This window comes from Rhinolophus sinicus, chromosome 1, assembly GCF_057876585.1.
Source record: "Rhinolophus sinicus isolate RSI-liver-muscle chromosome 1, RSI-T2T, whole genome shotgun sequence".
NCBI lineage: Eukaryota > Metazoa > Chordata > Mammalia > Chiroptera > Rhinolophidae > Rhinolophus > Rhinolophus sinicus.
In genome coordinates this window covers 68,787,627-68,859,715 of record NC_142501.1, presented here as the reverse complement: position 1 = coordinate 68,859,715, position 72,089 = coordinate 68,787,627, and the positions used below count along the sequence as shown (strand labels likewise).

The 72,089-nt window shown below is 36.7% G+C and overlaps 1 protein-coding gene across 1 annotated transcript; it reads left to right on the top strand.

Moving 5' to 3' along the window:
* The first annotated feature begins 20,908 nt into the window (after nt 1–20,908).
* Nucleotides 20,909–49,463, top strand: TSPAN8 (tetraspanin 8). Its single transcript, XM_019748927.3, has 8 exons — nt 20,909–21,227; nt 30,637–30,699; nt 36,303–36,440; nt 37,859–37,933; nt 38,036–38,143; nt 42,186–42,320; nt 45,130–45,213; nt 49,171–49,463. The coding sequence occupies exons 1-8, from the start codon at nt 21,168–21,170 to the stop codon at nt 49,222–49,224; spliced, it is 717 nt and encodes a 238-aa protein (XP_019604486.3). The 5' UTR covers nt 20,909–21,167; the 3' UTR covers nt 49,225–49,463.
* The last annotated feature ends 22,626 nt before the right edge of the window (nt 49,464–72,089 follow it).

The following is a 72,089-nucleotide window of genomic DNA, read 5'->3' as shown; positions in this document are numbered from 1 at the left end:
TCTGGGTTCCCAGAGAATTGCCTTCTGTCTGGCTTGCCAGAATATTTTAATACACATTTGTGCATCAATGAATATCGGAATAACAGTGGAAAGCATATGTGCCATTTGCACTGTAGGGAAAAATTTGTGTTTCAGTGGAAAACTCTGCTTTGGTTAAAGCATTCCCTTCTGGGTTACCCAATTCTGATTTTATGGAGACTCTGGGCATTTTATTGCCTTTGAGCTATTTTATATATTTTTTAAATTGTAGGTAATTGATAGCAATGAATAACAATTCTTACTTTGGGAATGCAAATAAATTCAGCACAATGGAGGTTCAATTGTCCCCTTTCCCTCATTATGAAAGTAGCTAACTTTGCTTCCATTTGCATATTCATTTAAATATTCTTGACCTAAAAATTGTCTTTGGAGCCTTCTTTAGAGTTCTTGAAACTTCTTATCAATTCCATCATTAATGATTAATTAAATGAAATCATTAACGCATGTTCATTTGATACCAGTATAAGCATCATGACTTTATTTTAAAAAAATAATCCTTTAACAGTGCCCAAAACTTGTCTAATGATGATCTTTGGATATTTTAAAACATTTCATGAGATGATCTGAATGAGATACACTCTAGAGATAATCTGAAACCATCCTTCCTACGGGACATTGAGATTCTCATTCAAGATTACTAAAATGTATTAGTCATTCAGGGCCAAGTTTGAAACCTTTTGTCTAACGGCAGGCCTGATTTCAACATCTCTGTGCTAAAACTTGCACAAGTCTTCTAACAACTCATCTCCTCCTCCCATGAGTTAGAGAACAAAGACAATTTTTTTTTTAAGTATGTAGAGAATCATATGGGGCCCTTATGGGGCTCTGGGCATATGGAATCAGAGATGTGGGAATAGTCTTGAGGATTATAGAAGGGAAGAGTTGGCAGAAAAATAAAGGAATGAAAATTGTACCTTGAACACCCTTTCAATTTTATCAAATTATAAGTATTACAAAGATCATTTAACCATAAAAGAGTCCACCTTAATTGGATCCACTAACTTCTGGAAAATGACAAAATATAAATTAGGAAAAGCTACTAAAAGAAAGCAGGTCGATTTAGGACTGGCCACACAGGAAACTCTAATTTGGACTCACTGAAGAAAAGAATCAATCTGAGTTACTGGCATACTTTATTTATGGCAAACTTTGACAAGAAATGTAAGTTTAGGAAGGTCAACTGTTACAAAGTAAGATCTTAACTAGCCGTGCTTTAATGAGACAATCCAAATCCAAGTCATTTGTAATCAAAACATTAATTATATGCAAATGCATGTGGTTAAGGATATTCAGAAACAACATTTTTCCTTAATTAAATTAAGCATTCTGCCTCCTTACATTTTGATTACATTATTCATTTGCTTCACAGAGCAAATGTAAAATCTTTAATTATCAGCATATGAATTAGTGAGGTTTTGTCATAATACAGAAATCCAGATGAAGGACTAATCAAGGAAAGAAGGGGAAAAGGATGCTGAATTTCTCATGAGATTTTTCTCTATGTTTTGTAAAGTTTCTATATATTTCCCTCTTGTTTAAAGAGGTAACTACTGATGCCTGTTATTTGAATGTCTGCTAGATTTAAAAGATAGCACAGCGATCAGTAGGTTATTATAGGCTGGCTACCAAGTGTATAATATAAGGCCAACAGCCACAGCAATAATAAGAATGATCACTTATTGAGAATTTACAAAAGGCCCGTCCTGTGCCAAGCACTTTATATGTAAACTCTCACAAGAACGTCCTCCTTGTGAATGAAGTAAAACATCTTTTCTCTCCCCGATTAATTCTTTCTCTCACACTCTATTTATGGCTGGCTTGTTGTTTTTCATATCAACTAAAACATCTCCCACGAGGTGCCTTCCAAGTAGCTTCTTCCTATTGCTGATGTTCTGGACACCTTGTCCTTTTCCTTCGCAGCACTCATCATAATGTACAAGCACAAACTCATTGGTTGTTCTATTTGCTTTGTGTCTATGCCCTGCTAGACTGTCAGCTCTACTAGGCCCTGACCTTACTTGATCTATGGACTATCATACACCCAGAATCTAGCACTTGGTAGGCATTGAAAGATATTTGCTGAGTAGACAAAAGAACGACGTTCTCTGAGCTGGTAAGATGCGGACTCTTACTTTCAGACTCGGGACTCTGTGAAGACAAAGCTCACGCTTTTGCCAAGAGCATTTGGCTTGCGCCTCCTTCTCTGTGGAGAGCTCATTGTCTCTCTGCCCGCTTACCTCACAGTCTCTCTGATGGAGCCTTCTCGTCTTCCCTGCGAGCCAAACTGCTTTGTACATTACTGTTTCTGGAAAAAAAAAAAGTTGTGAACCTTTCATTCTTGAAAACATTGTGCTATTCTGATGTCAGTGGACACTGTTTTCAGCCTGCTGTCTGTTAGCTTAATTGGAACCTGCCCTCCTCTTGGGAGGGCTGGGTTGTGCAAGGTGACTTCCTGAGGAGCAATGCTAATGCGAAAACCCTCGAAGGATGTCAAATAGGGAAGTTGGAGAATGATTTTGGTTAAGAGATAAAAAGAATAAACAGAGGGATGCTGGCAAGTCAGAACGCAGTTTTTGTTGTTGCTACTTTCCCATTAAGTTAAAGTATTGCAGCGGGTTTAATAAAGGGAAGCCCTGGATTTTGTGCCAAGGCAATCAAAAAGTCTGAAAAATATGTCTATGGTGATGATGAGACAAAGGTGGTGAGTTGGGGTACAGTTGTTTCATCGATAAAAGGTGATTGTTTTTCAAAATCATCCCCTTTCCTCTCTCTAGAAATTCCTTAGAGGGGGAAAATCACATTTATTTATTCTTTCATTCACTTGATATTTGCTAGATACAGTTTATGGTAAGAGACACATAGAGTTGAAGAAATATAGACCCTGGTTACTTGCATACTGTTAGAAAGAAAATTCAAGTAGACAACTAACTCCAATAGAAAATGCTTAAATTGAATTATGGGGTGGGAAAAATGTTATAAGAAATGAGGAGAAAAAAGAAATCAATTTTTAAAAACTTCTCAAATGAGAGGTATCATTTGAGTTAAGAATTCAACAGATCTGATTGTATTAATGAAGCTGTGGATATCGGGAGAGCATTTGCAACAGGAAGGATAGAAGGAATAAAGGGATAGAGCTGATAAAATCAGGAAAAAGGTAGAAAAGTCCATATGTGTTGTCATGAATGGTGCATGTTGGCAAGTCTTAGGAATTAAGATTAGAAGGGGAGATTGGGAGACTGGTGTTGAAGGGCCTTGAATACTTTGCTAAGGAATTTCTATTTTGTTTAGGAAACACGAATAATTAATTAAATCATTGGCCATTGATGATTAACTCAATCTCTAGCCCTTCTTTCCTCCCAGAGGTCAAGGGGTGGGGCTGAAAGTTGCAAACACCCCTTGGTCTTTCTGGCAACCAGCCACCATCCTGAAGTTATTTAGGGGCCTCTTACCCCACCACCAGTCATCACATTAGCACACAAAAGACACTATTACCTCTCTGCAAATTCTAAGGGTTTTTGGAGCTGTCTGCCTGAAACTGTGGACAAAGACCAAATACATATTTCGTATTATGCCACAGGTACATACTGTATGATTCCAGCTCTATAGTGTTTTGAAAATTGCAAAACTATATGGAGACAGTAAAAAGATCAGTGGTTGTCAAGAGTTGGAGGGGGAGAAGGAGAGATGAATGAGTTGGTGGAGCACAGGAGATTTTAAGGCCATAAAACTATTCTGTATAATATTGTGCTGGTGGGTGACATTTCGTTATATATGTATCAATACCTGTAGAAAGTACAGCAAAAAGAGTGAACCCTAATGTGAACTATGGCTTTTAGCTATTAATGTATTAACACATCGACTGTGACAAATGCACCACACTAAAGCAAAATGCTCAGAATAGAGGAATCTGTGGCAGGGATAGGGAGGGAGAATATGGGAACTCTGTCCTTTCTGCTCAGTTTTTCTATAAACCTACAACTGTTCTAAAAATTAAGTCTAGTCATTAAAAAATAATAGTAAAGATAGCAGTAAATATAGAAGATGATTGTTGTTTGAGGGAGCAGATCAGTTTAATTTGAGAGTCTTGAGTTTGAGATCCTGAGATATATGAAGACATCAGTATGATACAGAAAGGAATTACATAGTCAGGGGGAGAAATGCGACCCAATTAAGATCAACAAAATGCTGAGTAAAACAGCAGCAAATTGAGAATAATAACTTATCCTGGTGGTAGGAATAGAGGGATCCCCCCTACATTCAGAATACTGCCTGTGTCTCACTGATATACCTCATGAGAGCCATAATAGATCTGGGGCTCGAACCCTAAGTATCCTTGACAGGAACTAGCCCTTTTCTTGGCTGTCATCATTAGCTTCCAACTCCAGCACAATCCACCTTTTTTTTTTTTTTTTTTCTTCTGGAGAGTAAGCTAACATGCACCAAATTGGCCTTATACTCTGAGAAAATATTTAAAATCAAAGCGTGGAGTAGAGTACCCTGTTCTAGAACGGATGCTCATAGAACTTTGTTCTTTTATATATACCTGCCTTGCATAATTTCCTGATATAATCATTTTCCCTACCCTGAAAAATTTCCTAAATGTTCAATTGGGCTCCTGATTGCTGACTTCCTTTCTATACATCAAGCCTCTGTCTCTACTCAGCCAACACAGAGCTCATACCTTGCTGCTCCTCTGATATGACCCAAAGCAGATCTAAAAACATCATCACCAGACTGTGCTCAGACCTGTTCAGTTTTCCGTCTCCTCAGCTTTGAATTGAAACTAGATTTTTAACAATTTAACTTTCTGCATAGCTGATACATTTGCACAGTTCAAACATCAAAAGGAAATAAAAAGATGTACCATCAGAAGTCTTGTCCTCATCCATTCCTTAACCTTAAATTTCCTTGTTTATTTATTTTACAATTATGTGTATATTTTCCTAGGTTGCCTAAGATTTTTTTCTGGAACATGGCATGATAAAGCTATTAAAATGTTCACCATAGGTTTTCCTTAATTTCCTATCCAATATTTTAAATATGTGATTGGATTTATTAGTTCCGTTGATGTGTAATATTCCTTATTAATATCTATTGTGTAAGGTACGATTCCTAGTGACTGAAGCATTTGAGAGAAATTTACCTAAAAGGCTATAGGAAGTTATTATCCAAGAAACCCTTCTGGATTCTAATATCATAATTTTGGAATCGAATATCTAGACCCTTCTGCCATTTGGCCTCTGAACCTGCTCTAGTAACGAGGCCATTTTGCAGTTTAAACTCTGACTCGATCTACCTGAGAACCTGCAATCCCTGCCTTGTTGGTTTTACTACAAAATTTGTTTTATTAGTTTATTTTGCAGACTCCAAGGGAAACTGAGGCATTGGCTCCTGGCTTGTGAATCCCCTTCCCCTGCTGACCACGTTTTATGACTCCAACTGTCGGCCATATTCCCTGACTGTACCTGCTGACCATGAGTCAACCGAAACTACCCATTGTTCTCATGTCACAACCCCACTTGCTGACCACTGAGTCAGCAGACCCTGGAAAGTCCAGTTGCCCCCACCAATCAGAAAATGAATGATGTTAAGTTTATGGTCTTGTTTTCCTATCAACGCATCCGTTTGACTCTCGTTTTAAATCCCTTGCCTTGTTCTTCCCACCTTAGAGTGTGTGTGTCTTCAGTACATGTCCAAGGCTACATGTTCTCTGATTTGCAAAATATATCAGAATAAAACCCTCTTTTAATTCCTCAGAAGAGGCTTGTGGAGCTTTTGCTTACACCCTATGTTTCTATTTTTTCTGTTTTATGTTACAATTTACTAAGCTGTAATCTGTATTTATGATTTCCTATAGGTTTTCATAGAATCAATGAAGAGTTTAATTCTAGGTGATACAACATCATAATCTTAACTGTATGTTTGGTAAGAAGCCCTCCCATTTATTTTATATGGCAACACATTTTCAGATGCCTCTGGAATTTCCAGTGGATAGTGGAACTATATGTTACCCCAGCTTCAATTTACTGAGCACTTCCCTTTCCAGTGAAACCAAACATAATTGTCTAGAGTAAATGATTTCACTTTCATACTTCTCCTTCCTTCTTTAACTCTTTCCATTTGGACTCTGTCCTCACTATGTGACAAAGACTGGTCTTCTCTCAAAGACAGCAGCAATGTCCATGCTGCCAAAACCCATGGTGACTGAGAGTTCCCATCTTACTAGACTTCTCAACAGCACGTGACAGCTGTCCTACTCTCTCAAGACTCTTTTTCCTTGACTCCTGTACACCACTCTGCTAGTTTTTCTTTTAACTCACTTTTAACTACTTTTCAATCCTATATATTTACTCTTTTGTTAAACCTTAAATATTGATATGCTGCAGGAATTGGGTCAGAGTTCTGACCCAATGCCTTCTCTTTAAATAATTTTATCCAGTACTTTGGCTTTAAATACCTTCTATGTAGCAAGAATGCCAAGATTTCTATCTCCACCTCTGACTTTTCCCCTGAATTCCAGATTTATACACTCAACTATCCACCTGACATGTCCACTTGGGCGTCTAATAGGCATCACAAATCTAAGATGTTCAAAACAGAGCTTCTCCTCCCCCAGTTTTCTCCATCTTGTTAACATCATTCTCCACCAAGTTTTTATGTCACAGTCTGGGTGGCCTCCACATTCTTCTATTTCTCTTGCTCTCCATACTGATTTCACTTGAAAGCTATCTTGAATCCAGTTACTTCTCTTCCTCTATATTACAATGACCTTAGACCAGCGACCATTGTCTTCTGTCTGGACCACAGCATCATGCTACTTTAATTGCTTAAAGCCTGCTGTATTAATTTGCTAGGGCCACCATACCAAAGTACCACAGACTGGGAGAGTTAATTTCTTAATTGTAAGAAGTTAATCTTACAATTCTGGAGGTTAGCTAGAAGTGTGAGGTCAAGCTGTCAGCAGGCCCCTCACTTTCGCTATCTTCTTTTCATGTCTTCACATCGTTTTTCTTCCCTGTATGTCTGTGTCCTAATTTCCTCTTCTTATAAGGATATAATCATATTGGATTAAGATCCATTTTAAAGACCTCATTTTACCTTATTTACCTCTTTTAAGACCCTATGTCTAAATATAGACACTTTTTACCTATCTATCTATCTATCTATCTATCTATCTATCTATCTATCTATCTATCTACATCATCGTCATCATCATCATCTACCTATTTATCTCTTATTTTATGTGAAGAACACTTAACATGAGATCTATTCTCTTAACAAATTTTAAGTGTACAATACTTTGAACGCTTATTATGGAACACTTATTATTGAATATAGGTATAATATTGTAAAGCAGACCTCTAGAGCTTATTTATCTCACTTAACTGAACATTTATGCCTGTTGATAAATAGCTCCCATTTCCCCCTCTCCTCAGCCTCTGGTAACCACCATTCTGGTCTTTGACTTTATGAATTTGACTATTTTCGAAACTTCATATACGTGGAATAATGCAGTACTTGTCTTTCTGTGTCTAGCTTTTTTCACTCAGCGTAATGTCCTCAAAGTCTATTCATATTGTCACATATTGCACAACTTCATTTTTTAGGTCCGAATAGTATCTCATGTTTACAACACATTTTCTTTCTTTATTCATCTGCTGATCAAAATTTAGATTGGTTTTATATCCTAGATATTGTGAATAGTGCTTCAGTGAACATGGGAGCGCAGTTATGTCAGTGAAATCCTGATTTCAATTGTTTTACATATATACACAGAAGTGGAATTGCTGGATCATAAGTAGTTCTATTTTTAATTTTTAAGGAATTCTCATGCTGTTTTCCATAATGGCGGCACCATTTTGCATTCCTACTGACAGTGTGCAAGGGTTCTAATTTCTCCACATCCTCACCAACACTTGTCTTTTTAATTTTTTTATTATTAGTTTCAGGTGTACAAAGCAATGTAATAGTTAGACATTTATACCCCTCACAAGGTGATAACCCTTCTCCCCCAATCTACTACACCTCTGACATCATATATAGCTGTTATGATTCCACTGACTCTATTCCTTATGCTGTACTCCACATTCTATGACCATATACAATTTTTTATAATAACCGTTGTTCTGATTTGCATTTCCCTAATGATTGGTGACAATAAGCATTTTTTTTCATATACTTATTGGCCATTTTTATGTCTTCAGAAAAATGTCTACTGAAGTCCTTAGCCCATTTTTAAATTTGGTTATCACTTTTTTTGTTGAGTTTTATGAGTTGCTTATATGTTTTAGGTATTAATCCCTTATTAGCTATATGGTTTTTGCAAATGTTCTTCTCGCATTCTGTAGCTTGTATTTTCACTCTGTTTTTTTTTCTTTTTTTTTTTTTTATGTTTGTTTGGGTATTTTTGCTGTGCAGAAACTTTTCAGTTTAATGTAATCTCTCTTGTTTCTTTTGTTTTTGTTGTCTGCTTTTGGGGTCATATCCATGAAATCATTGCCACGACCAATGTCATAATTTTCCCCCCATGTTTTCTTCTAGGAGATTTATAATTTCAAATCTTACATTTAAGTTTTTATTCCATTTTGAATTGGTTTTTGTGTATGGTGTAAGATAAGGGTTTAATTTTATTCTTTTATATGTAGATCCCCAGTTTTCCAAACACCATTTGTTGAAGAGACAATCTTTTCCTCATTGTGTATTTTTGGTATCCATGTTGAAGATCCATTGACCATGTATGTGTAAATTTATTTCTGGGCTTTCTTTTCTGTTTCATTGGTTTATATGTCTGTCTTTCCAGCACCATACTATTTTGATTATTGTTGCTTCATAATGTATTTTGAAATCAAGAAGTGTGATGCTTCCAGTTTTGTTCTTTTTCAGGATTGATTTGGCTATTCATTGTCTTATGTGGTTCCATATAAATTGGAGAATTGTTTTTTTCTATTTCTGTAAAAAATGTCTTTGAAATTTTTACAAGGATTTGCATTGAATATGTAAGTCACTTTGCTTAGTATGAACATGTTAACAAGATTCAGTCTTCCAATCCATTTGTTTTCATCAATGTTTTGTAGTTTTCAGTATATAAATCTTTCACTTCCTTAGTTAACTTTGTTCCTAAGTATTTTATTATTTTTGGTGCTATTGCAAAGTAGATTATTTTCCTTTTTCTTTTCTCAGATAGTTCAAGTATATAGAAATGCAACTAATTGTTGTATATTGATTTTGTATCCTGCAGTTAGTGAATTTTGTGTATCATTTATAAAAATGGTTTTTTATGGAGTCTGGGGTTGGTTTTCTACATATAAGATCATGTTGTCAGCAAATAAGCATAATTTTACTTCTTCCTTTCAAATATGTATACCTTTTATTCATTTTTTTCTTACCTAATTGCACTGGCTAGAACTTCCAGTGCTATATTAAACAGAAATCGTGAGAGTAAGTATCCTTGCCTTCTTTCTAATATTAGAGGAGAAACTCTCAGATTATCACGATTGAGAAAAACATTAGCTATGGGCTTTTCTTATATGGCCTTATAGTTCATCGAGGTATTTTTTTTTTAAGTCTATTCCTAGCTTGTTGAGAGTTTTTAACATCAAAGGGTGTTAAATTTTGTCAAATGCTTTTACTGCATCTATTTGGATGATCATATAGTTTTTATCCTTCATTCTGTTAACATACTCTTATGATATTTATTGATTTGTATATGTTGAACAATCTTTGCATCCCAAGGATTGGTTGTGGTATATTATACTTCTAATATGCTGTTGGATTCAGTTTGCTAGTATTTTGTTGAGGAGTCTTGAATCTGTGTTCATCAGGCATATTGGCTTATAGTTTTCTTGTGGCATCTTTGTCTAACTTTAGTATCAAGGTAATGCTGGCTTCATAAAATTAGTTTGGAAGGGTTTTCTACTTTTCATTTTTTTAAATTTTTTTATTTTTTTGAGAAGAGATTGAGAAAGATTGGTGTTAATTCTTCTTTAAATGTTTGCTAGAATTCACTGGTGAAGACTTCTGGTCCTGGGCTTTTCTTTATTAGGGAGATTTTTGACTACTAATTTAATCTCTATGCTAGTTATAACTCTGTTTAGGTTTTCTATTTCTTCATGAGTTAGTTTGTTAGATTGTATTGTATATTTCTAGAAATTTATCCATTTCTTCTAGTTTATCCAGTTTGTTGGCATATAATTGTTCATAGTAGTCTCTTATAATTCTTTTTATTTCAGTGTCATCAGTTATAAGGTTTCTTATTTCATTTCTGATTTTATTTATTTGGGTCTGTTCTGTTTTTTTTTTCTTTTCTTTTTTTTTTAGTCTTGCTAAGGGATTGTCAATTTTGTTTATCTTTTTAAAAAACCAATATTAGTTTTGTTGATTTTTTTCCTATTGTTTTTCTATTTTATAATTCATTTACTTTGCTCTTTGTTATTTCTTTCCACCTTCTAACTTTCGGCTTGTTTTGTTTTTCTTTTTCTAGTACCTTGAAGTGTAAAGTTAGGTTGTTTAAGATCTTTCTTCTTTTTTAGTGTGCACATTTATTGCTACAAACTTAACCTCTTAGTAGTGTTTTTGCTGCATTCCATAAATTTTGACATGTTGTATTTTCAATTTTATTTGTCTTGAAGTATTTTATGATTTTCTTTTTTATTTGTTCTTTGACTCAGTGGTTGTTCAGGAATGCGTTGTTTAATTTCTACATTTCTTGTGAAATATCCTTTTCCCCCTCTATTGCTGCTCTCTAGTTTAATTTCATTGTGGTCAAAGATGCTTGATATAATTTCAATCTTATTAAATCTGTTGTGACTCATTTTTGACACAACATGTAATCTATCCTGGAGAAAGGTCCATGTGCCCTTGAGAAGAATGTGTATTTGCTCTTGTAGGATGGAATGTTCTGTATATGTCTTTTAAGTCTATTTGGTGTATAGCATTGTTAAAAGTCCTCTGTTTCCTTATTGATACTCTATCTGGATGTTTTAGCAAATATTGAAAGTGAAGTAGTGAATTCCACTGCTATTATATGGCTGTCTGTTTCTCCCTTTAGTTTTGTCAATGTTTACTTTACATAATTAAGTGCTCTAATGCTCTGTGTATATATGTTTATCATTGTCATATCTCCCTGGTGGATGGATTCATTTATCGTTATGTTAATGTTCTTCTTTGTCTCTTGTGACAATTTTTGACTTAAAGTCTATTTTGCTTGATTAAGCATAGCCATTCTTGCTCTCCTTAGGTTACCATTTCAAATTCTTTGTCAAGTAAATCATATAACTGTTTCATTCGGGTTTGTTTCTTGAGATTTATCTCATTTCTTTGTTTAAAACACCTTTGCTCGATGTTTCATTTTCCTTGACTCTCTGTGTTAGTGTCTGTGCATTAGACAAAGCAGGGACTCTTCTAGTCTTCATAGAGTAGCCTCATAAAGCAGATTACCTCCATCAGTCATCCTGGTGAGAGATTTTTGGGGCCTCTACCAACTCTTTCCCTCTCCAGGAAGAAGCAGGCAACAGAAGTTTTGTCAGCTTATTCTATGGCAAGCCAGGAGGGTGACTCATGGCTTCTACCAGCCCAAGCTGCCTGCCATTCCCATTCTTCCCCAAACTTCTAGATTGTGGTTGGTGTACCTGTATGAGCTCTCAGACTTTCACAGAAGAAGTCAATCTTCTGGGGAAACTCCTCAGAGAAATTGACTGTACTCTTTCCTCCCTGGGAAAGCCAAGGGCTGGGCTTTTTCATTTGCTCACTCTGTGCTGAGCAGGAGGTGGGGCTGCTAGGCTGTGGTGGACCCATTTGAGTGCCAAGACTAGCAGGACTGAAGTCAATCTTCTGGAGAGGTCCCTCAGAACATTTGGAGTACTGGAAAAGCAAATGAACCCCTTTCTACCCCTGAGAGAACTGTGACCCAGGAGAGCTCTTTCTGACAATATGGCATTGCATCAGTGGAAGGGACTCCAGGAAGAAGTTCCTTACTGGCTTTAATATATCTGTTTTCGTGGTCACCCCCTGTTGAGAAAACTTTTACTTAGTTTCTAGATTTCTCATAAAGGAAATTTTTTTGCGAATTTTTGAATTGGTGTGTTAGTGGGCAGAAGAATGGTCCAGGGCCTCCTACATCTTGCTGATGTCACATTCTGAGATATTGGAGGTTAGGATTTCAACATATGAATTTTGGGGGTAGAGGGCACAATTCAGCCTATAACACCTGCCTATGCTTCCAAAAGCACTTAAATATACTCCATTCCCTTTTTCCTGGCTTATATCTCTCTATAGGATCTGACCTGAAGAACTTCCTCTGGTCTCCCCTCAAACCATGCTCCCCATGACTCTTTACAGTACATACGTACCAGGCTTTTTTCTCCTGCAGGCCAAGTTTATGCTCACCTTAGAGCCTTTGTACTATCTGTTACTTTTGTCTGGAATTCTCTTATCCTAGGTCTTACCACAGCTTTTGCCTTCTTATTATGCAGGACTCATGATATTTATTTATTTTAGCGTATTAATTTTTAATAATAATAATAATAATAATAATAATAATGGATATCACTTGAAAGCTTACTTGGCATGAGGCATTATGCTATTTGGTAGAAACAGTGTGCATGGTGGTCGAAGATACATATTTTGGAGATAGACGGCTTGAGTTCACATCCAGGCTTGATCACATACTTTGGGACATTGGGAAAGTTATTTAACTTTTCTGTGCCTCATTTCCCACCTTCCCCCACAGTGATGATTTATTTTTATTCCACACAATCTCAAAACTACAGAAAAGTCACAGGAATGATGTAAATAATCTCCATGTATCTTTGTTCAGATACCCCATTCATGTTCATCAATCTTTTTTATAGCAAAGGATATGATTAGCATGATGTATTTCACCCAGTTGCCATGTCTCTCTTTAGCTCTTTGAATATGGAATAATTCCTCAGTCTTTCCTTAACTTTCACAATGTTAATGTTTTAAATGAAGAAGGCCAGTTATTTTGTAGAATGCCCTTGGTTTAGGCTTCTCCAGTGTTTCCTCATGATTTGAGACAGGTGCAGAACTCAGTTTAAATGTTACCCCCTCAGAGTTCCATTTAAGGTGAAGTAGTGCCCTCAGTTACTTTGCAGCAGAAGATCCTGCAATTTTTTTCTCTTCTTTGTGTTTTCTTGGGTATTTACTTGTGTATTTGTTTGTTTGTTGTCTCAACTTAGAATATAAGGTCCATAAGTAAGCCTGGACTTTAAATTTCTTTTGTAATCCTGTATCCCAGCACACATGGGGATTATAATCTGCCAGTCACTGTACTGGGCAGTAGCAGTGTAATGGTGAACACAAACAGATGCTCTTTGTTACTATTAAAAAACACATTAGATAGCGTATTCAGATAACTTGTTATTTAGTCATTCATTCAATAAATATTGATCGAACACCTACTATATTCTGAGCTCCGGGGATGTGGCAATGAACAACACAGAAAATGCTCCTAATCTCCTGAAGTTTACATTCCAGAAAAGCAGACAATAAAACAAATAAGTAAATATGTAATACAATGAGTTGAGACGATAGACCATGTAGCTCTGCAGATGAAGAGGTTTCCAGAGGGGGGAGAGGAAATGGGAAGGCCCTGAGTTGGGAATACACTTGGCAAGTCCACGGATCAGCAAGGAGTCCACTGTGGCTGGAGCAGCATGAGTGGAAGAGAAAGTAGGAGGAAATGAGTTCAGTGAGGCAGCCAAGGACCCATCTTGTGTGGCTTTGGATTTCATTCTAATTATGATGGGAATCCATTAGAGGGTTCAAAGCCTAGGAGTGACATAATCTTTTACTGCACAGAGAATTGCTTTATGAACTATTTCCTTCTCAGAAAACTCCTTAGGGGGTTGGCTGAGAATCAGTGATTCTCGAGAAACTTGGCATTTCAGGCTGATACTTCTTATACATCAGGCCCTGTGCTGGTAGCTAGAAATCCTGGAATGTGTTACTGGATTTGCACATTCCTTTCTGAGGGGCCTTGGCTAGGTCAATCTTTCTGGCTTAACAATACCTCTTCATACTGATGTATTCAAGAAGATATGAAGAGTGAAGAGGAAAGAGCAGAGCACTTATGGGAATTCTGTGGCTCTCTGAAACCTCAAATATGAATATGGTATAAATAAATTAGTGTGCAGCAAGAGTTTCTGTCCTTTCCATAATAATAAAAAAAATCAGTAGGTTCTCCTTTGGAATATTTTCTGAAGGTTTAATGATTAGTGTAGGCAAAATTAGAGGTAGCATGACTCTGTGTAAAGCAAAACAACCCCTTAGCTTATTTTACCCATAGGCACTGTAATGACCCCAAAAGTAGCTTATTTTTAAAAAAATTGACTTCCTCACTTGAATGGCCTTTGGATGAAGCCCTTTTCTGCATCAATCACGGTGTTAATAAGTAAGAGAATTACTGGGAAGGTCAAGGAAGGACGTTTTCATACCTGAGTATAAATGAGGAAAGGAACTAAAAGAGAATTCTAAGAGAAATGGTGTATTCCATGCCTGGCTTCTGGAAAGATTGCATGTGAATATTTTATTCTTAAAGACATGTACTTTATTTGGTAAGCATTGAAATTGGGGTGATCCATTCAAATGGGATGACAGCGAGGAAAATTAGCCAGGTCCTCTTGTTTCAGGAACTATGGTTTAGGTGTTAAGCCACAGGTTTCCTGGAATATCTGTTTCTTTTGCCTTCTTACATTAAAAGAGAATTAAGTCTTCCAAGTGCTCAAGGAAAATCTAAATAGGACACTCTGGTTTAAAAAATAATTCAAACCAGACTTTTGAGTTTTTTTCCTCTTTTCCCTGAGCTTCTTTGGGATACATTTTGTTCCTTCTTATAAAGATGTGAATTGCAAGTTTGGGATTTCCTGATCAATGACCTTTTACAGTGACTTCCTGTTATTTTAGTTTCCCCTGAGAACCAGAGTAACCATGCAAAACATTCCCACTGTGTGAGGTTGAATAAACCTTTCTAATTTTGAATTAGTCACTTGAGAGATCCTAATTAGCATTATGAGTAAAATGTCTATGTTTATTTCTGACCAGTCATGGAATAAGCCTGTGTTAAATTCATTGTAACATTTTGTTGACTCCTTCACTTTGAGAAGCTGGTGTCTGATATAAGCATTAAACCTCCCCACTCTATTCTAGTTTTCTTCTTTTTTTAAAAATTCTGTGTTGGTGGCCTCCAGTCACTTCCCTACCTCTTAATCACTGTTACCTCAGAGCCTAATCATGCCTGGCAGCTAATGTGTACCTTGTGAACTGACCAAACAAAGGACTGATTCAGAGAGAACTGGTGGAAAAGCAGGTTGGCATTTAAACTTTAAACTTAAAAAGCAAACAACAAGGCAAATATTCAGCACACACACACACACACACACACACACACACACATACACACACACACACACACAAATGGAGTATCCAATGATCCTGGGCTGGTGATTACAAAGCTCTGTTTTGTATTCTTCATTCTTGTGTTGAGCACCGTAGTCTGTACGTGGGCACACATCCTGATTTAGAGAGAAGGAAAATAAGATTGACCTTTGAGAAATCAAATAGTAAAATCTGAAAGAACGGAGCAGGAGCACAGTTGCGTTTAAGTGAAGAATTTCAGAGATACCTAAAATGCAATTAAAATGTGGTCTTGGAAGCAGGACTGAATTGTAACTACCATCTCAGAAATGGATACCTAGTCAACTTTCATGTCTCCGTGTCTAGAGATAGGCAGACCACGGACTGTGTGGAGTTCAGAGAAGGCAATCTGGAGGACAAAGAATTTGGTGGTGTGTCACAGCGATATTCAGAGAGAGGATGCTGCCATCACTCAGAGCTTTGTTTGGGGATATGGCTGTTGGATCTCTGGGATGGTTCTAGACTCATCAGCCTATCAAATCCTGACAAAGCATTCGTTGACTCCTTTACTGAATTTACCCAACCCCCACCCCCTAAGATACCTACTATACATCGTCTGTCTTCTGTGCTGCTTTCTTACAGGGAGAGGATTTTCTGGTCACTCACTATCTCATGCTGTATGGCTTAATGGGTGCATTTCTCATGATAAACTAAGGAATCAACATTCTGGTTTCTGTGAGATCATTTAAGGTGCATCTGTCCTCCTAAGAAACAGATCACTTCAGGAAGGGCTGGCATTGCTGAGCTTCAAGGGCTACCAAGCCAAGGACCTGACCCTGGACTCCTCCCATAAGATGGCCTCTTTCTCATCTTGCTGTAACAGCTACAAGTATAAAAAGAGCATGAACACTGCAGTGAGGTCTAATAAGAATTCATGGGCATCTCTAATCCATCATGGTTAGAAACTAAATTTTTAATCATTGCACCATTTTGCCCCAGTCTTTACTTATAAACACTTAGCAATAGATTTTGGTGATCTAAAGGGTATTTTCTCATACACATTTTCATGTTTTTCCTTATGTGAACTGTATGGTTAGTAATTTTGTGTCCAGGTGCAAATGATGAACATTTTGGAGGAAACTTATTGGATATCCATTCTTTGTGGATACCGTATCACTGTTTCACAATGACAATTCCAAGCCACACTTTATTTTTGAGCTGAAATTAATACTACATGTAGATGTTATTTTAAAATATCCTGCAAAGGAAGAGAAGGATCATTCTCCTAGCAGATGCTTCCTACCCCAGTGGGAATATGCAAAAGGTTTTTATGAGCCAGGCTCCATCCATTAGCACACGGTGTGAAGCACAGACCATTGTGTTCAAATGAAAGCATAAGAAGAATGATGGTCTCGGAATGCTGGAATTGGACTGGAGGATAAGGGCCAAGACTATGCCCCTCTACAAGGGGTCATAAAACCCACAAATGAGCAGGCTCGATTTTCCAAAAATAAGAAAAATGGGTTTTCAAAATGAAAAATGCTAAACTACCAAAATTTTCTCTTCACTCAAATTGTTTCAAATGGGTGACCTCATGCACTTTCACACTCACACCCAAGAGCACTCATGAGGAAGAGAAACTTCAACACCATTTTTCTTGCTACTGCTACCAGCCTTTGAGAAAATGAATGGAATTTTCACAATGCCATAACAAAACCCGTATCATAGAGAATGCAATAATGGGAGAATACATAAAATAAAAGGTAATATAATCCCTTCTCTAGAACACATGGTTTGGTTTTTCAGTACCTATTCCACTGACAAATATATTGGGAAACACAAATCTTCCTTGTTATATTTTTGTTTCCAAAATCTAGGTACCCAATATATAAGTATATATACTGTAAAATTTCCCATGAAGGCAAAGATTTTTATCTTGTTTTGTAACCTGCTGTATCTCTAGCACCTAGTAAAATGCCTTGAGTATAGTAGGCATTCAATACATTTGTTGAATGAATTATTGGGTGTATCTTGTAGATGGAAACATGATATCATGATGAAAGTAGGAACCTCCTATCTGTGCCTGCTTTATGGTTCAAGTCCCAAATGTAGGCCTGATTGCTTGATGACCTAGAGAAAATGCTGTATTTTACATAGGGTGTCTGATGGTTCTACGCATGCCCTTTCTTCTACTTTGAGCACAAGGAATGTGCTCATGCTGCTATCAAAACCGAGCTCAATAGGACTGCCTCGTGGAGAGTTTTCCTGATTAATCTGATTTGAATCCTCATTCTGCGTTACCCTGTACATTCACTATGAGTGATAATAATTGACATGATGACAGCATTAGGAAAATTTTATCTAAATTTATCGAAACTTTTCTTCTGCCCTTTCCTTTAGTTCTCATTTCTCGTGCTATCCCACTTTCCATTGCCTTTCCTGCCTGGCCTGGTCTTTCCCTGAGTCTAAGATTTATTGATGACATCCTCTAACCCTTCCTCACCCCAACCTTCCACTGTTAAAAACCTGTTCAATGACAATTTCTCAAGATTAAGTTGGTAACTGACCCATAATTATGATATACATAACTCAAGAGATAGTTGATGCAAGTAGACAGAATAGTGATCTGATCATCATGAGACCTCATTTCTAGAAAGATCTCTGACACTAACCAGTTTTGTAAACTTAGGCTACTTAATCTCTCTGAGCTTCTTTCCTCATGTATAAAATGTGAGGGTTTGTCTAGGTTAGTCTTTCTGTAATAAGAGCTATAACAGTAGTCCAAGGATATGTATTTCAAAAATATGGTCTGGGGTCACATTCGTTTCAGAATTGCTATGTACGTTGTCACCTTCTTAAGTATTATTAGCAAGTTAAGATTCTGACAAGTCTTGAATTAAGAAACTATTTTTCTTTACTGGATAATTTACTTTCTTATGGGGGAGGGGTAACATTTGGTAGTTCCCTAGCACTCCATGAAGGAATCCCTAGTTGAACTTTCTGGGAATCTTGGCTGCATATACACATCCCTTTATCTCCAATGCCAGCTGCAATGGATATAGACATAAGTAGGTCAGGATCTTGGTCTTTCATGCATAAGAGATCAAATAGGGCAGAGACAAAAATCAGTATTATACAGGATGGTAATTTTAGACTAAAGATTTTTTCAAATTATAATGAGGATTGAGAAGCAAGCAGATCCACCCAGAGTGGGGACAGTGGATGTGGAAGGGGAAGGACCCATAGGTGAAGTGCCATTTGAGCTGAGTACCAAGGGGTGTTACATTAATTCACCAGGTAGAGAAAGTGGGAAGGGATATTCCAGGCAGAAGGAAAGACATGGTATAGAGGCATGAAATACCAAGGTATATTAGAGTCTTGTGAAATAATTTTGTGGTTATGCAGTCAAGCAGTGGAGGTTGCCTGGGGAGAAAGGAGCAGGAGTATGTTCTGGGAGGTAGGCAGATGTCTGCTTGCCATGTGCTTTAAGTGTTATTCTAAGGAGTCTGAAATGTATCCAGTAGGTAACAGGGAAGCATCTTTACCTTGCTTTTTAATCAGGGGACTTACATAATCAATGAGTATTTTACAAAGAGAGTTATAGAAAGAAAAAGACAATTTTAGAGTACTGAGAGAAATTTCTAGAGTACCAAGTCAAACTGGAGGAGCAAGAAACTGGCAGGGAAACTAATTATGATACTATTGAAATGGCTCACATAAGAGATGACAAAAGGCTGAATAATGACAGTGGGAAAAGAATGAGATAGAGGAAACAGATTTGAAGGAAATTTAGAAGCTCAGTAAATGGTGGAAGTGATTCGATATGAGAAAAGAAAGAAGGAGGAATATAAATGATTCTGCAGTATTTAGCTTGGGCAACTAAATGTGTGCTTATCACACTTACTGGGATAGGAATTTAGAGGAGTGAACTGTTTCATGTAGATTTTTAATTGGACCGTGGAGTCTATTACATAGAGTAATTTTCCTGTAAAATGATACCATTGATTTTTGTGTTTCGGAGCTCAATAATGGTTTAACTAAAGACTATATTCTTTTTAAGGAGATTCAACATCTACAAAAAAAAAAAAAATCTATTACAAATTAAAATTTGGTAGATGTTCAATATATGCTGTCAACAAAGCAGCATTTTAATTTATATGTTTCTTTTGATTTTACCTCTTAAATAATGATCAATCATTTCTAAGACTATAAATCCATTTAGTATTCATTCAGTCAAAAAAATCTCTCTTCTTTTAGCTATGAATAATCTGTATCCACTGATATTTCAATAGACATTTATAAAATGATTTCCTTTTTCTAGGAGGAAACAGCACAGATACCAATTTTAGTGATTATTTAAATATTAATCATTATATTTTATCTAATCCTAAATTTGGCCTTAATACTAAATGTTATTACTGCTAATACATTAAAAGTATATTATGTTTATAGTCAAGGAGTGGGATTGTTTCAAAATTAGAAAAATAATCTTTTAACTATTCAAATTTTTTAAAAGTCCATGCTTGATTATCGAACAGAATTATAAAGGATTTTAAAGTATTAATCTTTCCAAAAACCTTTTGAAGGATAGGGTTCTTTTATTTTAGGGAAAAAGAACTTTCTTTTAGAGGCAGGATGTGGAGACTAGCATGACCCAAATTGTTTACACAAAAGCAGTCCACACCTCCTTAATTAGGTCAAAGAATTTTGCCTTTACCTGCAACAGCTGCCTTCTATTAGCACTAGAAACAAATTGTACAATCTATGGTCACTGAACTATGACCACCTCCTCATTTGATTTTTTTTGTCCAAGAGACCAGGAATCCAGAAATTGAGTTGGTGGTGAGGAGCTTTGCTAGACATAACTTACAAGAGAAAGGGAAGAAGAGAGTCCGCCTTAAAAACAAACTGAACTATCAAAATGACTTCACATTATAAAATGAACACAATCACAGCAGTCAGAGAGTGACTCCTAAGAATTTTTTCCCTTTACATAATAAAGAAATAAAGATAAAAACTGAATGGGCTTATGATAAGCAGGGCAGCCTCTCCCTCCCCACTTCCGCCAACCACGCTGCACTTAAGGCAGCTCCATGAAATTGTTTGGAAATAGATTTGGAAGTTTTGGAAGGCAGGTACCTGTAATGGTTGTTCCCACTGTTCTGGAGTTCAGGATAAAAGGGTGCTTGTCTAAGCCTTCAGATTTGGCAGATTTCTAACTGCATTTTATTGCACCTGAGAGAAATTTTGCATTCTTGAGAAAATGCAATGCAAAAATGAGTTGAGACACAATGTGCCTTTTTCTCAGAGCAAAAGGATCTTATTTGGGTAGAGTCAAAATAGAGGGCAGGCAAGTCAGACTGTGGTTTCTGAAATCTAACAACCTAGTATCGTTGTGCCATTCTCTCCCTGGTTCAGGGCCACTCCCTTAACTTGATATCTGTTTACTTTAGAGGAAGCAGTTTTTGCAAAAGGATCATAAATATCCTGGCGGCATGCCCCAGCAGCCATGACTAGCAAAAGAACACACTCCCTTAGAGATAGCCCTTATGATATTTAAATGTGTGGGTTAATTTTTTATCCACTTTAATAACTAGATTATTCCCCCACAAACGCACTTCTCTGCTTTCTATTTCTGCTCTGAAGCCGTGGGCACAGAAATCTCTACAGGCAAATTACTTCAGAGCACATTGCAGGACAATCCTATAAGCAACAGTTAAATTCACCGGCATCTGGATTCCTGATCCTTTTGCGACATGGCAGGTGTGAATGGCTGTATAAAATATTCTATGTTTATCTTCAACTTCTTGTTCTGGGTAAGTGTTTTTCTTTTAATTATCAATTTTATGCAAGAAAGGGGATCTTGATATAAATATCATAAACGAGAACAGACTCTGCACTAAAGAAATAGGAGGAGGAGGAAAATGCCTTTGTCCATTTACTTGTTTGGATTTGTTTGTTCTTTCTTTGGTTATTTCAGTAATTGAAAAGAGCCAATGACTCAAAAAAGTGCACTTCAGGATCTGTGAGGATAAACATTTTATAAATGTTTTGATACTGTTGCAAAAACAATCACAGAGGAAAAATATCCCTTTACTAAAGGACAATTATTCTAAGTTGTATGTCATGCAGGCCTTCCTAGTTTAAGGACCCTGTGGGAAAAAGCTGATCTGATTCCATCCGGATGGAGTCCAAGCCCCCGAATCCCAGAATTTACATCTGGGTTTAAAACAGGTGCATGGTGGGGTGTCAGAGGATAAAGACATGAGAAGAGAATTATTTTCAGAGACCTAAAGAAGAAACAATGGGTCATATAAAAAACTTGAGAGGGAAACAATAAAATTATTTAATCATGAAAGATTAAATTAAACCACCAGGTCTGTATCAGCAATTTAAAATTAGGATTTTGATGTGTCATCATCCCACCTTCTAATCGACAGAGTTTGTGTTTTAGCAAGTTCTTATGGTTCCCTTAAAGTCTTTTGATACAAGGTATAGCAAATAAATTGATAAATAGAATCTATCATTGGAAAGTGGGAAAATTACATATGGAAACGCAATAAGGTAAAGGGCAGGCCAGGATGGTAGAAAACTGATGTTATCATTTTTAGTATATATGGTACAATTATAGATTGTTCAAAAGTAAATCAGTAGAAATAGCTGAAAATACTTAAATGAAAAATGCATTTTGTATATTGATTTAAGAACTGGCTTATGCAATATAAGCAGGAGAGAGTTCTGGTTTTGTTTTTTACCTGGTTACCTTTAGTAAATAGGCAGCTGATATCTAAATGTTCGTAAATTTCTGTTGTATTGAATTAATGATGTACCTAATTAAATGTAACTACAATAATACAGTCTTATTGTATAGAATGACTTCCCATTCAATGTCAGCGGCCCTAATGAATACAGATGATATGTTGGTGAAGTGAGTATATAAATAATTAAAATAAAGAAGGTCCGGCCTTCGTACTTTCTCTTTTTGTCCAGAAAAATGGGCTGTCTTTGCAAATATATTAAATGAAGCTCATGAATATGTGCCAGTTGTTTAAGTTAGTCCTGATAAATTTCTTCCCTGAAATATTTAAAATTGGTTAAACCTTGAGAGTAGAATATAAACAATGAAATGCCTGTGTACTTTGGTTGGTTTTGTTTTCAGCTTTTTACTATGAATGTTTTTATTTGAACATTCACAAAATAGGACAGGGTCATCTACCCCAACATCCAGCCCCAACAGCCATGAAACCATGGCCAAACTTTCCCTGTCCAGACTCTTATCCCTTTCCCACCCCATATTATTTTGAAGCAAAGCCCAGATATATTGTTTCATCTGTAAATATTTTAGTGTTTGTAAATATTTATCTAAAAGATAAATAATACTTTTTAAAATGTCACCACATTGTCAATATCACACTCAAAATTTAACAAGAATTTCACAATCAATTATCAAATATCCATCCAGAGTTCAAATTTCCAATCACCTTATAAATATTCCTATTTGAATTAGAATCCAAATAAAGTCTGCACATTGTGCTTGGTTGATGTATCTTTTATGTCAATTTTCATCTTTAGGTTATCCCTCCATCTTTATCTCTTTTTTTTCTCCCTTGAAATTTTATGTACTGGGTACGTTGTCTTATCACAATTTCCACCATCTGAATTTTGCTATTTACATACCCACAGTGTAGTTCCTCTGTCTTCTGTGTTTTATCTAATTTTCTAGTCTAATCAGGCAGCTTGACAAGATTCAGGTTATTACTTTTGGCAGATACAACTACTTTATAAGTGATGCTGTGTTCTTTCATCAGGAGGTATATAACATCTGACCAAGTCACGTTTTATGATGTTGGGAGCCACTGATGCTCAAGAACCTAAATCCTTCGTTCATTGAGAGTTTCAAATTGGTGATACTCCATTTCTATTAGTTTTCCTTTATTTATTAACTAGAATTCTTTCCGTAAGGAGAAATTGATCACTTACTGATTGGTTACCATTGGTATCTAGTTTTTATTTTAAACGGCAACAGACGTTCCTTAACTCTTTACCTAAGAGATTTCAAAATGATGAGTTAATTTTCTGGTATCATGCAACAGTGATAGCAAGTATTCCTGTAAGTATCCTATGAAATAATAAATTTAAATGCTGTCACAGTTCTCATCCTCATTGATGTGTAATTTATTCCATCTTTGGCCTGTGGGAGCATCTTCAAGTTGGCTCCTGTGTTCTTTTGACATGATCCTAAGAACTTTGATAACTTCTTCGCTATTTGGTATGACGAGATGTTCCAGACTCTCTTCCCTATTTCCTGCCCCAGACCTGAAGTCACGTATTTCTCCAAGATGTCCTGATGTCTGTTTTTAAAGAACCGTAACCATTGTCTTTTTATGACACAGAATATATATGGCCAATTTAAACAACCCAAAATTTGAATATGCGAATGAATGCATGACTCCTATTTTAACAACTTGTCCCAACGTACCCAAACCTGTAGCAATCTTCATTATTAAATTATGAAACAGTTAAAATATATCTCTGTTGTAAAAATAGAGCATACAAAGTGAATACATGAAAGGTCAGTGTTTCATTAAATAGCTAACCAGAAATTTGGAATACATCAGAATTTTAAACAAAATGATAAAGACAGCCTAACAAAGGGGTATGTTATGGGTCCAGGATTATATATGTAAGAGTAGAGTTCAAGGTGAGTTGTAGAGATCTGTACCATCCTGTACCTAGACGCTGTTATTGCTTTCCTAGGGAACTCTGATTGTTTAATGGTTACCATTATTTCTTTGTTTTTCTGACAATGAAGATAAAGCCTTTCTGATACTGTAGATTTCAGTTAAATATTTCTAACTTCCCTGGAGTAGAGGCCTTATTCTTAACATAAATTTTCTAGTGGGATCTATAACCTCTATATGAGCATCTTGAAATAGAGTCTTTGGGTGAAAGCAGCAGTTAAAAAGACCAATGATAACTTCTCAGCCAACTGGTAACATCTTTTTATTGAAAATCTAGACTGCAGAAGGAGTCTCTGAGGTTAGGGAACCATTCTTACTTCTACTCTCCCTTTACCCCTGACCCAGAGTTCTCCGTTGGAATTTTACAGTCCTTCATAGGAAATTAGCAATTTGTCACATCCTTAATGTTTACTTAAGCAAAATTTTAACAGTCCCACTGATGTGGTTTTCTTGTAGATATCCATGGCCTTATGTTTTCAAATGCATTCTTTCTGGTGTAACTTGCAAAACTAAGCCTTTGCAAAGTAGGGCCAGATGTGGAAATATCTCTAAGATAGGCATATGGTCATTTAAACTAAACATACCAGTTTCTTTTGTGAGAGAACTTGAGATATGCCACATAAATATGCAGTGATTTCCATTTGTTAGAATTAGTAATTGAAGAAAAACATGTGAAAGCGAAAATCACTTCTAATCACTGATGCTAGAGTTTGATGCAAGTTAGAGTGAACGGGAGGTACTGTAAATAATAAATTATAGTTACAAAACCTATTTTTTTGAGTTTTGTGTCAAAACAGATGAACTGCCCACATTTTCTTATGCTCCTCTCAGATAAGTCAGGCTTCGGAGTACTGTAGATGCTTGGGTTGTCTTAGGAGTCTGGGTAAGCGTGGAATAGGGGGCCTTTAGCCAATGGATGCGTGGAACCATTGCCAGAGGAGGAGAGCTATGGAGAGGCCAACTTTTTATGAAGGAAAGCAGAGTGAAGGAACATTACCAATCGCAAATGAGGTGAGGTGAGAAAGAGGTCCAAGATGTAAAGCCAAATGCATCAGCAAGTGAAAGAAGCCAATGCAAAAAGTGGTTTGAAGAGAGCAGAAGGAAGACAGAATTTGGAGAGTGTCCAGGAACGAGCATTTTGATGTTCATCAGGGTATTTTATGTGGTGCCTAGGTCTTTACATTAGCTGTCCTGAGAGCAATTAAGAGTTTAGACAGAGCAGACATAACTAAGAGATAGGGGTACATTAAAAAATAGGGCACAGTCTCATTTCATTCTGTCAGTTGATGAAATCTCTCAAGATGATGTCCTGACATGGCTGAAATGTATGAACTTTGTAAATACAGCAATTGCCCTCCACTAGGCAATCAGGGTGGAACTATAACAATGACAAAAGGTGTTGGAGCCCAGGGGTTGAGACCTCAGGCTGACCCTGCAGTTCCTCCCTCATTAGCTGTGTGACCTTGGGGAAATTAGTTAACCTGTCTACTTTAGTGTTCCTTAGCTGTAAAATGGGAATGAATAGTAGTGGTATCTCCCCGATGGAGTTGTGAATTATTTAAGAAATTATTAAAAAATGTGGGCAGTTCATCCTTAATATTATTTAATTTAATAAAGAACTCAGAGTAATGCTAAATAACTGTTTAAGAAACAGGCATTTCAGCCAACATTATACAAGCATTTCTATGAGACAATATGAAATTACTATGCATAGCGATGAATAAATTCCAAGGATGGATTTTGAAACAGAGGAGGAAATAAGATGGTAAGGATTAAAAGGTGGAACTTCTTCTATCACTACTGAAGGGAATGGAAAGAAATTATATTTTGTAAACAGACATTCAAATCCTGAACTCACTCCATATGGCTTTGTGGCCTGGAACAGTTTCCTTGACTTTTCTGTGCTCCCTTCTCTGCATTTGTTGAAATGAGCATGATCCTTTTACCTAGCAGGATTAATTGTGAAGATTCACTAAGGTACTTTATGAAAGCCTATAACCAAGGCTTGACATACGAGGTCAGACAATTAGGTTCCTGAACTCATCCTAGAAAAAGTGCTTCATACTTCATTACTGAATATCTCTACAGTCACCTTCGAAGTACTCCCCTTGGGAAGCTATGCACCAACGCCAGTGCCTAGTTCACCCTTCAAAGCAATTTTGGAACTTTTTTTCTGGAATGGCCATCAGAGCTGTCATTGTATTACCCTTGATGTCCTGGATGTCATCAAAATGTCTTCCTTTCAATATTTCCTTTATCTTCAGGTAAAGAAAGAAGTCATTGGGGGCCAGGTTAGGTGAGTAGGGAGGGTGTTCCAATACAGTTATTTGTTAACTGGCTAAAAACTCCCTCACAGACAGTGCGGTGTGAGCTGGTGCATTGTTGTGATGCAAAAGCCATGGATTGTTGGTGAAAAGTTCAGGTCGTCTAACTTTTTCATGCAGCCTTTTCAGCACTTCCAAATAGTAAACTTTGTTAACTGTTTGTCCAGTTGGTACAAATTCATAATGAATAATCCCTCTGATATCAAAAAAGGTTAGCAACATCGTTACAACAAAGTTTGTGAACCTAATTGTCAGAGCTCTTGCAATAATTGTTCACTTAATGCTATTTTTCCCAGATGCCAACAGTCCTATTGCTTTTTAATTTTAAAGTATTGGAATCTGGTGTGATAGTATTTTATACATAATGGGCTTTTAAACCTTAAATATAACTTTAGCCATACTCTGACCCTTCTCTGTCCTCATGGGTCAAGAAATCTGTGGGGCTGGAGGATGTGCTCACCCTGGGCCTGGCCTCCACTTTAGGTATCTGGGTCCAGAAATTTCCCTGCCCAAATGGCCCCACACCTGTTTCCAGGGTCTGCATGAGACTCTCCAGGAGCAATCTAGGGAAGCTATTTGCCAGGAATAGGAGCAGGGTAAACAACTGGCTTGCAGGCTGAGGTTGTTCATACCCGTTCTGTTATGTCCCTCAGAGTTCAAGACAGAACCGGAAGTGAGGGATGGAGGCCAGGGCGGGCTCTCCCTTGGCCGGATTCTGAAAATTCTAAATCGAACTATGTCCTCCAGGTCATGAAGTGGGCACATTTGTCAAGCTAGGAAGCTGGAACGTATTTTATATAACTTCTCAATATAGAGATCTGTGGTCTGTGGTCTATTATTTGTATTCTTGCCCCAGGCCCTGCAAATGTATGTACAGGTCTGCAGGTGTTACTTTATGGCGGTTGAACTTTGGAAACAAAGTGATAAAAATGTGACTCAGAAACATTAGGATTCTAATCAAATGCTGAGCATTCGTCTCTCTCTTTACGTATTTTGAAGTTATGTGAATTTTAGTGATTTTATACTTTAGCACAAAAAATGTAACCCGAAGCACATTTGTCTAAGCCTTATTCATGTCAAAAGGAAAAGTGGTAGATTTCTTTCCCTTAAATTTAGAGCTATTTAAAATTAGAATTTGCAGCAGTTGTACTGGGTGCTTGGCTTACTTAGCAGGTTTAGAAGGTACACACGGATGCAACCATAGGGACAATTGACTGTGTACTTAACATGCATTAATACAATCAATATCATTCATGTTGGGAAGATAGAAAAGCCAAAAACCTTCATTTTGCTGAAGATAGGAAAACCATAATAGCAGAGCCTACTAAGAATTGGAGTGTTTCATTTGCTCCACTGGTTTAGAGCATCAGAAAATCAGATACTGTGTGAAGGCTAGGAGGCCCTCTCAGTAAATCACAGCTGTATTAGGCCCATGCCTGTAGAGAGAATGCACAGCAACCTTCCCTCCAGTAGGAGATGTGAGAATTAACATTATCCACGTTGTTAGAGAGTGAGACAAAGCCTCCACCCTACTCTCAATTAATAAGAAATCAGAATAGGTCTCATCTTATTAAAGATGAATAAGGGGAAAACCCCTGCATAAGTCTTAATAAAAAAACACTGTTGAAGAACAAGTGAGAGGGAATGTCACCCTGAAGCCTTAGATAACAAGCACACACCCCTGAAAGAAACACTCCAGCATCCTGAGAAAAGTATCAGGAAATTGGTATCCACAATGCAATGCCAGAAAATAACCCCCCATGAAATGGTGGCTGGAGGCCATAAAAGAAGATAAAATTAACTGGAAAACCGTAGGATGAGATGAAAAGGGAAATGGATAAAATAAGGAAGTACTTCAAGCAAACTCGAAAGACAATGATAGAATTAAAATCCACTCCAGAAACCATGTTACATGGAGACAGTGATAAAAATCCCAAATTGAGAAACTCTCCCAAAGGAAAATAAAAAAGAGATAAATGATGTGAAAGAAGATGATGGAACAGAGACTGGAAATCAAAACAATTTGTATTCCTGAAGAAGAGGACAAAATAAATGGAACAAAAACAATGATCAAATTAATATGAAAAAATTCTCACAAGCAATGATTTCACAGTCTGCATTATCTTACCACAGTGCAATTAAACGGGACTTTTAATACGTATTTAATAAAAGAGGAAACTTGAAAACTAACAACAGCAGTACTGTCGGAAAATGTAAGGGCTGTCAAGATCCTTGCCCCTGTGCTCATGGCCTCTAGTGATCTGGGGTTATTGTAGAAACAAATCTTCTAGTTATCCATTTGCATGTTTTCTTATTCTTTTGTAACCTCTCTGGAGCAGCATAGGAAGGTTTCCCTTAAATTTACCTAAAGAGTGTCTATTTTGGACCAATAATGATATAGCTCATAGTACATTCTTCCTCCCAGCATAACACTCTGCACTTTCTTCCGTTTTCAACACTCTTCAAAAATACTTTGGTAAACACCCAAATCAAAGGATAGAATTGAGAGGGAGTAAGGTTTATTGAAGGACACTAGTTGTATATCAGAGAAGAGGACAAATCAGCTTGTTCTACACCATTTATTTGTGTCCTGGATGGTGCTTCCCATTTTCTTCCTGCCCTTTCTTAGTCTGCTTGGGCTGCATAACAAAATACCGTAAACTTGGTGGGTTAAACAACAGAAATTTATTTTCTCACAGTTCTGGAGGCTGGAAGTCCCAGATTAAGGCACCAGCTAATTTGGTTTCTGGTGAGTCCTCTCTTTCTGGCTTGCTAACGGCTGCCTGTTTGCTGTGCCCTCACCTGGCCTTTCCTCCTTGCGTGTGTCCATAGTAAAAGACAGCTCTCTAGCTCTTCCTCTTGTTATAAGGTCACCAGTCATATCGGAGTACGATCCCTTCCTCATGATCTCATTTAACTTTGATTACCTCCTAAAAGCCCTACCGCAAAATAAAATAAAGGAACACTTCCAGTAAACCAGAAGCACAATGATAGAATTAAAATCCACTCTAGAAATCACATTACATGGAGACAGGATGATTTCTGAGATCTTTGAGTGAACACAGATCCTCTGGTTCCTTAGCTCCTCCTGGGACTCCTCATTCCTTAACAAAGCCCTTGACTCTGCTTCCACGGCACACTTAATGAGAAACCATTAAAAATGAACCTGATGTTTTGGGATTCTAGACAGATGGCTCAACCATGTATGAAAGCAGTGATGCTCCAAGGTCACTGGGCGTTGGAAGACTCGGGCATTTCTCTGTCAGAGCACCATAAGGCCAGAATAGTCTAGAAAGTCCTCCCAGGCCTGCTGGGTTTGGTATGTTATCAAACTTGTTCTCAACATCTCTATCTAATACTAGATCGTTGATTTTTTTTTTTTTTTTTTTGAGGCCACAACATATATATCGTTAAAGAAAAAAATTGTAAAAGACAAGGGTTTTACTTACATGAAAGTAAAATGTGTTTCACATTTTATGTGTTGGCGTTGGTCCAAATGAAATAATCTGGTAAAGTCATTAAAGGAATTTAAGACTTTAAGTACTGTTCCTCATTGTTCCTCTTCTCTGGGTAAGCTTTACTACCTAAAAGAGCTTATTTTAAAAGAGCTTATTTGGGTATAAAAAGTGTTATAAACCCTCGTTGCTTAACTGCAAATTTTGTCAAATATTCTACTTTTCCCCTAACTTTCCCAACTTGTTGCTTCTTGAATCTTGAAGGAATGTTTGGTAATTAGTAGTTATTCCCTTTCTTTTGGTCTGATCAGCTTCTCAGAGACAAACCCAGGGGCCTGATAAGGATATTTTGTCTTTAAACTGTTGTGACTTATCTTTTGTATGTTAAAATCTAGCAAAAACACAGATTTAGAATTGAAACATGGAAAATCCTCTTTCCCCTCCCCCGTGCTGGAGATAACTTCTTGTCCTACACCTATGAATACACTGGATGGGAAACAGATTATTCTTATCGAATTTGCCAATTACAGTGGAACATTTTAGCAGTTATCTGCAGATGAATATACCTCATGTATATCTCTTAGGTTGTAATGGTGTGATTAATGATAAACCATTGTAACCAGATGGCTAAAGGTATGTGGAATTAGAGTTGCAGTTTATCTAAATTGTACTTCATATATATATTTGTATTTTTTTCCCCTGCAGCTTTGTGGTATCTTGATCCTGGCAGTAGCAATTTGGATACGCGTAAGCAAAGATGATCAACAGGTAAGTAAATAAATACAAATTTCTCCGCGCCTAGAGTAGTTTTGTTTCTCTTCTAATGATCAAAGCAATGACAGTGATGATGATGATGATGATGATGATGATGATGATTTTTATAGCATTTTCCTTAACTGCCTCATGTAATCATTTGCATATGTGATTTTATAATTTAATTCAGTTTAATCAAAATTATCTACTATGTGCCTGACACTGTGCTAGGCAGGAATCAATCCTTCTGGAGAATGGAGAAGGTGTTATTCCAAAACTAGGATGATTGCAATGGAAGTGGAGGCAGGTGGGGGCCAAAGTGGAGATTAGAACCTCCTTTGTTATTTGCTAAAGGCAAGTCGTAAGTGTAGCTGGAGGATGTAGACCAGCTTTCCTTCCCACCAAGAAAAATTTTTGTAGTGTAAGGTGTTGACAGTAATTTGGCTCCTCCCAAGGTGGGATGGTGCTCCAAAAGGAAAGAAGATGAGAAGTTCTCTTGGAGAAGAAGAATTTGAATCTGTGTTTTAAAGGCAACAAAGTACAAAGATAGTTGGTAATTGCCTATGTCAACTGGAAATGAGGGTAACACCTTATAACAGTAAGAGGCCGGTCACACTTGGATTAGCATCACCCCCTTACCCTCACCACACACCCTGCCATGCCCTGTGGCAAAGCTCTTCCCCAGATTTCCACAGGTCTGGGGGAAGTTTACTTCATATAGTGAATTCTGGCTCCAGTCTTTGGATCCCACATGTGCTGTTTCTGTTCCATGCCAGTGGTGCAACTGTGGACAAAGTATGTGTGTGGGAAAATGGGTGAAGGTCTGGGGGAGTTGTTCTATTAGTTTTACCCAACATGCCTGTCACCATTTCCTGGTTTCCCTGCTTCCATTCTTCTCTCTCCCTTCTTCTCAGGGGCACTCCATCTTTCAAATTATTATTCTTAGCACATGCAAGGCAGTTTTCTTGGTCTGTTGTTGCGGCTCTTGCCACTACTCAGGATCACATCTTCTACTGCTGGGGCCTCTTCAAAGTAGTTTCCCCAAAAGTTTCCCTCTCTAAGAGGAATGCCTCAATAATTATTAAGTTGGCAATTAAGGTCATGCCAACTTATTATATAAAATTATTGGTGTAAGTTATGTAAAATGAAGGTATAAAATTATTATACCATGGTGCAGCTAAATGCCTTTGGACGTAGCCTAGTTGAAAGAAAGATTAAAAGCAAATTACCATTTGTTGTGATTCCTTTCCTAAAATGGGTCACCTCCTTCCCTGCTTCTCTCCTTCCCTCTCTTTTCCTTTAAAATTTGCTTTCTGTCATTAGAGAACCCAGAGAATCACAGTGGGAATTAGTTGCTTGCTCATTCTGTGTCTCATCATGTTGAAGAAATTGTGTGGGGGGACAGGTGTGGCCACTGGTTGATAACATCCTAGTCCATCAGGATTTCATTTATTGTTTTATATCTGATAAATGTGACTGTGACTTCCTGATGGCCTTGGACTCTGGAATTACAGCCTGTTAAGGGTGTTTGACGATGTACAGGATCTCTGTTATCTGGAAACTGATGTCTGACTTTGGGAGTCAAGTTAAGCACCGAGATTAACAGCCACCTAGTTAGAGGGTGCTTTGACCTTTTTAAGATGTGTGTGCAGCCTGTGTTGTATTTCATTATTTTATTTTATTTATTTTATTATTTTATTTTATTTTATTTCTCTTTGATATGAGAACATTTTATTTTCCCCCAGTGCTTCTGGTAAACAAATTTTGTGTTTAGTCTGTTAAAAAATTACACAGACTGAATGTATTAAAGGAACACTGTTGTCCTTGAGCGTGTGTTTCTCCACATCTGGGCATAGGAATGAATGACTAGAGCTAGACAGCATCTTCAGTTCTGTTTTGACCATTGAGCTCTGTCAGCCTCTAACCCTGAACAAAAGTCGGTATCTGCCAGGCCAACATTAATCAGCTGGACTTCTGTGAATTGGCTTGATTTCTATTTTACCTGAAGTCAGTGACAAAGATTCCAGACTGTGCAAAGAACTGAATTTTACTGGTGGGAAACAGAGGTAGCAATTTTAGAAGGAGAAACATGCCATTAACACAGACAAGAACGGTGTCAGGGAGGTTTTTGTGCCTCACTCTTTGTACTGACGTGTCTCCTGGTGAGGCAAAGCCCATGGACAGCTATCTCGTGGATCTTGTCCCATGAGATCCCTTAGAATCCAAAGAGGATCTTGAGCCCTTTTCTTCCAGGTTCCACCATTCCTTTTCCTTTAGAAATTCTCCCCTTGTCCTAAGAGATACTCAGACACTGTTCATCCAGACAGCTTTTAACACTGCTCTCCCTCTCCTGGAGCAAACCCCTGAACTCAGATTTCTACGTCTTCCTGAATAAGAATAGCCACTTGTTGGGCTGAACTTGGAACACTGTTTCTCAGGCAGCCAGCATACTGCTTTCTGGCCAGTCTTTGGCCATAGGTCACCTGCCCAGATCAGGCTATAGAAGTGTTCCATTACCTGCTGAATAACTGCTGGCTGCATCCTCCAGGTCTCCCTTGCAGATGTTTGACCTATTATTTCTCTGTCTGGGCTATCTAAGCAAAGTTCTGATAACTCAGTGACGCTTCAACCCTCTCCGATGCCTTAGGGTTTGCCTGCACTGGCCACACATTCTAGTAAAGTAGTATTTGATGGTGAGTGGGTAGAGTGGGTTTCCTAAAGCTGTTTTTTGTGTTTTTGTTTTTTTGTCATTTTCTGTTTTGACTCAGAGGCCATACCTGTATATTAACAAAACTGATTTCTTAGCGCCAATCTTAAGCAAACAAACCACAATCAAACACGAAACCTGAAAAAGAAACAAAAATGTCTTTAGGACATATGTAAATAGAAAGGTTTCCAAATATGTAAATTGAAACATTATCTGTAAGCATAGACTCTTAGAGACAAAGGAGGCCTTAGATATCACAGAGGCTGACCCAATTCTCTTTGTAAATGGGAAACTGGGGCCCAGCAGGGTTAGTTGACTGTTCCAGGGTTAGAAACCTAGTTATATACTAGGACCGGACTGGAATATAGATTTTTGTGTTAATGTTTTGACAACTTTCCCACATTCCTTCCTACTGATTGTTGAATAAAAGTTTCCTCTAGGCTATGAGATGGTTTAAAAAGAAATCTTTTAAAATGTAAAGACATTCATAGTAGTGTTTTGTTTTGTTTTATTTCCTGTTAAGGGAGCTGACCTACCTGCTGTTAGAAGATTCTAGGAGGCAGAGTCTCTGAATTAGTCTAAGAATCAGTTGCTCTACCTAGAAATAGCCCAGTAGATAGAAGTAATAAAAGAAAGATGGATATATATATATATATATATATATACACACACATACATATATATGTGTATATATATATACACATATTATGTGTGTGTATATGTATGTGTGTGTATATGCATGTGTGTGTGTAAATATATGTGTGTATATATATATATATATATATATATATATATATATATATGGTCACTCCTGTATAACACAGGCACAAAAATTCACTTTTTCATCATGATTTACTTCTGGAGATTTTAGAGGACAAATGGTAGACTGAGGCTACCTGTTATGAAGGTGATGAAGAAGCGCATGTGTGTCGGGAAGAAGAATTGAATTATGGAAGTTGGTAGCCCAACTCACCACATAGGGCCCTAGGGTTTTGCCTGAATATCCCACTACTTAACAGTCAGGCAAAATAAAGAGTTTCTGAAAGACTCTACAGACTATACCTTTGGGGAACAAGGAGATAGAATCGATAATATCAGACACAAGAAAATTTTTTTTTCTTAGTTTAAATTTTTTGTTTTGGCAAATGTATAGACCTGTGAAGTTACTATTATAATCAATATAAAAAGCATTTTATTAACCCATAAAAGTTCCCTCATATCCCTTTGTAGTCAGTTCCTCTTTTCCTTTTCACTCAGCTCAAAATCAAGAGCTGTTCTGATTTTATCGTCATAGCTTAGATTTACCTATTCTTGAGTGTCATATAAATGGAATCGTACAGTAATCCCTATTTTGAATACGGTTTATTTAGCTCAACATAATGTTTTTGATATTCATTCATATTATTGGGTCTATCAGTAGTTTGAGGAACTTGGGCTTTATAATTTAATTAATTTAATTGCTATAAAAACGCATGCTTTACTATGCTACTCTTATGTATAAAACACAAAATATGCAAACCAAAGAGGATGTCATGGGTGAAAGCAGCTGTTCCTTCTTTTTTTTAACATCTTTTTTTTTTTTTTTTAACATTTTTAAAATTAGTTTCAGGTGCACAGAACAATGTAATAATTAGACATTAATCATTTATATCCCTCACACAGTGATAAGCCCTCTCCCCCCATCCACTACCCCTCTGACATCGCACAGAGCCATTACATTTCCACTGTCTCTATTCCTAATACTGTACTCCGCTTCTTGTAACCGCTTCTTGTATATAGATAAAATTGCAGTTGACACTCATTATTGTTCAGCTTCAGCTTCAGGTGTACAGTGCAGTGATCAGGCATCTACATCATCCCTGAGGTGGTCTCCCTAATGAGATAAGTGTCCATCGGATACCCTACAAAATCTTTACAACATTATTGATTACATTCCCAAAATTGACTTTCGTATCCCCGTGGCAATCTTGTGGTTACCGATTGTACTTTCTAATCCCCTCACCTTCCCCCTTATCCCCACCCCCCCATCTAGCAACCCTCAGTTTTTCCTCTATGTCTCTGAGACTGTTTCTGATTAGTTCATTCATTTATTCTTTTCTTTAGATTTCACATATAAGTGAGATCAGATGGCATTTGTCTTTCTCTGTCTGACTTACTTCACTTAACATAATGTTCTCTAGGTCCATCCTTATTGTTTCAAATGGCAGGGTTTCATTCTTCTTTATGGCTGCGTAATACTCCATTGTATAAATGTACCACAGTTTCTTGATCCAGTCATCTACCAATGGGCATTTTGGTTGTTTCCATATCTTGGCTATTGTGTATACTGCTGCAATAAACATAGGGGTGCATAATTTTTTTTTAATTAGTTTTGGATTTCTCCAGATAGATACCTAGGAGTGGAATTGCTGGATCATAAGGTAATTCCATTTTCAGATTTTTGAGATACCGCCATACTGTTTTCCATAGTGGCTGCACCAATTTGCAATCCCAACAGTACACAGGGGTTCCCTTTTCTAAACATCCTTGCCAGCACTTGTTTGTTGATTTATTGATGATAGCCATTTTGACTGGGGTGAGGTGGTATCTCATTTGTGGTTTTTATACACTCATTTGTGCTGTTCCTTCTAAATTTAAACTAACTGGTGTTTTAAAAGCCTATTGCATTGCTTCCATCCAATATCCAATATATCAGCTTAGAAAAATATAAAGTTGGAAACATTATTCAGACAAGTAACACCTCAATAGAATGTAAGCTCTTTGAGGGCAGGGATTTTTCCCCTCAGTATAGATCACTGAAATATCTCAAGGCCCAAGAACAGGGCCTGACACATAGTAGGTACCCAGTGGATTTTTGGAATAAAAAAACATCAAGGAGAGGAAATTTCTGATTTCTCTTTTTTATTTTCAGATTTTCACCAATGGGGATTCCGGCGTTAACCCCTATATTGCTGTGAATATCTTGATTGCTGTGGGTGCTACCATCATGATTCTGGGTTTCCTGGGGTGCTGTGGTGCTGTGAAAGAGAGCCGCTGCATGCTTCTTTTGGTGAGTGCTCCAGACAAATCCCAACCTTCACACTTCTGAGGATTATCTCCCATCCCTGATGTCTGTCAAAAGGACTTGCCAAGATTGATGGAACTCCAACACTAACTTCTGTTTAGAGGGTTTGATTGTGGTGGCTAATATGTTTAGGTTAAAGGACATCCCGAGAGAAGACAAATTTAGTCTTCATTTGTTCATTATTATTGAGTACCTGCTACGTGCCAGATACTGTGTTAAATGATGCACGGACATTAAGGTAATTAGAACCCATTAGGGAAGATGGACAAGTAAAAAATTAGCTACAATGGGAGTGGCCCAAGAAGAAAAGGGCAAGGTTATAGGAGGGAACTTTCAAAGCAGAAGCCAGAAGTGAATATGGTATTTGTACAGGTGAGGTTGTAATGAGCTTTCTGGGGGGGGGCGGGGGGGGGGGGAACAAACTGGCCTTTTGTGCGGACTGCAAAGCCTTGGGTATTGCTAGAGAGTGGCAGAGGCTATTTTCGGTAAATGATGGGAGATGAGTCTGAATGTGGACTGTGGCAAAATCATATTCCATGCTAAAATAATTGTAAGATAGTGAGATAATCATGTCTGTCACTTAGAAAGCTTCAAGAAGGATGGATTGGTTTAGGATAACCCACAGACTTCACTTTTAAAATACACAGTAGAAAATAATAAATGGATATAGAAAAAATATTAGAAAAATCATCAAATATCGATTAGATATAAATCTGACTTAAGAGTTTACCAGAGCTCCTCTAAACTTGTGTCTCTCATAAAATAAGTATTGTGTCAGTCCTGAAAAAACATTTTTTAATTGTTTATTATGAGGGAAGGTAGAGAAAGAGATTTAATGAGACTCCATAACATCCATAGTGGTTGATTTTTTTATTTAATAAGGCCTCATTTGCAATTTGAGGAATTTAATTACACGAGGAGCTTGTTTTTAAAAATAATTAATTTGTGGGCTGTATTCTCCAAATTTATGATTCAACAGATCTGAGGCAGGTTTCAGGACATTTATAACAAGGCCCAGGTGATTTTGATAGTGGTAGAAACATTTTGTAGTCAGTTCTGAAGTTTGTTTGGAACTTTGTGTTTGATGAAGAATGAGGAGAAAGATAATATTCAAATAATTTTATCTAAGTTTTAAAACTTTCCCCCATTTGACATCATACTGATGCCTACAATTTCATGAATAAATTTTCATTTTAACCACTTTCTATGGTCAATATTTGGAGCAAATGTTTCTGAGTAGTAATGGTCCCAAAATTTGCTTCTTCAGGCAAAAGGTGGACTGAATAAAGGGTGGGTCAAACTGTAATATGACCCAGACTGCAGAAGGAAGGACCATGTCAAAACGTCCCGATATGTTATTGAATGAACTGGGAATAATATACATGCCTTTTCCTTTTTTTCAGTTTTTCATAGGCTTGCTTTTGATCCTGATCGTGCAGGTGGCAGCAGGTATCCTAGGAGCTTCTTTCAAACCTGAGGTGTGTACAAATATGATATTTGATACTTTTGGAAAAGTCTGAAAAATCAAAATACTACCTTGTGGCTTGAATAATTTAACAATATTTTTTTTAAATTTTCAGTTTGAACAAATTATGAATACGACTCTTCATGAAAACGTAGATCTCTTGAGCGGAACCGATGAAAATGCAAAATCATTCCAGACAGCCCTGTCTAAATTTCAAGGAGAGGTAATTAGAATTCGTAGGGTATTTGGGGAGTTGGACATAATTCTTCTGGGTTTACTTAATTTTTAGCAGGCAGATTCCTTACAGATTAAAAAAAAATTCTCCATTTTGCAGATTTTGACTGATGATTTTGTCACCGTGCATTCAGAAAAATCCACGAATATTTCTACTTTTCCCTCAGCATCTTGTGAAGTTCTAAAGCAGTTTAGAATGACAGAGATTAAGAAGATATGTTTTATGACAGATTAAGCCTCGTTTGGGCCAAATCAATAATTGTTTGAATGTTTACCATTTAGAAAGATAGTACGTTTGGGGTGTTTGGAGAGTATCCCTCTCTCTCACTCCATGCCACCCTCCTCATAAAAATAATTATAGCTATCATTTATTACTACTTACTATGCACCAGGCTTTACCTTGAATAGCTCATTTAATTCTCACAACAACACTGTGAAGTGGATACTATAATTATCCTCGTTATTCCTATTTGACAGATGTGGAGATTAGGTCTGGGAGAGGTCTGTCAGCTGACAAGTGATGGGGTTGGAATTTGAACCCAGGTCTGACTAGTTAATTCTCTTTAATCAATACACTAACCCCCTCTCCCCCCAATTTGTAGTTAGTTTGCTTATTTATTTATTTATTTATTTATTTAGGCTGCTTTGCTATCTTTAGAGTAAAGTCACAACTTGGGCAAGCATGGAAGGTATTCTACTATCTGGCTCCTACCTAATATTTTAATTTTATGAAACACTGCTTCATAATGAAAACACTAGTCCAGCTAGGTCTGTCTACCCAGGATCCCTGCCTTTCTGCCTTTGCGTCATTCCCCATCTTTGGATGCTTACTACTTTTCTCTTTCTTTCCAAATACTACATGTACTTTAAAGCTTGACTGAAATAATATTACTTACTCTGTTAAAATCCTTCCAACCATACCTTTACTCGTGATTCTCATCATATTAACTACATGTAGCATTCATTTCACATATGTCGTAGAAACTCCCAGAATCTTAGAGGAGAACTGGATTTTACAGAACATGACCCTAACTTCTCATTGACTGAAATATTTTATGCTTATGTTCATCCACCCGCCAATTAAATATTGAAGAGCTGACAGCTTACCAATTTTTGCCCATCCTACCCCATCCCACTTATATCCAAGTCTGATGATTAGTGTGTTCTTTCTTAATTTGAAACAAAAACTGCCTCCCTAGAATTTACATCTTTTAGTCCTAGTTCTTCCTTCTGGAGTTTCAGAGGAAAAAGAAAATCTACAGAGGGGTCTATGCACTGCAACCTTTTCTTTGAAAATGGCTATCGTGTGACTTCTAAAAGCTTTGCTGTTCAATTTCAAACATCCTTCCTTGAGCTATTTATCAGATGATATTTTTCCAAAGCATTCCCCAGTTCCCATTTGGATAGACGTCAACTTGTAAAAATTCTGCCTGAAGTATCATCTCCAAGAGCCAAAACCTGATATGAGTCAGTCCCTGCTTAAGTTTCTCTGTGTTGTGCTTTTCCTAGTTCCCCTGTAGCTGCATCCCTTGACCCTCGCCCCTCTGGATCATTCCCACTCTAAATCCTGGATTCATCCAGGTTTAAAGCAGGAAGAATTTAGGCAACTCAGTTCCTTCTCTGGGTGGGACTGAGCATCCTTGGTTCTCCCTGGTAATTGTCCTGGAACAAAAGGTACTATAGGTAACCACTGGGTCTCTGGGTTGTGTCCTGAGTCACACTTGCTGCACATTGCCCCTGGTATCCAAGCTCTCAGTGCCAACAGTGGGGATCTAAATGTTCTGTTTGTTGTAGCACAATTCTGAATTGTTTTCATTCTTATACACTAATCCTGTGCCTGAAGCTCCTTGTGTTCACAGGACCCCTTAGTTCATTCCATTGTACAGTCTAAGCTTTTTTCTCTTATCCACCAAGACTCACTCCCTTTCTTCCTCCCTCCCTCCCTCCCTCCCTCCTCCCTCCCTCCCTCCTCCCTCCTCCCTCCCTCCCTCCCTCCCTCCCTCCCTCCCTCCCTCCTTTCCTCCTTTCCTTCCTTCCTTCCTTCCTTCCATCCATCCATCTGTAATGCTTCTTTGGAAAAACATCCTAACTCAAACTCTGGCTGGTTGATCTGGGGCCCACCACACATGGACAGAAGGTATAGATATTAAGTGGCTTTTGCTTTGGATTTCAGGGAATTCCCATACAAATTCTCTGCTAACATAATAATGGAATGTGCCCCTCTTGGATTCTTGATGATGACTGTTTGTCAGAGGTTATTGTCTCATTCCCTGCGTAGTGCCTTGTTCGTCCATCTGTTATAACTCTTTCAACAAGTCCTGACTGACTTCTTCCCCAACTGCTCCCACATCTGATTTGGTGACCAGATATCACGCCAAGTTTAGCCTTTCCATAATAACTCCTACTCTGTCTTCTGTGTGTAAGCCTATATGCCTCCCTAAGGAATCCTGAGGTATCTTGTATTACAAATATAGACGATTATGTGACTGCACATAGTGGGACTTGTATTCCTTTTGGTCGGGAATATCTGTATCAATTAATACTATTCAAGATTATTTACTCAGAAAGAGTGAGCGATTAGTCATGTCTACCATGAGAACAGGAGAGGAGCGCATTTCAAGATTGCCTTCTTTGCTAATATTGATTGACCTTGGGACCAACTGAAATCTCCGGCTTTTTGTCGTATGAATGCCCATGGAGTCATATATTTGTGCAATTAAGTCTTTGAGCCAAAGTGCATCAGGTAAACTTGTTAGTTTAAGTCCATGGTTTGAACCATCTTTGGAGCTCAATTCTGTTCTCCAATGTATTAATCATCACTCCCAGCACTAATCAGCTACAGAGTTGAAAAGATACTTTCAGTATCTTTATCTAAATCATTGCTGTCAATGTTGAACAGATCATGTGCAGTGAGAACATAATGGAAATAACCACAAAGCAAAAACAACAATAATAGTTAACACATATTGAGTGCTTTCTGTAAGCCAGCCATTGGGCTAAGCACTTCATATCTTCACATAGATTTTCTCATTATTATCTTTACAACAAATCTACAAATTAATACTATTACTAGCAACTATTATTATCTGTATTTTACAGATGAAGAGGCTGTGGCACAGAGAGGTTTAAGTAACATGGGCTATGTGGTCACCCAGCCAGTAAGTGAAAGTTCTTCCAATATCCTGGCATTACAATACATCTGAGCCTGGAAAACCACCCAGTCTGGGTTTCATTTGCTTCAGCAATTTTTGTCTACCTCTCTCCATGAAGAGTTTTTTCCCTAATGGAGCAAACAGGACAAGATGAAGAATAATTACTTCTCTCTTTTATCTAATAATATGTACACTGACTGAGTCACTGGGCTTATCACTTCCTTCTTTTTGTTCCCCAAACATGACCACAAATTCCCATAGTGTTTCCCCATGTTTCGGTTTGTTCTGGGCCTTAATCTTTCTGACATATTCGAAGAGTTTCGTCTCTCATTTGTACCCCTTTCCCTCTTGTACAGATGTCCATGTAAAATTTAATCTGATGAGAGGCACGCTGAGCATTTTCTTTGGCCTTGAAGAGGCCTCTTACCCCTCCCCTCCTAGCTTCCAAAAGTGATCAAAGATCATGAGATGGAAATTTCATTTTTAAAACCTCTCATTTCCTTTGAGCAAAAGTTCTTTAAAGAGATCTTGACTCTCTCAGGGCCTCTTGGGAAGCTTCTTTCCAAAAATCTAGGGTATGTAAATCTGATGTTGCCTCTTTTTGTCTTGAAAAACTGGAAGGTGAGTTTTTTATCTTCTTTCCAAGTTCTTCAAACTTTTACATCTGCAACTCATTTTTCCTTGCTTAATATTAAGACCCAAAAGGAAAATTCTGTCATTTTTCCTTCTACATTCAGAGATGTAGGTGAGGTAACTTACACAATATTTTAGTATAAGAAACATCTTAATAATGGTTTCAGAAGAATATGATTCAATGTATTTGACAGTGTTTTTATCTTCTTTAGTGACTGCTTTTTGTATGTCTTTTTCATCAAACAGTTTAAATGCTGTGGTTTGGTCAATGGAGCTGCTGACTGGGGTAATAATTTTCAAAACAATTACAAGACGTGTGAATGTACAGATATGCCAGATTCTTCTTGTGTAGTTTATGAAGGCAAGAGTGTTTACAAACAGGTAAGAACAAATCAAATTTGGCACAGTACGTCATTCTGTCAATTTTTTTCACAATGCCAGTCTTTACAAAAAATTAAATTGCAATTAATGGGAATCATGATATAAAAGTCCTAGGAATTTCCCAAATAAAAAAGAAATCTTTATTTAAAGATAAAAATGGATATAAAGAAGATGAAAGTATTTCATTTCTTCTGTGAGTCTGGCATCATTTAAATTCAACTCTAATAGATCAGAGGAACATTCTACTGCAAGGAGAGGCAAAGTACAAACTAACAGATAAAGGTTTATTTTGTCCTCTCTTTGGTGATTTTAATCATTATTCTCTATTTCTTCTATTTTAACATAAGTTCTAGAACTCTACACTTTCACTTTAATTTTAAAATTAAATCTTTCTTTTCCTAATGTTCCTTTTCTCAAGTAATTGTACTGGTATAAGGAAAGGACTTGGCCTGTTTGGGGTTTCAGCTCTGGATGTTAAGTGTACTTACTAATTCGTCCAATTATTACTCCAATTTAAAAGTTGCCCCAGATATTTAAAGTCAATTGAAAAATCTGGGTTTATCTTTTATGTGTTGGTAGATGTCATATTTATGTCACTTGTGGATGGCAATTTGTGAATGTCATATTTCTTATTGCTGAATTCATCAGATACTTACTGACCACCTCCTATGTGCCAGGCCTTCTACCAGCCGCAGGAGATCCATTCCTGAACAGGGCACAGTGTCTGCTCTCAGGGAAGAGAGAAAGATAATTAGGCAACTTCAACGCAATGAACTATTGATATTTCTTGGATAGGGGCAGGCACAACGTGTTATGGGACCCCCATCTAACTTAGTCTTCGGGGTTCAAAGTATGGCTTCCTAGAGGGCATGATATCTGTCTCTAACCATAGAGCTTTATATAATTTGTTTCTTTGGCCTGGAAGGAATGTGTATAAAAATGACAATTGATATTAATATTTCATTTATTTTGTTATTTGTTAGTGCCCCTACTATGTGTCCTACAGACCCTTGCTAGAATCAGACATGCTTCTGGATCCTCTAGGGGATTATAGTCTAGTTGGGAGAAAGATATATAACAGCTATTATAATTATGAATTAATTTCTGTAACACCTGAAGATTATTTTCAATCTAGCATTGGTTTAGTAATGACTACTAAGGTTAATTTTATATTAGGAAATAGAAAGTATCTCAGGAGAAATTTCTCTCCTGCAGACTATCATATCCCTAATGATTTTACTAATCATCAAAATTAAGGAGACTATGCTGAAGGGGAATTGCCGTTACTAGTATTTAAAGTAACACATGCAGGAGACATTATCTATCAGACTACATGTCTTTTTATTTTCCAAGTAATATCAGTAAAAATATTTTATTCTTACTTTTTGTATTCCTTCCTGCTTCCTTCCTCCTACCTAATTCTAGTGACACAATATCCACAGGGAAGGAAGAGGGAAATAAATATGGTGTAAACAAATGTGGCTTCCACTTAGGATAATGAGGAAATTAGTAAATTCAATTGCAGATTGCTATCTGTCTCCTTGATTCATTTTAAAGATTCAACTCAAAGATGTTTTTCCTCAGGATAGATTTTGAAAAGCCCTAGCATTATCCTTAAAAAATAATAGGCATTCTCTCTAAATTCACACATAATTCAGTTGAGTATAGGCTGAAAGCTGCAGCAGTTTCCCAAAAGGAAAGACATAAATTCATAAAATACTTCCATTTGCCTTGTGTCATTTACAAGAAATCTGGAAAAGTGAAAAATCTGATATGGGCCATAATTTGTTTCTTTTTTTCCCCCTCCCTTTTGCCAAGATAACCTGGTTATGTAGAGAGGAAAGGGGGAGAAAACTCCTTGAGTATAACAAATGTGACTCAGTAGATACAATCATTAATCTCCTGGTTAATCCTAAATGACACAATAATTTCTTCTAATGTTTATCACTTTGGATCAGATGAGAATGGAGAAACCCATTGCATTCAGGAATGAAGGGGGAAAGACTGTTTTACTCAGCCTTATGGAGAACTTTTATTTTATTTAACAAATAGCGATATTTTTGTTAGCCCTTTGCACATATAAGACTATCATAGATAGCAATGATATCTTTTCTGGCAATATAGATAATAGCACTATGACACTGTGTAGTACTTTGCATTTTTAAAATTATTCATATAATTTACAATTTTTGGTATTTTTAGGTCTGGTCTGAAATGTTTTAAGCTTGGAATTGCATGCTGGTTTGAATAAATTTCAAAAAATATAGTAGAGAGGCAATTTTCCAAATTCTCATTTTTAGCTAAAGTAAGGACATAATAATGGACATAATGATTTTTTTTCTTTTTAAGATAAAAATAAACCTGATAAATATCAGTAAGGGACTTTTGAAAAACTTTATTTAAAAATGAAAATTTGCACTATAATTAGCTGAAACCCCAACCAGGGAATTCTGCTGCAGATTACCAAACTGAAAAATACACAATCCAGGTGATAACAGCTCTGAAATGAATAATTATAATATAGGATAAAATTATTATTTATAACTAAAGATCCTTAGATTCAGCAATGACATAGTGGAAGCAAAATTTTATGTTTCAAATGCCTTCTAAGATACGAAAAATCACAAGTTCCACCTTTTGGAGTGGGGAGGCGCGTGAAGTGGAGGCAATAATCCAACTCCTTTCTGCTGAGTTTGTTTCTTGGTAACAATGTAAAAAGTCAACCCAATGGGGAGAAAAATATCTTTTTCAAATAAGGTCATCAAAATTTGATTAAAAGTAACTTTTTATATTTTGTTTTTTTTAACAGCCATGCATTTCTTTGATAAAAGACCTCGCTAAAAAACACGTTATCATAATTATTGGAATAGCGTTTGGACTGGCAGCTATTGAGGTACAGTATAATCTTGCATTACTGACTCTTTATTCATTCTCTTGTTTGTTTGTTCATTAATTCTTCTAACAAATATTTATGGTGAGAAAAATAAAAACCAGGTGCTTCAGAAAAGCACTGGGTACCAAGTACCCAAGGGCCATCATCTCCCTCTACTGGCCTTGGGTCTGGGGAGGGGATTGCAATCTTATGAACTGAGCAGGGCTAAGCCTGTTATTTCTGAGTGATCTCTCTACTGGGAAATAAACACTGAATTTATTTCCACTTAGTTCTTAGTTCCAGATATACTTTTTCCATTGAAAACTACTTACAAGAATTAAAGTTCCTGAAGGTAGAAAGAAAAAGCACCAAACAAATCCAAAATACAACCTTTACATTTTCTCATCTCTCTTCCTGATTTTGAAACTGAAAATAAAATCTGAACTCCAGAGTGTGGGGAGCTGTTTTCCTGCTATTCCATTCTGGAGAAATCCAACAAGTTCTAAAAACTCCCGAGAGTTGCCTTTGATTTTTCTCACTGTAAGGACTCTGGACTCACTGGGAGACATTTCTAAGGAGGCTCTACTTGAGGTTTATGTATTTACTCTTATAATTTTGATTATTGCTGTTGAAAAAAAATTCTGCATAGGATTTTTATCTTGATGGACTTTTTTGGCATGTTTGTTCTTTTATTTTCTTAAGAACCTAAAGGATACTTTTTACATTGCCTAACACTTTGCCGGAAAGATGAACTAAAACAATTTCAGAGAAGCCTTCTTGGAATCATCTTAGCTCTTGGTTCATTTAGATATCAAGTGCGTCAGATTTGCTCCCAAGCCTGTTCATTGCACTGGCAGAAATCCTAATGATGTGTGGGATGTCTCTTAGGTTAATGCCTCTGAGGCTCGTTCGCTCAGCTGAGTGACTGCTGCTTCACTCTCATGGAATGCTATGCACTGTCCTCCTTGGGATTTCTGGTAGCTTTCTATCTCTTTCTTGTGCCACGTCATTGCCAGATTGGAATTTTTGCTGGGATTGAAGCAATGTAGTGTTCTAAGTGGTCATTTAGGTTACCGGTGGAATGCCCCAGCCAGCCATTACAGAAAAGGTAGGGGCAATTAAGCAGTAAATTGCGATATTGAGTATTACTTCCTGGTAGCCTAGATGAATAGGTCTAACTATGAAGCATTCTCTGCTGGAAACATGGCTGTCTTTCTTTATGTCTGATACAGGACCAAAGTTAAATGGTGCTGTGTATGAAGTCTATTTCTCTCTGTTTTGCCTTTTGTGAAATGTCCTTTATTTCTCTGCTTTGTGTTCTGAGTTAATGCTAAGTTAGAAATATGAGCTTGGGGCCATAGAGGTGAGTGAAGAATCACACACATTTATACTCATACATTTATAAACATAGATCACATACACATACATGTTGTTAGAGTGGACTTTAAATGAATGATTGAAAGAGCTGGCTTTAAATGAGGTATTCAATGTAAGTGTCAATATAAGTATCAAATTCCATGTTAGATGTAAATTGACCATGACTGGCTCCAACCCACAGATGCTTTTAAGAAACTTCTCAAAAGTAAAGCCAGAGAAAATAAGGATATAATCAACTGGGGAGAGTGATGTCTCTGATATCATAGCCAAAGGCATTGCCAAAATCTAAATACATTTAATGGAAAATAAGATTACAAGAGAAATAGCATTTCAGCATTCTATGAAATTGGTAAACTCCATGAGTTCATTACATATTTAGCTATTTTATTGGTTGTTCTAAAGATGATTAGAGAATACCTTAATAAAACCCTTTTAATAGGTGTGGAATTTATATATGTCAATATAAAATATAACATTTTTTTAGTTACAATTAAGTGTGATTTCTGCACTATATGTAGATAGTTGGTTTAAAGAACTGTTTGAATTTTTTATGTTTTAGTCTCTCAATCTAAAACCTCCAGATTTGAAAGGAAAAACATCATTTTATAGTCCCTCTTTTTATTCAAAGAGGTTTGAAAATAGTCTTCTGATATTCAATCTATAAAAATGTATCTAGAAAATGTATATTAGTCACTCTTACAGTCATTAATACTAGTTGCCTAACACTTAGACCTGTTTCCATTCTGTTTCCCAAGTTCAAATTCAAGAAATCACAAAGACTCAGAGAAAAATCCCTCTAATAAATATTTTTGAAGAAAACATATTCAGACTATCTCCATAAAAAATACCATGTGAAAAAAATTAGTCTCCGGCGTTTAGACCTTTGGTATTAGTCTGCTTATGCACAGGTTCTGATGGAATGGCCCAATAGTTATTTTCAAGGCTCTGTTAAGACCAAATACCTGAGGGATTCTTCTGAGGTAGGGTGTTAGGAATCAATGCAAAAAGGGTTCATTTTGTAAGAAAATTTTACCTACGGACAGTTTTGGAAATCTCTTTATTCCAAATTAAATAACCAGACCATCATATCTCTCCTCATTTGTGCAACTTACAAGCACAAAAACTGATCAGCAGGTTCTCTTCTCATTTTAACTAAGAAAAAAAAAGCCACTGGCACTGATAGTCATCACACTTTGTAGGATAAAAGTTATCCTGACAGGAGGTCTTAGGAATAGAATAGCCCAGTTAAAAGAGAGAAAAAGGATCATTTTATAACATTTTTTAGACTGTTCCAGAATATGGGAACTCATGCACACTACTTGGCAAGTTTATCCTGACTCTTCACATACGTTACCATAGGATGAATCTCTTTTAATTACCTGCTATTTTTAGGAACAAGGATAAATTTTCTTCTCAGAGGCAGTGAGATGCAAGAAAGTGGGGTATTAACTGTCTAGTCTGCTGATGAATAGTGGCTTCTGTTTCAAGGATGTGACAGTGAAAGGTGATAGTTGCCTTCTCCCAGTATTTTGCCCGTTTCCTTTCTTCTTTCCTGATGCTTGTCTCCCAGACTTGAGGCTTGGGACCAAGACAAAAAGACTACATTTCAGAGCTTTTTGAAGTCATTCTAAAAGAGTGACATTGAGAACATTCTGAATGAAAATCATTATTTTTGCAGAGAATTGGTGCCTACCTTTTTTTTTTTTTTTTTTTTTTTAATAAGACAGCAATGCTGGGCAGTAATACTCAGTTGAAATGCATTTCCAGGAAAGAATTATTAAACAGGACGCCTCAATACAGTAGCAGCACTTGAGATGACTCAGCATAAATGGCAGCTAGCCCTCCTACTGCCTCCCCTCAAAGCAGGCTGATGGGGAGGAAACTTTCCATCCGTAATACCCACCGGTCTTTCTGTGTCATTTCTATAACAAAGCCACAGCACGGAAGTCACCAACTGCAGAGCCAGTTAGGGCAAGTTTTGGAATCCCTAATTCTTGGGAGAGTCACTTAATGAGACAGAAATTATGTCCTGGATTTTTAACGGTGCTTTTTCACTTCCAAGGAAATTCCTGAATTAAGCTCTCCTCCATAGATTTAGAAGTTTTTTAAGAAAACACTTTTTTTTTTTTTTCATTCTTCTTGCAATGCCTAACAATATGGCAAAGAAATTCTAGACTCCTTGATTTTTAGGAAGATAATCTAGACCAGATGATCATAACCCTTTTATGGAAGCAGTGGACATATTGAGTCCCCAGAGTCTGAGTTCCTCAAGCTCCAGGGAAGATGCCCTACAGAAGGGGTGTGTGTTCGAGAAGGGTGGGGTGTTTGGTGGCAGCTACTAATGCACAATCAAATAGGGCAGGTGGGAGGTGGGTTGGCGGGCTGAAAACTGATTAAAACACAGAACTACTCAGAGAACTTTCTCAATGCTCTGTTGTCCCATTGGAGTCTCTAATTTCCCAAGAAGAGAGATGACTTAGATAAATAAAATTAAAATGGTTAGTAACCAGAATATTTTCATGTATAATGTTCTTTCAGGCTGTTTATGTCTCTAGCATTTCCCCTTAAATTCCATGTTAATCCTGTTGTTTTGTTTTCTAGATCCTTGGTCTGGTATTTTCCATGGTCCTATTCTGCCAGATTGGGAACAAATGAATCTGTGGATGTGTCGAGGTAGCATCAGTCAAACTCCTTTAAAATTTTGCTTTGGCCTTGTAACTTTAAACATCTGAGTGCTGTATATGTTAGGGGCAGCTGTCCTATTAAAATTTCTTATTTAGCTAGACCCCGGATATATTCTAGACATATTGAACATATTTAGGATTTTAGTAAAATAATACTAGGAGAATGATATGAATGTTCATTTTTACTCAAAATAAAAATAACATGCTTTACGTTGGTGCTTTTTTGTGTGTCTGATCGCATTGTGTTCAGGTGGTACTGTGCTTAAAACATTCACCTGGAGCCATCCAGTGGAATAGTCTTCATCCCTGAGTGACAGGGCCATAGTAAATTTAGGCAGAGCATCTGGACTTTTCAGAAGCAACACCCTTTTGTGTGGTGTATCGACCATTAGTGATGAAGTTGAATTAAATCTCCAGTTGAAAAATTGAGAGAGTGGCCCAGCTAAAAGAGTCACCATCGCCTTTTTATTTATGCCAGTCTCTCCTAACAGTGTCTTTCTTTTCTCTCTGTCCATTTATGGAGACGAGATTTGAGTGCTGTCTTTCTAGCCATTGAATTTCTGGTTCCTCTCTGGACCTTCCTCTGGGACATAGTTATAACTGCTTTTATCTTTCTACTTCTCACAGACATGTTTACATTTTACTTTTTATTGAGGTATAATATACACAATAAAGCAAACAAATCTTAAGTGTACACCTGTGTAAGTACTGTCCTGATTAAGATATACGATATTTCCGGAACACCAGAATGCTCCTCCACGACACCTCCCAGGGTGTGCTAGAGCTGGCTCATACTGATGTGCCCGGTCAGACTGTATCCATATTCATCTCTTCCCAACTCTGCTCAGTGACATCACATTGGGAGCTTGAAAACCACCATGGTGGGAGTAGTTATACCATGGGAATTGACATATGATATAAAAATCATTGATTTTGTTTTTTTTGAGAGCTGGTTGTTAAACATTTACCAGTACACCACCGCCATTCTCAGCAAATTCCTCCCCACAGGTAATCGCTCTTCTGAATTCTATGACTGCAAATTCATTCTGCCTATTCTTGAACTTTCTATAAATGAAATAGTAAAATGTGCACTCTAGCTTCTTTCTTCCTCAGCATTTCGTTTGTGAGATTTATCTATAGTATTGCATGCAACTGTATTTTATTCTCATTGCTATGTAGCATTCCATTGTATATGAATATATATCACAATATATATCATCCATCCCTCTGTTGGTGGACATTGGGTTTCCTTCTGATTTGGTGAATAAAGTGGCTATAAACATTCTTTTACTTCTTTTAGTATGTATATGTATACAGTTCTAGGTAGATATGCAGAAGTGGAATTACTTTGTATACATATATTTAGATTCAGTAGATTCTGTCAAGAACTTTTCTAAAGCAGTTGTACCAATCTGTGCTGATATTAGAAAAGTATGACAAACTCAAACTCCTCTTTTGAGGAGGAACAGGAGGAAGAATGGCAGTCATTGTCAAGTAGATCGGAGTGACCAGTAAGGAGTGGGAAATTTGGGGGAGCCCTGGACTAGGTTAGATAACCTGATTCTGTGCTCCCCTGTAGATGAATAAAGTAACTGTCCTCCTCTGAGCACATGTCTCTCCTGGGAACTATAACAGAAACTATACTTTTATTACCTTGTTTCTTCTCACCACATCCTGATGAGGTAGATACTATCAACTATTATCCTCATTTTGCAGGTGAGAAAATAGAGACTTGGAGCTCTAAGTTAGGTAACTTGTCCAGAGCCAAACCATTAGTAATTGACAGAACTGAGACTCAGACCTCGACAATTGCTTCCCAGACCCTGGCTGTGGATCATGCTCTATTTGATTTTCCCATAATATGTCAATAAATAAATTTGCCATGTATTATTATAATTACCTAGTCACACATTGCCTCTGTTAGTATACTACAACTCCTTGAAGATACTGATTATGTCTTATTTGTCTTTATGTCCCCAGTACCTATTGCAGTGCTTGGCACATAATAGACACTCAATAAATTGTAGCTAAAAATAACACTTAGATTTACTGAGAGCTTACTATATGCCTAAAAATATTCTAAGCACTTTGCATAGAGTAACTCATTTAATCCAGAACAACCCTTTTAGGCGAATACTATTATGAGACCTAATTTACAGATGAAGAAACTTGGGCCCATGAGGTTAACTAACTTTTCTTAGGTCATGGAACTAGTTAAGTGGAGGAGCTGTGATTCAGTCTAAGTGACTCAAAACCTGTGCTCCTTATGTTATATCATTTGTGCCCTACTTTACACTGTTGTTAGGAGAAGTAGATAAGGAAACAAATATGGAAGCTCCTTTGCATAGTGTCAGGCACATATTAGGATACTTTCTAGAAATATTTTTATGGTGTCAATCGTATAAAGAACTATGTCAGCCAGGGTAGGCAGGAAAACAAAAACTCTCTAGCTATTTAAATAATGGAAATATAATACAGAGAATTGCTGTATTAGTCGGTTACCATAACAAAATGCCACAGTCTGGGTGGCTTACCCAACAGACATTAATTTTCTCACAGTTCTGGAGGCTGGAAGTCCAAGGTCAGGGTACTGGCAGATTCAGTTCCTGGTGAGAGCCCTCCTCTTCCCTTGCAGATGGACCACCCTCTTGCATGTCCTCCTATGGAGGAGGGAGAATGAATGAGCTCTCTGATGTCTTGTAAAAACAGTAATCCTATTGGATCAGGGCTCAACCCTTATGACCTCACCTCACCTTAATTAATTCCTGACTCCAAATACCATCACCCTGAGGGTTAGGGCCCAAACATGAATTGGGCTGGGAGATGGCACAATTCAGTCCATAGCAACTGATTACACAGCTGAGAGAAGAAGGAAGGAGCCAAATAGGATGGCAAGGTAAACCGGAAATTAGCAGTAGGAAGTTGCTACCACCCTTTGGACTGACAATGACAATGTTACCAGCGCCCAGGATCCAGGACCGAGGGGTGGAAGATGGAAGCATGGCAGGGACAACAGAGGAAGGGCTGCCTCACAGGAGTAGGACCCCATGAAGGTGACCGAATAGCTACTGTCAGAACGGAGAAAGGGAGAAGTAGCCTGACTTCTTCCCTCCTGTCTATTTCGATCTTTTTTGTTTGTTTGACATTGTATAAAACAATGCAATAGTTAGACATTTACACCACTCACAAAGTGATGACCCCTCCCCCAATATACTATCCCTCTGACATTGTAGATACTTACAATTCCATTGACTCTATTCCCTACGATGTACTCCACCTCCCATGGGACTATATATATATATATATATTAGACATTCAGTATCATTCAACTTCATCTTCAGTTGTATAGCGCAGTGGTCAGGCATCTACACAGTCTGTGAAGTGGTCTCTCTAATAAGTCCAGTGCCCATTTGGCACCCTATATAATCTTTACAACATTATTGATTATATTTCCCAAACTGTATTTCATATGCCTGTGGCTGTATTGTGACTACTAATTTGTACTCTCTAAACCCTTTACCTTCTCCCCCATCCTCACCCCTCTAGCAACCATCAGTTTTTGTTTTTTTCTCCCCCTGTATCTCTGAGTCTATTCCAACCTTTTACCAGTACTTCCCATTGGCTGAACTCACCTAGAAGCCAGAAAACAAAGAAGCCTGGACCATGGAGTTTCTCTGATACAAAGCAAAGCTGAGAATGGCAAGGCCTGGACTGAGTGGACTGGGAAAGACTGTCATAGCAATTGGAGATTTAGAGAGCAAGCACACAGAGGCTGAACTGCTGATTAAAGGGTCTGCAAATTGTGGAAAATATAACTTGAGATTTCACATTTTTATGAGAAATGGTACAATTTCTTGGATTCTTTCTGTCTTGGCAAAAATTCAAAGCATTTTAGGGATAGAGAGGAGTTTTTAGAGCAGTCGTCTTAAACTGACGGCCATTTGCCTCTCTGGGGATATTTAGCGATATCTGGAGACATTTTTGGTTGTCACAACTGGAAGGTTGGGGGAATATTAATGCCTTTAGAGGCCAGGGATGCTGCTAAACACCCTGCAATGCACAGGAACGCGCACCCATGACAAAGAATTACCCAGTCTAAATGCCCACAGTGCTGTGCTTGAGAAACCCTGCTTTGGAGAATCACATCTAAATATCACAATATCCTGTTCCCCGGGAGCAATAGGTGCAGATTATCCTGGAAAGCGACTGGATTGGAGTCAGGAGTCATTTTAGAAGGGCTCCAGCAACTTGATGGCTTTGTGACCTTTAACAAGTCACTCAACTGCAAATGAGAAATTTCATATCTAGAAGAAGGCGTTTATTTGCTTGTGATAGTTCACTGAGATTTTAATTTTGATCTTTGGTACTGAAGGTGATGATGAGGAAAACATTTACTCTCTTGAAGGATATTAAAATCGGGTTTAAGAATAAGCTCATATTTTACCTTCATGCTTCCCAAAACCAACTACAGTATTAAAAAGACATTACATTTGATTAAATTACTTAAGAATCACAGCAAGAACAAAATAAAAATTAACTCTAATCAAATTGATAACTCAATGTAGATGAAAATGTTTCTTCCAATTAAGAGAAATGTAAGAATTATCTCCATTATAATTAAGACTGTACAATTGCACTAACTTAGATATATGAAATATATATTAAATTTTGACAAATCCTTCTCAAACCTGTCCATTTCTCTGCTTCCCTATGGCTACCATCCTATCTGATCTTTCACAATCCCTCCTGAGGTAGAAACACCTACTGGTCTACTCAATACCCTTTCTTTCTTTGTCTGTCTTACTGATACATATCCCTGATTTTGTTGGAATATAATGAGCCCGACTAAAATATTTTATTTCCCACCACCTACTGTAGTGACACTCCTCTTTAACACACCTAGCAGACACACAAAGAATATACATAAGTAGTGAGTGTTTCTCATCCTCCACAGCAGCAGGCTGATCCCGTTTTTAATTAATCTCACAGTAACGTAAGACCATCTTTTAAACGACTGAATTTGTTGGGCCCAATAGACCATTAAAGTAGAATTTTATCATATTTGATAAAAGAGACACTCTCTCATGCCTGTAATCTAAATTGACCAAATTTCACATAATTTGAACTGTACACAGTCGAAAAAAATGTAAGTTCTTCTGTACCCTAGACTGGGGGGGACACTGAGATGGATGAATTGGGTGACAATACAAACCTTCCTTTAAGTGCTGAAACCTATGTAACTTTACTAACCATTGTCACCCCAATAAACTTGGATAAAATAAAAAAAAGAGGTAGTTCTGTACTAGACAAGCACAGTGAGCAGGCTGGCAAAACTGGAATATTGTTTCAAATTGCCTCAAGATCTGTTTCTGGACTCCTTGTTTTGTTCTATCCTTGAACTATTACCATACGGTTGAATATTATAAGGCTTGATGTAAAATAGAATAAGCTCTCTCACTTTGTTGTTAAATGCTATGGTTGTTCTTTGCCCTTGTGTTTCCGTAAAAATTTTAGAATTAGCTTGTCGATTCACACACACACACACACACACACCACATTCCTACTAGAATTTTTATTGAGATTGAATTGATAGCTTACATCGGTACAACATTTGAGTCTCTCCATCCATGGCATAGCTATCTACTTACTTAGATTCTCTTTAATGTCTCTTAATAACATTGTAGAATTTTTCTATTAGAAATCTTTCAATTGTTTAATAAATAAATTTAGCCAAGTTACTGGATTCAAGGTCATCACATGCAAAATTGTTTTTCTATATATCAACTACAAAAAGTAAAAATTGGAATTTCAAAAAAATCATTTATAAAAGAATCATGAAATGTCAAATACCTAGGAATAAATACAATAAATAATTGCAAGACTAACAAAATTCATAAAACATTCTTAAGAGAAATTAATGTATGTAGACATAATTTTGGGATTGATCTTGAATCTAGTAACCTTGCTAAACTTACTAATTAATTTTAATAATTTACCTGTGGATTATATTGTGTAGGGACTTTCTATGTGTACCACTGAGTCATTGGCTAATAATACAGCTTTATTTCTTCCTTTCTAATATTCATACTGTTTAATTTCTTTTTCTTGATTTATTGCATTGACTAAGACCTCTAGTGCAATGGTGAATAGAAGTGGTGTCATCCATGGGTGTGCAATGTAGATATATAGGTTTTGTTTTTGTTTTTGTTTTATAAATTCTAGGATTAGGGTATGCTAGTTTCATCAGTAACCAAAATCATACCAAAATTTAGCACACGACTAGAGACATATGTAAAGAAAAAGCTATTTTAAGTTGCATTATTGATTAGAAGTTTTGTAAGTTTAGAAGAAAAAAGAAATTTGAAGGAAAGCTTGGATGGAGTGAAATAGGAATTAACAGCATTGGAATAGTGGCAGGGGCCAGCTCCCCAAACATATTTTTCCCCCAAGAAAAGCAGTAATGGGCACTGGGCTGGAGAGAAACAGATGGCCCTAAACACATATTTTAAATTAGCAACATCCACATTTCTCATTATGTGAGCATTCAGCCACTTGGAAAGCAGTTTGAGTAGGAACATGAACTTGGAATAAAAAAATCTGGATTTAAATTCCAGCTCCATCATTGTGTAACCACAGGCTAGTTGCTTAATCCCTTTGAAGCTCAGTTTCTCACCTGTAAATTGAAGATAATGATTCATACTTATTAGAATCATTATAAAGATAAAGTGAGACAACATAGGTACGTTACTGGTTATACAAAAATGTACAATAAATGTTAGTTTTCTGCCCCATTTTGGTTTGAATTCTTCTTTATCTTGTGTTGCTGTATAATAGTTTTGACATATTTAACTACATTCTTTTATCTTGGTCTTTCTTGTCTCACCACCACCCTTATGCTTCCTCACGGTTCAAGAACATAGTAGGGACCTCAAGGAGGAAGTGATAAGAGTGGGAAGCAGAGATACTGTGCAGTGCTTCTATGCAGCTTTTGCATTGAAAGCTTAACATTTTAAGGTAGATATGTTCAACTCATGGGTTCTGGGCTGTGTTTGCTTTCAAATGTGTTTTGTATTGCTTCACAGTGCATACAATGTTTTAAATTGTTCCTAGCACTTAAAAACTGGGGTACTTCATAACTCTGGGATATCTGGCACAGCTAGATCTGCATTTTCAAAAGTAGAATTGGATAGAACTACAATGCTGTTCCTTGAGGTGGGCTGTTGAACTCCAGTTTGGCACAGCCCCTTGGGCCTGCTCCTGCAGCTGTGGTAAGCATTCACGTCTGTGTGTCCTACCTGGGGATGTTTTATGAATTTGAGGTATAGACACATATTTGGCAGAAGCAAGGAGGAGAGATTTAGACATTGCTGGACCCTCACCAACTTAGAACAGGTATCTCCCAGATCCAAACTGTGGGCAAGAGAGAATGAGAGGAGAAAAAATGCGTGAGTTCGATGTGAGTGTGTGTGTGTGTGTGTGTGTGTGTGTGTGTGTGTGTGTGTGTGTGTGTGTGTGAAATTAAAACTGCTTGGCCGAGCACCTGGAGAGGCAGTAAGCCCTCTAGAGCAGGCATAGAAGCATCCAAACAGCCTCATGCCCCAACTGTGGCACCAAAATGATACTCCTACCTCAGGTGTGGCTTTGTCCCAGAAGTCACCATGAGAACTGAAACAAGGTCTTTCTCTTGGTGCTCTCTGTGCAACCGTGGGCCTTATGAACAATAATCAGATTGGCTCCTCCAACTCCCTCAGTGCCGATCTCTGGGCACTGAGGTTTCCAAAAACTTGTTCAGGATACTTTTCTACCTTCTGTGTTTCCCGGAAAATAAGACCTAACTGGACCATCAACTCGAATGCATCTTTTGGAGCAAAAATTAATATAAGACCCGGTATATTATATTATATTATATTATATTATATTATATTATATTATATTATATTATATTTTATATTATATTAAAGACCGGGTCTTATGTTACAGTAAAATAAGATCAGGTCTTATATTATTTTTTGCTCCAAAAGAAACATTAGAGCTGATGGTCTGGCTAGGTCTTATTTTCCGGGAAACACGGTATCCCCTATATCCCTCTCCACAATAGGCAATTAAAATACAATTTACTTACATTTTTTTTTTTTCTATTTGTTTCTATGACTTGAGAGTACTGGCTTTTATTCTTTTTTTTTTTTTTTTTTTTTTTTTTTACCTCTTTGCCCCCCTGTCACCACAACTTTCTTGAAATCTGGTCCTGTGGCTTCCACAATTCTACCATCTCCTGTTTCTCCCTGTCCTTTTCTATCTGCTTCCAGCTCTCTCACCATCCCTCTGACTGCCAGTCAGGCACTCACTGAGCTGGCTGTTCTTTCTATGTCTATTCTATATTCTATTGCTTTCTCCTGGACACTGTTCTAATTTGGGAGTTTCTCAGGCTTCTAGTCTTAGTCTACTTTCTTTTACTTCCTCTTCCTTGTCAATCCTGACTATTTTCAAATCCCCCATGAACTATTAGGTCTTAAAATCCATAGCCCTGGTCAGGACTGCCCTTCTGAGTTGAATTTTTGGCTGCTAAGTAGAGATGGCTTAGACAGAGCTGCTTCTCCGTCTGCCTTTTTGACATTGGGTATTAGCATTCACAAAGTAGTCACCTCAGAGTCATCTTCAGAGCTAGGCATCACGGTCATCTTCAATATCCCATCTTTACCTAGTCTAATTGGGCTCTTCTGTTCTATCTTCTCTCTTTCTCTCCCACTAGTCACAGCCTCAGTTCGGGCCATCATTATTTCTCTTCGGGATCATTGTAATAATCTCTTGATGGCTTTTTCTACGCTTGTTGGTTCCCTCTTTAAATCCATTCCCCATGGTGCCACAGGAATTATGATATTTCTAACATGCAGATGTTATGTTATATTACTTTCTCCCCAAATTATAATTGACTACAAGGCTCTTCATAAGAACGAATTCCACTTCTTCCTGCTCATCTCCAGACACTCCTCCATATGAACCCCATAAGGCTTTAACTTTGTGTTCTTCTGTTACCCCTTCATATTTCTGCCATGCTACTCCCTATGCCTAGCATGACCTTGGTTCTCATTTGGTTGGATTCCCTCAAGGTCTGGCTCAAAAGTCACCTCCTCTGTGAAGCTTTTCTGGATCTATTGGGACTGAATTAATTTTTCTACTCGTCTGCAGTTTCCCATAACATATTGTATTTATACATTACTTATTCTAATGTATTTGGCTAGTGTTTTGTTGCCTCCATTTTATTATAAACTTCCTGTGTACTCCTGAACTCCTGAACTCAATTTGTTCCCTAGACCTTGGCATGGCACCTAGAATAAATTAGAGGCTCAATATGCATATGTTGTCATTAATATCACCCAGTCCATTTGAAGAAAGGTATTGATGCCTACCTTACAAAGATTTTTCATTAAATATCAAAATATTTATTTAAAATTATAATAACAATAGTTGTAGTCATATCGTGCTTACTATATGTCAGGTATGGCTCTAAGGAATTCATATATATTAACTCATTTAATTCCCACAACAATTCTGTTATTTAAATTATTATCCTTATTTTATAGATAAGGAAACTGAGCTACAGGGAGGTTAAGTAAGTTGCCCAAAATTAGTGGAGCCCGGATTCAATCCCAGCAACATTCTTAAACCACAATGCTATAGTACATCTTGTGGGAAAAAGATGATTTGTTTAAGAAATAGAGTTTTAGATTCTTTCCAGAGTAGCTGAATTGCTGAGAGTGATACTTGAACATCCAAGTATGTTGACATATTGCCATAAATCTAAATGGAATGGTCTCCTTTCCGCCATCCTTAAACTGTGTATACCTTCATCATAACATTTATTACATTGTATTTCAAGCCTTTGTTTCCATGTCTTTTGCTTGATCGGGAACAATTTGAGGCAAGAAATATGTGTCTTTTAACTATTTCTACCCACACCTGACAGATGCTTTCCCAATCAAGGATTAGTGAATGAAAGACTATGAAATAGTGCTTACATTTTGAAAGATATTAAAATTGCCATATCCACAAATTAAAGTTGACAAGTCCTATGACTAACAACCAATTAACATGACTCCGAGAGGTACCTGGAGATTAGATTATTCTGTCCTTTTTAATGAGAGGAGTTTGTTTAGTTACCACTTTGATCTCCTCTTTCTATTACAATGAGTGGTGATTAAGAGCTACAAAATCTGGAATCAAATTTGGGTTCAAATCATGACTTCATCATCTAGTAGCTGAGTGACCTTGGATATGTTACTTTCTCTTTGCCTCATCTGAAAACTAAGGATAAAAAAGGAAAACATCTCTATAGGGCTGCTGTGAGATTAAATGAGGCAATGCATGCACGATATTTAGAAATATAGATAGTACAGTTAGTATTCAACGAGTGTTAGTAGCTATAGTATCATCAATATTATAAGAATAGGTAGAATTAGTATTAGAATTTAAATATTTACTTATCAAGTTTTGGTTTTGATTTTGAAGCTTCTTTATACTTTGAAAAAGGTTTAGGACCATCAAGGACTTCATCTTCAAAGCCCTGAATTTTTGAAATAGATTTTGACACCAACTCCTCCACAAAGTGATAAATCTTCTACTCAGAATCTCTTTCCAAGGCTGCTGTCCAGAGATCATGTTAAGCTGTGGAACCAAAAAGACAAAGGATAATGGGCCAGGAACTGAGCCATATGGAATGACAGACAGTAAATGAAAGGGGCTTTCATCCGGGAATCAACGTGATGTTAAATAGCATGTGTCATGTCAAGTGAAGAGACAGCTTAGCTAGCTTTGCCGGCAAGGTGAGACCCAAATAAGTCATTCTATTTAATATAATTTGAGCATCAGTTGTAGCAAAGCCAAGAGCAATAACTAACTGAGACAAACATGACATTGCACCTGGCTCACGGTATCTCCAAGAATAATTTGTGACACTATGTCCAGTGATTCCAATAGAACATGTTGTTCTCTGCAGAAATTGTTACTTTGGAAAACAGGGTTCATGGCAAAATTTGAGATGAAAATGGTCAGGAATGTAAGAAACAAGCAAGAAATCATTAGTAAGTTCATAACTGGAAGCCATAATAACTGGCAATTGAACTTAATTTTTTAATAACAAAGAAAATGTTTACTACAGAGAAAGGCAAGTCAAGCAAACTAAGCCCAATAAGTACTCAGTAATAAAATGTGTATCAAATGTATATAATGAGCATTAGAATGTGGTGAATATTTGTTGAACTGGGAAAAGTGAATTCTCCTGGGTCTGGAAGCTGGACCCATGGGTTGTAAGATGGGCTAGGAGCCTGGCTCTATGTGATACTGGCTACACTCCCAATACCTTTTTATATCCTCATTAATTATCCCTTGGTGGTTTAAAATTCTGGACTTTGGAAAATACTTTCCAAAGATCTAAAGATCTAAAAATCTTAGATAGAAAGAGCAAGTTTCAGATGGAAGAAACAACTTTCTTTCCTGGGAAACATCCAGCCATAAAAAATCTAAAAATATCTTGGAAAGGGCATATATTTAACAAACCGAAAGCAGAAATTCCATTTTCCCTACTTCCCAGATTACTCTCATATGTAATTATCCTATATCTTTATGGTTAGATGGTAGCAATGTGTGTCTTGGTTAAAGAATTGAGAATCTTGTATTTTTCAGTCAAGGGAGAGGAAAAAGAAGGAACAACGTTGGGGTTATGAGACCACTAAGTATCCAAAAAAAAAAAAAAAAAAAAAATGCCTGTTGAAATAGACTTTTCTGAGATTGCTGAATTAAACTGCAATGTTGGATTACTTGTTATTATGAAAAAAATAATTAAAATTCTTTATGTAACTTATCCAATCATCTTAGGAAAATGACCACTCGTGTAGAAGAGGAAATTATTCCAGGCACCAACATTTATTTAGTACATGCCAGCTATTTATCAGGTTCAAGGCTAGACACTTTACATACTTTATCCCATGTCAACATCTCAATACCAATGCCTGGGTCCCATCCCTAGAGATTTTGAATTAACTGGTGATTATAATGTGCAGCTGCAGTTGAGAACCATGCCCTTAGAGGAGTCCCGTGAGAACTAGTTTCTGCTCCCAGTACCTTTTTTCTCGTGCCGTTGAATTCCATCAATTTTCTCAGGCGTGTTCCCTCAGGGCATCTGCATGCCACTTACAGTACCAGGATGACCTTGAAACACACCCAGCAATTCTTAAATATTTTCCACTATTGAGCCTGTGTGCAAACCTCGTAAATTCAACATTAGGCTTTCCATGGGTTCTGTCTTGGTCCTAGATTTAGAGTGGAACTTGGAACAGCTGATCAAGTGTTGCCTTTCTAAAGACGTGCACTAGCAATCCACAGCTATTTTCCCCCTTGTGTTCTGCAGAGCACAGAGGACTCAGCAGTCTTACACTAAAAATAGCAAAACATTGTCCTGTCTTCCGCTGTCTCATGTGTGATGACTATCTTTTCTTTAGACTTAAATCTTTGACTCAGGTGTACCTGTAGAGTAAGAGGCATCAGCCTGTGGTATAAAGCCCCCACCATGTGGCTTATGATGGTATAGTGGCACACAACTTTCCTGAAATTTGAACTGTACCTCCTCACCGTACTCCAGGTCCTCCTACCCCCATGCCTTTGCTGAGACTCATGGCCCCAAAATTTTTGTGAAGCTGCCGATGTGAAGTCTTGTCTTTACAGAACAGCTACTTGCCCGTGGACAAATGGCCGTAAGAAACAATCACTTGCCGAGGTCAAGCTGCAACAGATAATGCCAGTCACACAAGGGTAAAAACCCTCCTGGCATGCTGTAAGTAGGATTTTTCTGAACCACCAAGGGCATTCCTGATCCGCACTTTCAAGACAATGGTCCGGGAATCCATGCCCCATGAAAATCCTCTTGACCGTGTTATTGTGGTTGACAAACTCTACTCTCAATTTTATTTCCCAGTGTTCAAAGCACATACAGTAAACATTGAGTTTGAGATAATACTCCCTAAACTACAAAACCCTGTCACGGAGTGAGCAATCTGAGAGGTAGGCTGGCTTTCCAAAGTGAAAAAGGAGGGAGTAAGCCAAGCAGGCCTACTGTATTCATCCCCAGTTACCATCAGATGAATCACTCAACTTTCCCTCACAAGGAGAGGGCCGTGTTGGGGAAAGGGTGTGGAGGGCATGCTGAGTAACTTAAAAAATTAAACCAACAGAACTTCCTGAATATGGAAACCATATCAGATATAGGGGAGAAGCACTTACCTTTCACAATGCTCATTTGAAAGATTTTGTTTTATATTGTATTAACTTCTACTTGAAGTGTAGTACTCATATACATATTCAGAAAACCTACAAGTGTTAGGTTTTTAAAATGTGTCCGCATATTCTTTACTACCCCTTCTAAGGTAAAAGGTAAAGCCCAGTTCTCCAAAGGTTATGCCCAATTCTCTTCCCCTTCAGTGTGGGCTCGACTTAGTGACTCATTTCTAATGGATAGAAAGGGATGGAAGTGATAGTGTGACTTCTGAAATTAGGTCATAAAAAGCATGGTGGCTTCCTCCTTGCCCTTGAACCACTTGCTCTGGAGGAAGACAGGTACCAAGCTGTGAGGTCACTCAAGCAGCCCTATGGCGAGATCTACATGGTGAGGAACTGAGCGCTCCTACCAACAGCCTGTGAGTGAATCATCTTGGAAGCAGATCCTCTAGGTCCAGTCAAGCCTTCAGATGACCACAGCCCCAGCCAACAGCTTGATTTCAGCCTCATGAGTGACCCTGAGCCAGAACTACCCAAATTTCTTCCTGGCCTAAAGAAATTATAAAATACAATAATTTTTTTTGGTTTTGTTTCAAGCCTCTAAGTTTTTAGTAATTTATTGTGCAAAAAGTCAATAACTAATACAATAAGTGTACAGATCAAACAATTTTTAAAAACGAAACACCCTAGTACTGAGATTAAGAAACAGCATTTTCCCACTACTTCCATTACTTCAAAAGCCCCTCTTATGTTTCCTTCCTGTCATTGCCCTCTTCCCTGAATAGTAATTATAATCCTGACTTCTAACAGCATAGATTCCGCCCCCCCCCCCTTTTCAGACTTTATATTAATGGAATACGTCAGTATATACTACTTTTTGTCTGGCTTCCTTCACTAAACATTATATTTGTGAGATTTAGCCACATTTTTTTTTAGGGTAGTTGTAGATGATTAAATTTCATTGTTGCATGACTTTCCATTGTATGTATATATATATATATATATATATATATATATATATATAATTTATTTATTTATCAAAAAGCATATATTATTCATTTTATGTAATGATTTTTACAGCGACATTTTAAAATAAAGTTTTAGCATTTGGCAGTGTATTAGCCTGTAACTACCACTTTGTTTTCCATCCAGAGAGGGAGATGTTTGCTATTAGCTTTGGATTTAGATAAACCTGACTTTGATATTTAGTTTGGTCAGTTACTTTTTGTGTGTGACTATGATCAAGCTAATTGAAGACACACATATACATATGTATATTAATCTATACATACAAATATATACGTAAATAGATATATTTACACAAGTATGTGTTTAACTTACAAAGGGCATAATGAGAAAAATTATATAATTATCTACATAGACACCAAAAATGACTTGAATAAAATTAAATACCTATTCGTGAAAAAACAAAAACAAAAATCTGTGGATATTCATTTAGCACACATTTTAGTCCCCAATTAGATATCTTACTTAGTGTACAAACTCAAGAAAATCAATCCTAAAACTGATATAAGCAATAACAGACTTTGCAAGGAAACAATATAAAATGTTAACACACAGAGACCAGTGGTCTTCATACTACCAAGATTTTAAAAGACTAATAAAATAATAACCGAATACATAGATTCTGGGTCCTGACTCAAAGTAACTATTAAACACCTTTTTGGAATAATTAGGGAAATTTGAGTATTGGGTATGTTAATATAGTTGAGTATTAGGATATTAGATATATTTGATGATAGATGTATTAGCTGTTTTAATATCAAGTGATATTTTGGAACTATCATTAATTTTCATGTCGGAGGATAACATACAAATATTGTACTATTTCAACTTTTCTATGAGTCTTGAACATTTTAATAACTACAAGCCTGGGGAAATATTTTTAAAAAGGATAAATACTAGCTTATAAGATTGATATAAAGTTGAATGAAGTGTGGTGATAAACGACATATTTGTTGAATAGTATATTTCAGCTTCTCTGCTACAAATCACACCCAATTAAGATCATTGAGACATATATTTTTAAAAGGGTTATTTGGCATTAATCATATACTGCTGAGTAAAATTAAGCAAGGCAACTACTAATTATAGATACTGTGTTTGTAACACAAGTTTGGTTTTGATTCTCTATCCTTTTTGTCTTGTTTCAAATTTTACAATTTAAAAAATTTAAAATATATAGGTAAGAAAAGAATAAAACAGCCTCCTATGACCATGATGCATTATTTAATTTATATCTCTCTTATACCAAAGAGAAAAGTCGTAAATATTACAGACATAGCTAAAGTCTTACTTTCCTCTGCCTTATACAACGTCTCTCCTTGTTATCTCCCCAGAAGTAACCATCATCCAGAGGTTAATGTTTAAAATTCTCCTGTATGTTTTTAGGCTTTAAATATTATAATATATGTACGTAACCATGTCATTTGATTTTTAAAAATTTGGATGAATGGCATCAACCTGCCCACATCCTTTTATAATTGACTTTAAAAAGTTCAACATTATAATACTGAAACTTAATTAAGCAGAGTTAATTCAGTCTATGATAAGATATTGCATTGAAGAACCCCGGTTTATTCACTTACTGAGAGACACAGCTCATTTGTTTTTACCTCCTTTGAGTTACTAACAGGCTGTACTCAACATCCACATCCACATTCACTTCTGCTTGTACACATACGTGAGTTTCCCTAAGGAATACACCTAGGCATGGAACTTCTTGGCCACCTCAGAATCCATATCTCCATGCTGACAAATTGCTTTCCAAAATAATTGTTTTGTTGGTGTCACATCCCTGATACTGATTGCACATTTCGACTGTTAGATGATTATTTTCCTTGGAATTTTATTCTTTTATTTGTTGGAGCTCTTCGAGGCCTCAAATGCAGTTGAGTTTTTCCAAGATGATTTGTGTTTGCTTCTACTTATTGCCTGGAAATATCACCAACCTGAGTGGTTTGAGATTTTTCAGACCATACAGGTAGCATGAATTCAGACCGTAAGCCACTGTGAGTGATGAGTTGTTACAAATCCTCAGGGGAGATTTTTGTTTCTTATTTTTAATCAATGGAAAGTTTCACATACATATAAACCTACTGCATAGTAGATTTACTTTCTTTTCATTTTAACACAGCGGGTAGAGCCCCTTCGGGAACTAGCTTTATGTGGAGGTTTTCTGTTAGATTTCCCACTTTGGCTAGACCCAAGGCCTATCATCGTTTCCCCATGGCGCCATCAAAGTGAAAGCTCAAAGTCTCCAAGAGTTAGCCACATTTCCCAGGATGAAGTCTTGCTGTGTACACATTGCATTACAGTGTTCTACCATTCCATCATTTTTGAATACTGTGTGCATTTTTGTTTTATTTTTGCCAGCTTAGCAAAGCACTCAAAAAAGATTTTTAACATTTATATATTTTCTTAGAAATTTCATACTTTAATTCAAAGTATCTAGTCTGTCATTTGCCGAAACAGAAATCACAATTAGGTTTTTAATCCACCTGAAGGTAGAGATATACATTTTCCCTCTCAAATGAATAGTCAAGTGTACAAGAACCATTTAATAACGAAACCATTATTTCTCTATTGATTTGTAATTCTACCTGTATAACATACCAAGTTCATAGATAGATAAACAGAGATGATAAATAAATAGGTAGTTCCTAAGACTTCTTCTCCATTCATTTAATTTCCTCATCTATCCTGTTAGAATATCATTTTCATTTAATTTCTGTATATTTGCAATTATAAGAATGGTAAAATGTAAATCCTCCCTTTTAAAATTCATTCATTGGTATTGTTATATCTATTCTGGAGTTTTAATTCTTCTGTATGATTTATAGAATAAACTTGACAATTACAGCAAAAGAAAATTGTTGGGATTTTGACTGGTCTTGCATTTAATTTATAGATTACTTTAGAAAGACTTGCCATGTTTATGCTATTATCTCTCTCTCTCTCTCTCTCTGTCTCTATTAATCTGTTTTATGTGTTTTGATAAAATTCACCAATAAAACATGATTGAAAATGTGTTTGCACCATAACAGTGAAAAGCATAACAGAACTTAAAAAAGAAACAGACAAACCCACAACAAGAATTGCATAATTTAGTAAATCTTTCTCAGTAATTAACAGAAACAACAAAAAGTTTATAGAAAACTCAAATAACAATAGTACTCATCATGCTTTAGTTGGTATTTATAGAACATGACACCCAACAACTGCAGAATATACATTATTCTCAAGCACACATGGAACATTTACCAAAATAGACCATATGTTATGATAATAATATATATTAATAAATGTTAAAAGATTGAAATCATACTGTAAGTTCTCTCACTACAATGAAATTAAACTAGAAATCAATAACAATGAAAGTTCTAGAAAATTCCCAAATGTTTGGAAATTAAGCAACATATTCTAAATGACTCATAATTTTTAAAACATCAAGATGATATTAGAAAATGTTTCAAACTAAATGAAAATAGAAATGACATTAAAATTGATGGGGTGCAGCCAAAGCAATGCTTTGAGGACTCTTCCATTTTCATGAAGCTATAAAAAGAGAGCAAATTAAACTCAAAAAGTGGAAAGAAAGGAATGTTATAGATAAAAGAAAAAAATCAACAAAATAAAATACAAATGTTTAATAAATGAAATCAACAAAGTGAGAAGCTGATTCTTTAAAAAGAGAAATAAAGTTGATAAACCTGTAGCAGTATTGATCAAGATAAAAGGGGGAAAAATTCCAATATTAAGGATGAAAAAGGAGACACTGTAACTGATCCAGACATTAAAAGAATAATAAAAGATATTATGGGCAACTTTATTGCTGATAATTTTGACAACTCAATTTAAAAGGAAAAAATTCCTCGGGAATTACAACTAATCAAAAACCACAAAGGAAGATATACAACTTACAAACCATTAGAACTAATAAATACATTTAGCAAGGTTGCTGGACACATTATCAATAAAAAATTGTTTCTATATACTAGCAACAAGTGGAAAATGAAATGAAAAACAACATCTTTTACATCAGTATCAAAAACATCAACTACCTAGGATTACATCTAAGGAAAGATGTGTAAAAACACTATGACGAAAGCTACAAAACAGTTTTGTGAGGAATTGTTTTAAATAAATAGAAGGATATAGCTATCATATACGTGAATATATCCCCTTGCTTATCATGAAAAATTATAAAATCAACATTATAAAATGTCCACTCTTTCCAAATTGATCTATAGAGTCAAAGCAATCTCAAGCAAAATATCTGCCTTTTTTTTTTTTAGATTTTATTGGGGAAAGGGAACAGGACTTTATTGGGGAACAGTGTGTACTTCCAGGCATTTTTTCCAAGTCAAGTTGTTGTCCTTTCAGTCTTAGTTGTGGAGGGCGCAGCTCAGCTCTAGGTCCAGTTGCCGTTTTCTAGTTGCAGGGGACACAGCCCACCATCCCTTGCGGGAGTCAAACCGGCAACCTTGTGGTTGAGAACCCACTGGCCCATGTGGGAATCGAACCGGCAGCCTTCAGAGTGAGGAGCATGGAGCTCTAACCGCCTGAGCCACTGGGCTGGCCCCTGCCTCTTTTTTTTTCTTTTTTCTTTTTTTAATGGAAATTGATAGGCCGATCTTAGAATTCTGGTTGCAGTGCAATATCTGGAAGAACCAAGACAATGCTTAAAGAAAAACAAGGCTGTATGTACACTACTAGATACTAAGATTTACTGTAATAATACAGTAATTAAGACAGTATGGTACTGGCACAAGAATAGACAAACAGACACAGAATAGAGGCCAAGAACATACCCATTTATATGCAGTCACCTGATTTACGGTGACATTCCAACCCAATTCAGTGAGTGAACAGATGGTATACCAGCCGAGGTTCTGTCGAGAGCTAGAAACCACATCAGTAATTCGAACAAAGAGAATTTAATATAAAGCTGTTCACAGACTGAAATATTATCAACTGCTAAAAGGGCAAATGGAGAATCTAAGAGTAACAACTGCAGAAAGCAGAGAGCAGCTACCATCCCTCTCTAGCTGAAGGATCAAAGAGAAAGGCTTCGAAAGTTAGAGAAAGGGCTTGCAAAACTGACTCTGCTCTGAGGAGGGATGATGCTCAGCTGGTGCCTCTGTTGATGAACATCAGAGGAGCCCTGCAGGGTAGGTCCCAGGCCTCTGAAAGGGGGTGTCGCTGCTGAGAAGACAAAACATTCTTCTGCCACTACGGGGATGAAATATCATCACAGAAACACCAACCACAGAAGCCCACAGAAAACAACCAAACAACAATAAGAACAACAAAAGCAATGAACTTAGAAACAACCAGGAAGAAATAAGTCCCTTCTTTGTGCTTCAGTTTTGAAGCTGGCAAAGCAGAAATATGGTTTGTGAAGTCCCAGCCCCAGCATCACAGAGCGATGTATAGCCAGGTGGGTTTGGAGCCGAAAGACAATAACCTAATAACCTGCACATGTAATGTTTGCAATAAATGGTATTGGAGCAACTATACATCCATGATGTAAAGTAATGAACTTTAACCGTTATTTCAACCCATATATAAAATTAATTCAAGATGGTCCATAGACTTAAATGTGAAAGAAATCAAACTTCTAGAAGTCAACAGGACATCTTCATAGGCAAAGATTTCTTAAACAGTCACAAAAACCATTAACCTTAAAAGAAAGGATTGATAAAATATCCTTCGATAAATTACAAACTTCTGTTTATAAAAAACCCATTGTTAAAAGGGTAAAAACTTAAGCCCAGACTGGGGAAAATATTTGAAATACATAGAAGTGATGGAACAAAAATAATATAATTATAAAAAGGACATAAGGAGATATATAAAGCAGTTACTGGTTTATAGAAATTCAGAAACTTCATTGAGCAGATATTGTCAAGTCCTCCAATTTGGGGAGTGGGATTGTCTCCATTTCAAAGGACTTTTGTCTAGTATATATCAAGAAGGCTTTCAAATCATTAAGAAGATAAATAATCTAATTTAAAAATAAACAAAGACTTGTGGTAATCCACAAGAGATATTATTAAAATGGCCTGTAAACATATGCATCATTAAGTATCAAGAGATGCAAATTAAAATCAAAGTAAGATACCACAGTTTACCCAGTGGAATTACTAAAATTAAGAAGATTGACATTAATAAGCATTGATGAGGATGTGGAGCAACTGAGCTCTCTTATATTGTTGGGGAGTGTAAATGGAAATAATCAATTTGGTAAACTGTTGGACGGTTCTGAAAAATGCTAACCATAAGAATTCTCAAGGACACAGATTTCACCCCTGAGTAAATACCTAATAGATACCAAAAGACATATGCAAAATGCTTATAGTAACTTTACACTGATACATAGAACAAGTGGATTAAAATTACAGATATAATGTTAATGATAGGAGTCAGATACAAAGAAGGCATATTATATTATTCCGTCTATATGTAACTCAACAATAGTTTAACTTAATCTATGGTGATAGAGGTCAGAATAAATACTTACCTATGGGAAGGAGGTAATAACTGGGAAGGGAACAAAGCCTCCTGGATTACTGAAGATGTTCTACATCTTTTCTTTTTAGTACAGATCGTACTTTAATTCACTATACATTTGCTTTATGTTTACAATGAATTGTTGTACTTATTTATCTCTTGTAATTCATTTACAATGAATTATTATCTATTTAACAATGAATTAATAATTAATATTTATTTTGGGCCTACCATTTGTCAGGATTCCCCTATTTGTTTTATATGTATTAACTTATTTAACCTTTAATCACCATCTCTAGAATGTGTAGATTAATCTTTTTAATCAATATTGAGAAATTTTTGACTATTATTACTTCACATTTTTCTTTTTTCTTTCAAGATTTTTATTAAAAATATAGTTAGCATACATATTATATCTTTTCTTTCAAGATTTTTATTAAAAATATAGTTAGCATGCATATTATATTAGTACAGGTGTACACAATAATTATTCAACATTTATATATACCTAAAGACGTGATCAACATGATAAGTCCAGCAACCATCTGACACTGTACCACGCTGTCACAATATTATTGACTGTATTCCCTATGCTGTACATTATATCTCCATGACTTATTTGTTTTATACCTGGAAATTTGGACCACTTATTGCCCTTCACCTCTTTCCCCCCTTTTTAATTTTTCAGTTACAGTTGACATTCAATATTAGTTTATATTAACTTCAGGTGTACAGCATAGTGGTTAGACAATTATATAATTTAAGAAGTGATCCTCCTGACTAGTCTAGTACCCACCTGGCACTATACATAGTTACTACCGTGTTATTGACTATATTCCCTATGTTTTAGTTTACATCCCCATGATTATTTTTTAACTACCAATTTGTACTTCTTAATCTCTTCACCTTTTTCACCCTGCTTCCCAAACCCCTCCCATCTATCATCCTGATAAATCTAATACCCACCTGACACCACACGTAGTCATTACAATAGTACTATTGACTATAATCTTTATGCTATACCCTACATCCCCATGACTACTTTGTAACAACCAATTTGTGTTCTTATTCCTTCCCTTTCTTACCCACTATTCCAACTCCCCTCCCATTGGCAACCATCAAAATGTTTTCTGTATCTATGAGTCTGTTTCTGTTTTGTTTGTTTATTTTGTTCTTTAGATTCCACATATAAGTGAAATCACATTTATCTGTTTTTCATTGTCTGACAGACACCATTCAGCATGGTACCATCCAGGTACATTCATGCCATCACAGAAGGCAAGAACCAATTCCCCTCCGTGGCCAAGCAATGTTCCACTGTATATATGTACCACCTCCTCTTTATCCACTTATCTATTGACAGACACCCAGGCTGCCTCCACATCTTGAACATGGTAAACAATACTGCAATGAACATATGGATGCAACATCCCCTCGAAATAGCATTTGGGGTTTCTTCAAATAAATACCCAGAAGTGGGATTACTGGGTCCTTCTTTGTCTCTTGTTACAACCTTTGTTTTAAATTCTATTTTGTCTGCTATAAGTATCGCTACTCTAGATTTTTTGTTGTTGCTGTTTCAAATTTTATGAAATAACTTTCTCCGTCCCTTTACTTTTAGTCTGTGTGTGTCTTTCAATATAAAGTGATTCTCTTGTAGGCAGCATATGTAAGGGTTCTGTTTTCTTCTCTATTCAGCCACCCTATGATTTTTGTTTAATCCACTTACATTGAAAGCAACTGTTGATAGATATGGAGTTAATACCATTTTATTATTCATATTTTTTACCTTCTCTCCCCCCCCCCCATCTTAAAGAAGTCCCTCTAACATCCTTGTAATACTGTTTTGGTGGTGATGAACTCCTTTAGCTTTTTCTTGTTTGGGAAGCTCTATCTGTGCTTCAATTTTAAATGATAGCCTTGCTGTGTAGAGTAGTTTTGGTTGTAGTTCCCTGTTTTTCATCACATCGAATATATTGTGCCAATCCCTTCTGGCCTGCAAAAGGGCTCCGATGCACGCGTAGGTCAGCCACT

Bases quoted from the DNA above. Each gene is read 5' to 3' on its own strand.
- TSPAN8 (XM_019748927.3), top strand. From the start codon at position 21,168: ATGGCAGGTGTGAATGGCTGTATAAAATATTCTATGTTTATCTTCAAC. The intron at 21,228-30,636 runs GTAAGTGTTTTT...TTTCCCCTGCAG, and splicing joins TCTTCAACTTCTTGTTCTGG to CTTTGTGGTATCTTGATCCT. The intron at 42,321-45,129 runs GTAAGAACAAAT...TTTTTTTAACAG, and splicing joins GCAAGAGTGTTTACAAACAG to CCATGCATTTCTTTGATAAA.